At 41.9% G+C, this 72,089-nt stretch overlaps 2 non-coding genes and 1 pseudogene across 2 annotated transcripts; all 3 read left to right on the top strand.

Moving 5' to 3' along the window:
• The first annotated feature begins 759 nt into the window (after positions 1 to 759).
• On the top strand, positions 760 to 2,571 carry LOC149254525 (18S ribosomal RNA; annotated as a pseudogene).
• Positions 2,572 to 20,745: 18,174 nt separating this feature from the next.
• LOC149254524 (5.8S ribosomal RNA) lies at positions 20,746 to 20,899 on the top strand. The gene has a single exon (XR_016267566.1). It is a non-coding gene; the product is annotated as a 5.8S ribosomal RNA (ribosomal RNA).
• A 246-nt stretch (positions 20,900 to 21,145) lies between these two features.
• On the top strand, positions 21,146 to 24,540 carry LOC149254523 (25S ribosomal RNA). The gene has a single exon (XR_016267777.1). It is a non-coding gene; the product is annotated as a 25S ribosomal RNA (ribosomal RNA).
• The last annotated feature ends 47,549 nt before the right edge of the window (positions 24,541 to 72,089 follow it).

Raw genomic sequence — 72,089 nt, 5'->3', positions numbered from 1 at the left:
TTGGGGGAATTTCTAAGGGAGGTTGCAGGCTCGGTTTGTCTTGTATTATTTCCTTCCTTTGCCGTTGCGTCGAGGGTGCCGCAGGAAATCATCTAATCGAGGTACACTGTTGTTGCTATCCGAGTGGACTCCTAGGTGGCATTAGTACGGGTCGAGGAGGTTTTTATGGCCTCTCTAAGATAGGATTTGTGGTCAGTTATCCTCTTTCTATTTCTTTCCTTTTCCTTCGCATCGAGGCTGCTGCAAATGATCAGGATATCGAGGTCCATTGTTGTTGTTGTTCGGGTGGATTCCTAGGTGGCCTCGGTGTGGGGTGGGGAGGGTTGGGTCTCATTTATAATATAGAGGTTACTTGGTTGGTCATTCTCTATTCATTTCCTTTGCATTGAGGCTGCCACAGGCGATCAAGAGATCGAGGTCCACCATTGCTGCTGTCTGGGTGGAGTCCTAGGTGGCCTCGGTGCGGGGCATGGAGGCTTTTGGAGGCATTTCTAAGGGAGTGGGTGAGTGATTTCTTGTTTTATTATTGGTTGGGGTGTGGTTGCAAACTCTGAAGTGGCCTTGGTTCGTTGTGAATCAACAGGTCTACCCATTTTTTTCCATGTCCTTGGCATGTTGCACGTGCTTCCTTCTTGGGATGCAAGAGGTGCAAGGCATAAAAGTTTTACATGATATTTTGATATCTCTTTGACTTGATGGGTGTTCAGGTTGGATATTGGTAAGAAAGTGCCCAGAATGCCCTTTGCAGAGGGAGGTTTCTACCTGGTTGATCCTGCTAGAAGTAATATGCTTGTCTCAAAGATTAAGCCATGCATGTCTAAGTATGAACTAATTCAGACTGTGAAACTGTGGATGGCTCATTAAATTAGTTATAGTTTTTTTGATGGTACCATACTACTCAGATAACCATAGTAATTCTAGAGCTAATACATGCACCAAGTCCTAACTCTTTGGAAGGGATGCACTTTTTAGATAAAAGGTTGGCATGGGCTTGCCCGCTTCTCCGGTGAATCATGATAACTCAACGGATCGCATAGCCCTTGTGTTGGTGATGCTTCATTCAAATTTATGCCCTATCAACTTTTGATGGTAGGATAGATGTCTACCATGGTGGTGATGAGTGACAGAGAATTACGGTTCGATTCCAGATAGGGAGCCTGATAAACGGCTACCACATCCAAGGTAGGCAGCAGGCGCGAAAATTACCCAATCCTGACATGGGGAGGTAGTGACAATAAATAACAATATTGGGCTCATTGAGTCTAGTAATTGGAATGAGTACAATCTAAATCCCTTAACAAGGATCCATTGGAGGGAAAGTCTAGTGCTAGCATCTACGGTAATTCCAGCTCCAATAGCGTATATTTAATTTGTTGTAGTTAAAAGGATTGTAGTTGGATCTTGGGCCATAAAGGTTGGTCCGCCTACTCGGTGTGGACTTGCCCTTCCATCCCTTTTGTCAGTGGCATGCTCCTAGCCTTAATTGGCTGGGTCACGGCTCTGGTGCTGTTACTTTGAAAAAATTAGACTGATCAAAGCAAGCTTATGCACTAAATACATTAGCATGGAATAATGTGATAGGAGTCTGGTCCTATTGTGTTGGCCTTCGGGACTGGAGTAATGATTAATAGGGAGTATCGGGGGAATTTGTATTTCATTTCCAGAGGTGAAATTCTTGGATTTATGAAAGATGGACCACTGCAAAATCATTTTCCAAGGATGTTTTCATTAATCAAGAATGAAAGTTAGGGGCTCGAATAATTAGATATTGTCCTAGTCTCAACCATAAACAATGCTGACCAAGGATCGAAGGATTTTGCTCTAAGGACTCTGCCAACACCTTATGAGAAATCATAGTGTTTGGGCTCCGAGGGGGAGTATGGTCGCAAGGCTAAAACTTAAAGGAATTGACAGAAGGGCACCACCAAGAGTGGAACTTGTGGCTTAATTTGACTCAACACGGGGAAACTTACCAGGTCCAAACATAGTTAGGATTGATAGATTGAGAGCTCTTTCTTGATTCTATGGGTGGTGTTGCATTTTCATTCTTAGTTGGTGGAGCGATTTGTCTGGTTAATTCCAATAACAGGCGAGACCTCAGCCTGCTAACTAGCTACGTGGAGGTTCTCCTTCGTGGACAGCTTCTTAGAGGGACTATGGCCATTTAGGCCATGGAATTTTGAGGCAATAATAGGTCTGTGGTACCCTTAGATGTTCTGGGCCACACGCGCGTTACACTGGTGCAGTCAACGATTTTTTCTTCCTAGTTCGAGAGGATCAGGAAATCTTCTAAAATTGCATCATGATGGGGATAGACCATTGCAATTATTGGTCTTCAATTAGGAATTCCTAGTAAGCGCATGTCATCAACTCGTGTTGATTATGTCCCTGCCCTTTGTACACACCACACATCACTCCTACCGAGTGAATGATCCAATGAAGTGTTTGGATTGCATCGACAATGGTGATTCACCGCCATCGATGTCGTGAGAAGTTCATTGAACCTTATCATTTATAGGAAGGAGAATTCCTAACAAGGTTACCGTAGGTGAACCTACGGTAGGATCATTGATAGCAGGGGTTTTATTTTTTGGTTTAGGTTGGGTGGGTTTCGATTGCAATGTGGGCCTGTTTTGTGTATCTCTAGGGGAGCGGGTTTGGTGTTTAGCGTGAACATTGTTGGTTGCTTGTCTTGAGGTCATGCATTTTTTTTCGTGTGTGCTTGCAAGCCATGCTTGTGCTTGTCCGACCCATCCATTGTTTTTCTTTCCCCTAATGTGTTTCTGTAGGGGGTTCGTAAGCTTCTTTCTTGGAAGCCCTTCCGACGATCTGTTCCACGGGGCATGGTTGCTATAAGTGAAGTGCTTGGGAAATACGATGGATAAATTTATACTCATTCATAGCAGTGATGCTCGGTATTTTGTTCATTGGAAGGAATGGGCCAAGGGTGCAGGCCTCCATAGTTGGTTCTCTCGAAATGGCAGCGATGGTTTCTGTGCTGCTTGGGTGAGATTTTTTGTTGGTGGTTGGGTCAAGGGAGTCATTGCACGCATGCCTGGTAACTCAAACCTTCAGTGAGGGGAAATTTTAGGGGTAGGGTCAGTGTGGGATGGATGAAGAGTGGTTCAACCTATTGGATTGGCCACCCTAGTCCTCTCGACCATTCCTCGATATCCCCTCACGTAAGGGTTGGGTGTCCAGGTAATGAAAAGCCCCTCCCTCGATCTGAGCTCCATCAAGATTGCAATTTTCCCTCGTCCTCTCGTGAGCCACTTCCCTTCTTAGGAAATAATTAGTGGGCTGTGTCTTTGTTCCTCCCTTTGGATTGTGGGTTTTTTGTGGGACTTGGTCATTCTGGTTTCGTGGTGTGTGCTTTGCACACATCCCTCTCTTTAGTGGCATTGCACCATCGATGTATTTGTGGTCGTTGGCTTTCTCTAGAATTGAGTGTCAGCCTATGACAACTCCTCTTTGGAGTTTGATTCTTGACCCCCATTGACTTTCTCGCTAGAAATGTTGTTGGGTGTTTTGTACATGGAGGAGTGCAATAGTGGGGTGGGTTTGATATTAGTCTATTTTTCTTTTGAAGCCTTGTGCCAGGTTAGGGGGTTGTTTACCTCTTAGAGACATGCTCCAGACATTGGTCTCATTGTGACCCTCATATTTTCTAGTGGTCAAGTTTAGGTTGTGATTTATTTTCTTGGTTGTTTGATTGTTGTTTGTTATGTTGTAAGCTAGAAAGGGTGTTATGACGTAATGTATGTAGGAGGGTGTGAAGAGGTGGGATGCTTTTTGATTGGGTGCCTTGTTTTCTTTCTTTTTGGTTAGGAAACATCTCCTCGGCAAGCTGTTGAGCTTCTCTCTTTTCTTGGGATTTTTGTTTCTTTGGTGTTGTTTTCTTCCCTTCTTCCTTTTTCCCCTAGTGTCAGGTGGAAAGAGTCGATAGTGCGGACACAACCAACCTCCCTAGGAGCCTAAGACTCTCTAGTGACAAACAAGACAAACAAGAGCAATCCTTCTCTAAACATGCATTTACTATATAAGAAATCAAGTGTTTAGATCCTACCCGTAATCCAACGTTGTTGCAGTAGTCCAGCCTTGCTGATCCGGATGAGCTCCTCCTTCACTTCGAAACCTGCATTCACTAACAATCAAACGATTAAATAGCACTTGATAATCTCATAAAATAAAACATGTTTAACACATAGACCAAGGAGTACATGAAACAACTCATAAATAACAAGTTATTGAGAAGAATGGACTCATTTGCATTAATAGGAAACAAAAGGAACAATTACAACCTGAGCCTTGGTGTTGTGCAAGTCCCTCCCAGGGTCCATCAAGAGTTCTCCTTTACTTTGACAAAGCTCACCCACTTCCAAATAGAACAAGCAAAGATGGCAATCTCTCCTCACACGCTTCTAAATGGGAGTCCTAATTCCAGCAGCATCTACCCTTAGAAATGTTTAGCTTCCAACCTCCTCTCCCTCTGGTCCATGCCTGTATTTATAGTGCTCTAGAGGAAGTTATTCAGGTTCACCATCAATGGGATAATCCCCTCTTTGGATGGGATAGCTCCCTTATTTATGGGATAAGTTCCTCTTTAGTAGGGGTACATGAACCATCTGGAGGCGCTCAATACACGTCGAACAACCTTCTAGAATGCTCTAGAAATGACCACAAGTAACTTTTTAAAGATAAAACTTGCGCATTTTGACCTTTACAGGGGTACGCACCTGCCCCTTTACATACAGAGCGTACAAGTACGCAGCTTTTGTGAACATTAGGTGCGTATCCGCAGGTAAGGTTGAGAGAACCTGCGTACCCAGAGATAAACACATTTACAAAGACTTTCTCTCTTTCTTGAAGTTTGACATGGAGAGCAGAGGCATGAGACTTGCCCAGGAGGATAGCATGACTGTTGATAGAGCCATACTAACTGTAAATAGCCATGGTGACATTTTTTAGTGTAACAGATTGCCCCCTAAAGTGCGAAGCCTGTAGTAGATTAGGGTTTTGTATTATCTAGGAAGGGTGAAGCGCTTTATCATTTCAAGGATTATCTCGTGGAGAGCCTGGTCAGAACCTGCAATTTTCAACACAAAATACATGTATAAGATTATATCATCGCTGAGGTAGGCATTCCCATACTCAGATCAAAACTTTAACTAACAGACTAACTACTCTGATACAGGAATGATCTTGCAGTACATCATAATCATAGAGTTTTGTAGACACAGTATGGGCGTAGCCATCTGTTTATGATTAGTCTACTTAGATAATGAATACAAAACTCCTCGCAGCCTGGATGGTGGAAACTAGATCCAGGGTCTTCATTTCTATTTCCCGTATTGGTACGATTCTAGCCATGCGAATAAATGAGTTGATGTCAAACATGGTAGAAACCACTTGATTACCAGTCGATGATGTAAACTGTTAACAAGTGTGAGAGAGACCACCAGTAATGTCAATGGTTCTCAAAGTACCCAGTACAATCCATGAGATGTGAATGAATGAGTTGATGCCAAACATTTCACGGAATCCTTCGATCGAGAGTCAATGATGTAAACTGACGTCAAAGGCAAGAAACCTGCCATTGATGCATGCAGACTTCAAGGTACTGATGATTTCTAAGTCATCTCTCTAGATAATATGCTGATGTCGATAGAAAGCGACCCGTTGCAGGAAAGCCCACAACACGAAATCATTGATCAAGTTGAAGAAATGTTGCTGAAGGACTGACTCAGGGATGGTCAAATGGATGACAAGTATTTTGCAGATGAAAGTTTTGCTTGCAGACCTCTTGAACACATAACGACACGACAGATGGCTTTGGTAATGAATGACTCAAAGTTAATTCCTGGAACTCGGCTGAAGACTTTCAAAGTGGTTTGATCAACTGTGAGGTAAAGGATTTCCCAACCCAGGTGAATGAAAAGTGTCGTGTTCAAGAGTGGTAATAAGGTTTCTTCTGAGACAAAGGATAACAAATAGGCTCATTCTTCTCTCTTTTCCCCCACCATTTCTAGAAATTACCTCTTTATTTTTAACAAGCTTGAGGAGGATAACATATGCTTGATTATAAGCTCATCCTTTGGATGAGTCCAACCTAGTTTTGATTCGAACCCTAGGAAGGAGTGGTTCGTTCCTGTTTGTAATTGAACAGGTCCTTTACTGTGAAATTTTAACGAGCCCAGTATAGGAGAAACTCGGCGTTTTTCAATTTTAGAGAGTCTAAAAAACTTAAGAAGACTCCAGGTTGAACTTTTTCGTAAATTTGTGTCTCCCAAGCCCGAAAAAGTATAAAATAATACCTGGGAGAACCGCTTGATCTTGCGACCAAGGAGTACTTTCATGATTAGTGTCTCTGACCTGAAAAGTAAAAAGCGATCAAGGACACGTCGTTTTATTTCCGTATCAAGTTTGAAACGACAAAAACCCGGCAATCTTTTCCTGTTTTTACGGTCAGAAAAGAGCTATAAGGGGACCATCTTTTAATTTTGTTTTAACGAGTGTAAAAGAAACGCTCGGCGATCTTTTCATATTTTAGGAGTTAGAAAAGAGCTTAAAAGATGACTCTGACGTGAAAAATGATAATTTACCCTAAAGTCCCTTTGTCCTGCACAGAAACAACACATTACTCATACCTGTTTAAGATGGGCAAAAATTCATCGAAAATGTCCTTTCATGGTGAAAAATAAACAAATCTAGCATTTATTTATCCAAAAAACCTATAAAAAGACTTCTTACCATGTCATTTTTACCATTTTACTGTTGAGGTTGAGAAAAGGGCTTTTGACAAGAAACTTCCCGTGAAGATTGCGGAGAATCCGACCATCAGAATCGAACGCCGTTTCACCAGGTATTCTAAAACACCCCTCTCTTGTTTTCCATCCGTTTAGAATTCATTTTTAAGCTTTTATTTGATTTTTTGGGGGCATTGGGGTTTCAAAATGCGCCCTTCGGGGTACGCAGGTCATGCACTGCTGACCTGCGTACCCCGATATTTTCCCAATGGGAAAATTACGGGGTGTACGCACCCGACCTTAAGGGAACCTGCGTCTGGGCACTCTGTCCCTAAAGGCCGGGGTGCGTACCCCGCAAAACACAAATTGAAACCCTTGGCCCTCCAAAATAGACCAAAATTTTTAAATTTTATGGATTCTCACTGATGTTTTATGATGTGCAGGGAGCACACCATGCTTGATTGGCGTGAAAGAGAGCATGAGGATGTTGATTTGGCCGCGATAGGTCATCAACCTTCCATTGATGCATTAAAAGCATGCGGACTGTACAAATACTGGGCCATACCTGGCATGAGGGGCCAAGTGCCTTTTCTTGAGTGGCTGGTCGAAAGGTGGAACATTCAGGAGCAATGTTTCTACATCGGAGAGCACCAGCTCGAGATAGAGCCCTCCGAAATATATTTTCTCACTGGCTTGCCTAACAGGGGCGAGAAACTTTCTCTATTCGGGACTAGGCCGGGTGGCCAATCCCTTGCTAGTCTCCGACTAGAGTGGTGCAACAACCAAAACCATGAGAAGGGGATAGAAATCAAGTACATATCCCGACCTGAACTTATGGTGATAGCCTTTACTGTTACCAGACTTTGCGGCGCGACCTCTTTGCACCAAGCCACCGGGTCCCAAATGCGGATGGCTATAGACTGTTTCCATGGCACCATTTTCAACTGGTGTGATGCTGTGTTGGCTAATTTGAAGGGCCAACTAACCAGGGCAAAGAGAGGACAACTGAAGACCTTTGGATATGGGCCTATAGTTGTAAGCTTTGCCCTAGAGAGAGTTCCAATGCTGGTCCCCCAGCATCTTACAGTTCCAGTTGGGGCGCCTCGGGAGCCTAAGTTGACGAGATGGGTTGCGGTAATGGCCCGGCATCCTGATGAGGGCGCAGCAGTTGTTCGATTTCCTGATGGTTACTTTCACTGGCTAGAGAGCCAGGTCTTTGCTATTCAGGACTTTCCTTATGCCGGAATGGATTTTCGGAATGATCCGGACATGGTTCTTCCACAGGGAGAACAGTGGGAAGACAGAGGTATTTCATTTTCCACGAGTTTTCAAATTATGTATTTTTTTTGTTTTTATATATCGCCTCTAAACTGACAGCACAAATTTTCAAAATGCAGATGTAGGTCCGCGGCGTCCAGCCAACCTCTGGGCTTTTGAGAGGAGAGTACCAGCTGTATCAGCACCAGCCCCACAGGATGCGGCCGCAGATACCTTAGCCGAGCTGGAACAGGATCTAGAGCGTCTGACGGCGGATATACCAGAGACCACCATAGATGATATTCCTATTCGACTTCAGCGCTATGTGGTTGCAGTCCCAGGACCTTTTAGGAGGTTCTTGTGTAGGGTAGCGCGGGCAGTGGTCTCGTATAGAGAGCACCACCAGTGATTGACTAGTCACTTTTGTAAACACATATGACATTTTGGCTTTTTGTATTTATCATTTTTGCCGATCATAAGGTGTTTTTCAACCTATGATCGAAGACGATGTATATTTTTGACACACTCCTATCTATATATATATATCATTATTACCGGCTTATCTTGTTTAACATATGTGATGAAATGTTTTTAAATTTACTTGTATGATTATCGCAAATGTCTGTTCAACATTCGAGAAGCAATTGCATCTGCTAATGTATTTAAAGACCTTGGAATATGCTGATATTCAATGTAATCAAATTCACGTTCCAAGAGACGCACTCTCAAAAACAACCTTAATAACACAGGATTTCTAATGGCATATACTCTATTAAGCTGTAATATAATGAGTTCAGAATCTAACCTCACTATCAAACGTCGAATTCCAAATGAAATAGATTCAGACAATAATTCAACCACTGCACTGTATTCTGCAATGTTGTTCGTCGTTTTACCGAGGCTCACCCCATGCATAGAAACTAACTCGTCAGAGGGTGAATAGATAACCCAAGCTGCGGAAGAGATACTCCGTGTACTACGACAAGCACCATCAGCAAATCCAATGTACGTTTGGAGAGGCGTCGACATCTGCAATATCAAGAGCAAAACCAAGATAAGCCAGAATAACGACGAGAAACACACTTTCTAAGCTAAGCACACTATCTAAACTAACAAACATACTAGCTAGAAAGAAAACCTAACCTAACTAAAATTCTCCATACCCACCATTTAAGCATAATACCTCTTTAGATAAAGTCCATTTCTGGGTTTACCCAAAGAGTCCCCATCAAAATCTACCAGCTCATAGGCCCCTTTTGCTAGCTTTCGCTTTACAATGTAGGGTCCATGCCACATAGGAACGAATTTTCCAGCACCTAGCTTATCGTTAGCTTGATCATATAACAGCACTAGGTCTCCCTCTGAAAAACTCCGAGGGGTCACATTTCTATCATACTGAGATTTCATTCGCTTCGCGTGAGTCTCGATTGCCAATGCAGCGTCACGTCGAGTCTCATCTAATTTAGCTAAGTATAATAAATGTTTCTCCTCTTCAGAAGTGGCTGGAAGTAATTCGACAGCCATTTGAAGTGATGGGATCTCGCATTCAATGGGTAACACAACTTCCAAGCCATAAACTAGCTGGAAAGGAGTGAACCCTGTTGAAGTTTTCACTGAAGTTTGGTATGCCCATAGCGCGTGAACCCTGTTGAAGTTTTCACTGAAGTTCGGTATGCCCATAGCGCTGAAAATAACATGTTGTGCTAATTTGACCGATGAATACCAATGGTTCGTCGGATCATGATAACCAGAACTTTGTTGATAGACTCAACCAAACCGTTGGCTTGCGGATAATAAGGAGTAGAGCTATCGTGGCGCAAACCAAGCTGGCTTGTAAGCTCAGTCATCATGATGTTTCGAAAATGGCTCCCATGGTCAGTGATGATTGCTTGTGGGACACCAAACCTAGTTATAATGTGATTGAATACGAAAATTGCAGCTGTTTTGCCGCTTGCGTCGAATGTAGGCATCGCCTCGGCCCATTTAGTAAAATAATCAACCGTGAGGATGATATACGCATGCCCCCCGGCCGAGTGAGGGTTACAAGTAATAAAATCGATACCCCATTTGGCGAAAGGACCAACGGAAATTATAGGATGGAGAGGAGCTGGTGGTGCGCGCATATTGCGATCAAACACTTGACAGTTGTGGCATTTTCGGACCGCAATGATACAATCTTTAAACATGGACGGCCAGAAATAGCCAGCGCGTAACACCTTATGAGCTGTGGCATACCCAGACATATGACCGCCACATGCTCCAGAGTGACAATCATTCAAAACCCTCTCAGCTTCTTCGTGAGTTAAGCAACGTCGAAAAACTAAGTCTGCCCCCCGGCGATAAAGTGTATCTCCAATAATCTTGTATTGCTGGGATTGAAACCGAATTTTTCGACGTTCCGCCTTTGAAGCTTCAGGCCGAAAGGTTTGGGTTTGGAGATAGATGATTATATCCCCGTACCACGGATCTAAAGTACTGATAAGAAACAAAGATTCGTGCGCAATGGACTCCTCTGCTACAGTTTCTGTGTCAGCACGCGGGAAGTCACACATCAATTCCGCAAAAAATAAGGATTTCTTAGACTTGGACTTCTCAAACTCCAAGTCGAACTCTTGCAGGATAACAATCCATTTAGAGTACTTGCCCCCTAGCAGTTGTTTTGTCAAAATATAAATCATAGGGTTGCAATCCGAAATGACTGTAGTTTTACGGAGAAGAATGTAGTGACGAAAATGCTGGACAGCTTGAACAGCTGCCAGGGCCAATTTCTCCACATGCGAATATTTTAGCTCAGTGGGGTTTAATGTCCTACTAAGATAATATATCACATGTTCTGCTCCGAATTCATCTTCTTGAACTAACACCATTCCAATGGTGGAATGCGAAGCTGCGAGGTATAAGAAGTAGTCCTGGTTGTAGTTGGGAGGATGCAACAACGGTGCATGGGTCAACGCGTGCTTAAGTGCATCAAAAGATCGTTGGGAAATCTCGTCCCAAAGGAATTGAGCATTCTGTTTCAACAACCGTGTAAAACCTTTAGTGACTTCAGCGTAATTTGGAATGAATCGGCGTAAAAAGTTCGCTTTCCCTTGCAAACTTTGGAGTTGGCGCAAACTCGAAGGAGGCAGCAATTTGATGATAGCTTCGACCTTCGAGGGATCGACGCGAATGCCGGCTTTTGAAACAACAAATCCCAGCAATCGACCCATCTTTATACAGAACACACACTTGTGGGGATTCAACCGAATTCGATAATGCCGACACCTCATAAAGATTGCTCGTAAGTGGACAAGGTGATCAGCTCGATGTAAAGAATGAGCAGGCAAATCATCGAGGTACGGTTGCAAAATGTGCTTGATGTCATGAAATGTGTAAGACATCGCCCGTTGAAAAGTGGCCCCGGCATTCTTAAGCTCAAAAGGTAATTTGCAATAAGCAAATGTCCCCCATGGACAAATGAATGCCGTTTTTGGTTGGTCAGCAGGTAGAATATTGATTTGATTATAGCCCGAAAAACCATCCATAAAGAAAAACATTTCACTTCCGGCACAATCATCAATAATTTGATCGATATAAGGCGTAGGATAGTTGTCTTTTGGACAAGCTCGATTTATATCCCTATAGTCGATACAGATTCTTATTGTTCCTTGTTTCTTGTTGACTGGAACAATATTCGATACCCAATCCGTTAGCGGCATTGGATAAATGAAACCTGCTTTCAACAGCTTCTCGACTTCTGCTTTAATCGCAGCCGCTTTCCGAGGGTGAATCTGACGCAACCGTTGCCGGACGGGTTTAGCGTCCGGGTAGGTCTTTATTTCATGAACAACAATGGCAGGATCGATTCCCGGCATTTCCTCGTAAGACCAGGCAAACACATCGCGGAATTCTTGGAATAGGGCCTTGTAAGTTTGGATTTCATCTTCTGTACATGAGGCACCTATATGAATGTTTTCCTCAATTCCGGGCTTCACTGAAATATCAATGGGAATAGTGCGAGAAATATTCCCTAAATTTAGCTCTGAATCAGAATGTTTCGTGGGATTCTGAGCGTTTTTGACATATTCAGCGGTAAAGATAGATGAAAAATCATTTTCAAAAGCATCATCCTTAGGTAAAAATGAAGATCTGTGATGGAGATCTTCCCATGGTAGATCGTCTACACTTAGGATTTCGCGAAGTTGCTCGTCATATGACACGACTTCGGGAAATGCTATCCGTTCTAAGGTTGATGTGAAAAGTGATTCTTCACTGACCACATTCATTTGGTCGATTTGGGTTGAACGCGAGTCGGTAAAAGACATGACGGCGTCATAAGCAATTTCATATGGACTCAAAGGCATAGCATCACCGAATGAGTCTATCTCAGATTCAGATGGGACAATCCAAGGATCATCATAAATAATGTTGTCTGATGTAATCATATGAATTGATGCAAATGAAGGGTCTGCGTTGATTGGAGGGAAAGGAAAAGTTCCCAGTAAACCGAAATCTTTAACTAAACCTACGCCAACGTCCCTATAAGGGATTTTCGTCTTACCGACATGCTGTATACTCTCTGAAGAGGCTGGGTCGAATGAAAAGTATGTCAGCTGATCAATTGTCACGATCTTACCGTTATGTGGAAACTTTATTACTATGAAGACTTATGAAACGACTGCTGTCATAGCATATGACCAACTTCGACCCAAAAGAAGGTTGTAGTCTAGAGGGGCATCAACCACTTCCACATCCAGACTAACGGTTTTACCTTCTACCCCTATAGGCAATTCCTGTAGAATACCAAATGGACGGAACCCACGACCATCAAAGGCCTTAAGGATGGTCGGGGATTGGTTCAACGAAGGAGAACCAAGCGATCTCCAACATTGAATCGACATAATACACGTAGAAGCTCCCTCATCAATCACAGTCCGATGAGTAGGCCTGTTTTTTACTATCACTGGAATTTGGAAAGCCATTTGATGGGGTAGACGCGGTGTACTATTTTCTAGATCGAAGATTATCAGATTCGGGTCCTGAACATCAACAGCTCCGATAGCCGACAAAAGTAATTTTCGTTGTGCTGGGCATGATTGCAGCACTTCTAAAGCCGACATTATTGAGGGTGAAACAGCTAAGTCCTCAACAATGTTGTAATTTTGGGTTGCTCTTGCATGTGGATTGAAAGCAGACCTTCGAAGTACACCCTTGGCGGGCGGTTTGATTACTAAGTCCGGGTTAGGTTTTTCGATCTGTAGTGGATCGGAACCAGGAGCTGAGGTTGATGGATTAGAATGAGAAGATTCTGCTTCCTTACCATCAACAGGATTCTTACTACCATAATCTTGCGATCGAGTCGCAATCCTCACATGAGACATCATCAAAATGGGTTCTTCACTGGCAGTCGAGGAAGAACCTATCATCTTACTTTCCTGCTTTGGAAATGGATCTTTTAACACAGCAGGAGTGGGAGAACCTTTGACTATTTTCACAACCTCGGCCCGATGAGGGAAATCTCTTGTAAAATGATCCTCTTCACAAATAAGACAAGGATATCGAGGTTTGTGCTTTTCGTCATTGGTTTCCGACTTTTCCGTTTTCTCCTTCAGAGCCTTGTCTGCTTTAACCTTCTTCTTTCCTTTCTTCTTTCCACCGTTTTTTGATTTGGCTGTAGATGACTCTACAGTGTGAATATCGGCGGAAAGTTCAGGAGAAGACTCTCCTGTCGGGGAATCGGGCAAAGTGATTATAGGAGTAGTTGAAGCCTTGGAAGACTTCTTCTTACTCTTTGTATTCACGATACCAATCATACCATCAGCGGCATGAGATCCCGAAGGAGCAACAACAATTTGATTTGATTTTGGAAGATCTGGAATATTTTCGTGTAACGTACCCGACTGAGTATAAACTAAGTCAAGGTACTGTGCCTGAGCAATGACTTGCTCCTCAGTAACTACTCCGGCCTTAGCTACATCTTCAGTAATCTTCAGTGATAATGATTTAAAAAACCATTCAGCTAAGATTTGGTTCGGAATAAAAACTTTCACTAACCTTCTTCGACGTCTCCACTCATGAATGTGATCAGAAATATATGTGGAGGTTGATTGTTTTAGTGAAGTTAATAACTCCGTGCCGTTATCGTATCTGACCGACAACTGAAAGTGAGTTAAGAACGAGGTAGCTAACTGGCTGAAATTGTAAAAAGAGGCCCGTGGTAACTCAATGTACCACTTGGCCGCGAGACCAATGAGTGTACGCTGGAAAAGACGTAAGCGGATCGAATCATCCGAGATAGAATTTGAAGCACACCAGAGATGGTAAGTCATCACATGATTGGACGGATCCTCTCCAGACTTACCTTCGAACTTGGGTATATCACTGGGCAACTTATTTGGCATTGGCGGCCAGAACGGAAGATATTGAATTGGATCGTTCGTTAGGCGCGTCAAGTCTGGTAAATCCAAAGTTGCGATAAACCGTAATTGCCGGTTAGGATCTCTAAAACTCTGGGTCACAAGACCAGTCCCAGGAGGAGGATATCCAGGATAACTAGGAACAGGAGTCGCATTAGGGATATTATAGCCTCCTGGAAAACCAGGATTAACCGAACCGTACTGGGGTTGTTGAGGTTGTTGATAAGTGTACCCAGGATACGGTTGATACTGGTAAACCGGCTGCTGGACAGCTTGCCCATGTTGGTACTGTCCCTGGTACGGTTGATGAACAAATTGAGGCTGAGTAGTGACAACCGTACTTATACCAGGCTGACCTATAGGCATCTGGACCGTGGTTTGAATCGTAGATCCAGACAACGGTAAAGATGTCTGAGGAGTGGTTGCAGAGACAGTAGAAACCGGAGCTGTCGATACTCCAGAAGTAAGCGCGGCAGATGTAGCGGTAGTTGCAGGAGCCATTTGAGATGGAGTACTAGGTGCAATTGGCGGCTGAGTAACTACCGAAGTTACAGAAGTTTGAACATTTGACTGGACGGGTTGCGGTTGCTGGGGTGAACCAGAAACTACGGGTTGTCCAGCTTGAGGTACCAACTGTATACTTGGCTGCAACACCTGTTGACCCTGTGATGGATCCCACACTATCATTCCGGGGTATTGACCCGTAACAGGTTGAGGATACTGAGATCCATAACCGGATTGAGGATAGGATTGATAATTGAAAGGTACAGTTCCCATACCTTGAACATATGACTGACCTTGAGGTGGTTGATAACCTTGACTCGAGTATTGACCTTGAGGTTGATAACCTTGAGGTAAATACGGATACTGGGGTTGACCTTGACCTTGAGGTTGATACCCTTGAGGTTGATACCCTTGAGGTAAATATTGATACTGAGGTTGACCCTGGGGTACATATTGAGGCTGGGGTTGACCTTGAGGCATGTATTGCACCATAGGTACATACTGACCTTGAGGTTGCCCCCCAGACACGATTTGTGTACCTTGAGGTTGCCCCCCAGACACGATTTGTGTACCTTGAGGTTGCCCCCCAGGCGTTAACTGAGGCTGCCCCCCAGGCGGTAATTGGCCACCTTGAGGTTGGGAAACGGGAACTGAACCTGACATCATGTAAATGTCTCCTACACCCAATGGTATATTACCATTGTTTCCAGCTAATAACCCATGATCAATGGGTTGAGGAGATGCCCCCGCAAAGGTACCAGAAAGTGATTGATACCCGGTGGGAACAGAAGGACCGCCGTGTAAGAAAGATTCAGGAGTTTGAGTAAACACGGACGACTGACCAGACATATTTACAGGAGTATAAATACCTCCAGGTGGAAAGGGAGTACGAGGTGTAGAAAAACCTACCCCTGAGTTGTCTAAATAATTGGTTAACGAAAGGTACCAAGTCGTACTTCTAGGAGGACTGTAAAAGATAGATTCACGCTCCCTGAGCTCAATAGTAAGTTGATCTTCAAGGTTAGAGACGCCTATTTCTTCCTCTGGAGCAAGTTCTTCGATAGCAATCAGACCAGTAGGAAGATTTTCGGTGATAACTCGTTCTACTCTTGGTGAATCTAGAACACTAGAAGTTGGAGTAACAGGTTCAGATATTTCAGGTTCTTCGCCTGTATCACTAGTAGACGAAAAACTACCAGCAAGCTCAGAAACTGTAACAGCTTCGGGATTATAACCTGTCTCTAGACTTTGGTAATCTGGATGGACTACCAAGGAAGATTCTCCTTCTTCAGGTGAACCTACTCTACTGCCACTAGGAGGAGTTACAAGGACCTTCAAACCTTCTAGATTACTCGGGTCGTCTCGAGGAGGTTCACCCCGAAGTCTACGGGATCTCCTCAACAATTCGGCCACAGAAACAACTTCAGGAGACTGGCCCCGAAGTCTACGGGACTGTCTCGGTAATTCCGCCACAACTAAAAACTTTTAACTACTACACACGAAAACAAAGTAAAATCTCAAATCAAACCACCTAAAGTCTCTAAAGAACCAAACAAATTTGAAGCACACGCCTAAAGAATCTAGGGCGTCAAACCAAGCACAAACAGTAGCCTTCCAGACCGAAAACGCTAGTTGGAGATGAAACCCAACATCGCCGGATTCAGTACAGAAGTGGCGGGTGGAACAGTTACCCCGGCAACCTGCTTAATGAATAGACCGGCACAAGTTCCTCCACTTTAACCGTCTTGAGTGAAGTGAACCCCCCGGAAAATCCAAGTGAGTCTAGCCGACGTCTGCTCCAGGTACAGTGGGATCTTCCCTCCACCGTCACCTCGGTAGAATCCTAAAGATAATGGTCACTAAGGCTACCAACCGCAACAAATGCACCTGGGGGAACAGTCTACACTCCGACAGCACGCAAGGGCAGAGTATCAAGCTCAATCCCCTTGCCGGTTCCTTGACAATAATCCAAGGTTTAACGACAAGTGACCCCTGGCTCCTCGACAATGGTTAATCTGAGGTTTACCATTTGTAATACGTGCGTGTCTGGCGTCGTTCCCAACGAGGGAGGATTGATCCCTTCACTGGTTCGGACACGAGCTCGTGCTTCTCCTTTAAGAGGAGCTTTCCCAGAGTACAAATGAGACAATTGGATTTATTCTATCACAAGATAAGCTACTTGTTTGATTTTGTTGTCTTGGAGAGTTAATTACTCTCCTACTCCAAGACACTAGCCTGATCTAAATTGGTGTTTCAGAGCCCTAGTAAATAAAAATTACTACGTTGATTTTACTTTAAGCGTTAATTTTATGGTTTTTCTTAAAGACAAAAGGTATCGGAAATGAAACCAATGGTGTGTAGACTCGAATCAAACCACTACAAAGATGCACCTAAGATGATTTACGCTACTTTTCTCTTTCAATGAAACTCCTAACTAAGAGAGTTGGAAAATGCAAATTTTATAGAAAACAACTTTCTTAGTAAAGACAATCAAAGAAACAATTCTCTTTATCTTTTCAAGCATACAAACATGACCACTCCTTACGTGCACGAATAATTCTTTTTCTTTCAAAATCCCTCAAAGCTACTTGAAACAAAACTTTTCAAAGGAGATGTTTTTGTATTTTCTCTTATTTAATAAAGCATATAAATCTATTTTAACGAAAATCAATCTCAAAAGCTATAAAATCTATGAAAAATTGACTCACAAGCAAATCAAAAAGAAATTTACTCTAAGCAAACCTAACGAGGCAAAAGCCTACAAGGATGATTCTAGGTTGTTTTACTTGACCAAAATCAAGCCAAGGACCAGCTAATGCAGAATCAAAAGACTATTCAAAACAAAACTCAAATCTTTTTGTTCTTTTTGTAAAATGGAATTCAATACTCAATCAACAAGTACTTCGAAATTTGCCAAAGAGACAACTCAAAGGTAAGTTGCTCTCACAGGTAGACTTTATGACAGGTCCGACTTCTAAGAAGGCTGACAAAACCAGAGAGATCTAAGGCTTGACAACTTCTACCGCCAAAATCACTACAGGACCTACTCAAAAATCAAACCCTAGGGCTTAAACTTCTATGAAATCCACTAAAACACTCAATGCTATCGAAACAAGTTCAGGTGAAGATCTTTGATAAGAGGCTAATGGATCTGGGCAGTAAAAACTAAGAAAAAGCAAAATCTAAGAGGAAAAATGCAAAAAATGGAAATTTCTTAATTTTTAGCAGGGTACGCAGGCAACCTGTTAAGCCAGGTGCGGGCCCACTCTGTGCACACAGCAACAGTGCGTACAAGTACGCACTGTGCAATACTCAGAGGGTGCGTACTACTGAAAAAACCAAGAAAAACTAAATTCAATCTAACCCTAAGCTAACCCACCCAAATACAAAGTCACAGAGCCAAAAAACAGAAAATAAATGACTTTTCTCAGATCAAAGTTGCATACAAAGGAAAAGACTTTCACATCAATGGATTCCCCAGTGGAGTCTCCATTTTGTCAGGCGGAAAGATTCGATAGTGCGGACACAACCAACCTCCCTAGGAGCCTAAGACTCTCTAGTGACAAACAAGACAAACAAGAGCAATCCTTCTCTAAACATGCATTTACTATATAAGAAATCAAGTGTTTAGATCCTACCTGTAATCCAACGCTGTTGCAGTAGTCCAGCCTCGCTGATCCGGATGAGCTCCTCCTTCACTTCGAAACCTGCATTCACTAACAATCAAACGATTAAATAGCACTTGATAATCTCATAAAATAAAACATGTTTAACACATAGACCAAGGAGTACATGAAACAACTCATAAATAACAAGTTATTGAGAAGAATGGACTCATTTGCATTAATAGGAAACAAAAGGAACAATTACAACTTGAGCCTTGGTGTTGTGCAAGTCCCTCCCAGGGTCCATCAAGAGTTCTCCTTTACTTTGACAAAGCTCACCCACTTCCAAATAGAACAAGCAAAGATGGAAATCTCTCCTCACAAGCTTCTAAATGGGAGTCCTAATTCCAGCAGCATCTACCCTTAGAAATGTTTAGCTTCCAACCTCCTCTCCCTCTGGTCCATGCCTGTATTTATAGTGCTCTAGAGGAAGTTATTTAGGTCCACCATCAATGGGATAATCCCCTCTTTGGATGGGATAGCTCCCTTATTGATGGGATAAGTTCCTCTTTAGTAGGGGTACATGAACCATCTGGAGGCGCTCAATACACGTCGAACAACCTTCTAGAATGCTCTAGAAATGACCACAAGTAACTTTTTAAAGATAAAAATTGCGCATTTTGACCTTTACAGGGGTACGCACCTGCCCCTTTACATACAGAGCGTACAAGTACGCAGCTTTTGTGAACATTAGGTGCGTATCTGCAGGTAAGGTTGAGAGAACCTGCGTACCCAGAGATAAACACATTTACAAAGACTTTATCTCTTTATTGAAGTTTGACATGGAGAGCAGAGGCATGAGACTTGCCCAGGAGGATAGCATGACTGTTGATAAAGCCATACTAACTGTAAATAGCCATGGTGACATTTTTTAGTGTAACACCTAGCTTTACAGAGAAAAGGTTGGATTTTTGTGGATTGGTGTTAAGGAAGGACAAAAAGAAGTGCAAGTTCCTCGAGTGGCCACCCTAGTCCTTCTCAATCATCGTCCCCTGTAGTTCCCCCCTTTTACGAAGGCACGGGGTTTGGGAAGCTTGTTCTCTGTTTGAGCCTCCCCTTGTGTGTTGGTAGCCATGTTTGGTATCTCTTTCTTTCATGTTGTTTTCTTCCCTTCTTCCTTTTGGCCCTTAGCTTTACAAAGAAAAGGTGGGATTGTTGTGGATTAGTGTTTAGGAAGGAAGAAAAGCAGTGAGAGTTCCCGGGGTGGCCACCCTAGTCCTTCTATATCGTCTTTCCCTGTATTCTCCCCCTTTTGTGAAGGCACGGGGTTGGGGAAGTTTTTTCTCTATTTGAGCCTCCCCTTGTGAGGCGGTAGACACGTTTGATATCTCTCTTTCTTTCATGTTGTTTTCTTCCCTTCTTCCTTTTGGCCCCTAGCTTTACGAAGAAAGGGTGGGATTGTTGTGGATTGGTGTTCGAGAAGGACGAAACGCAATGTGAGCTCCCAGGGTGGCCACCCTAGTCCTTCTCAATCATCGTCCCTGCAATTCCCCCCTTTTTGCAAAGGCACAAGGTTGGCGAATCTTTTTCTCTATTTGAGCCTCCCCTTGTGGGTTGTTAGCCATGGTTGATATCCCTTTATTTGATGATGTTTTCTTCCCTTCTTCCTTTTGGCCCCTAGCTTTACAAAGAAAAGGTGGCATTGTTGTGGCCTGGTGTTTGGGAAGGACGAAATACAGTGCAAGCTCTCAGGGTGGCCACCCTAGTCCTTCTTGATCGTTGTCCCCTTCAATTCCCCCCTTTTTGGGAAGGCACGGGGCTTGGGAGGCTTGTGCTTTGTTTGATCCTCCCCTTGTGAGCTGGTAGCCACGTTTGATCTCTATTTCTTTCACCTTGTTTCCTTCCCTTCTTCCTTTTAGTCCCTAGCTTTACGGAGAAAAGGGGGAATTGTTGTGGACTGGAGTTCAAGAAGGATTAAAAGCAGTGCGAGCTCCTAGGGTGGCCACCCTAGTCCTTCTCGATTCTTGTTCCATGAATTTCCCCCCTTTTTGTGAGGGTGTAGGGCTCGGGAAGATTGTTCTCTATTTGATCCTCCTCCTATGAGGGGGTAGACACCTTTGTTTCTCTTTCTTTCATGTGTTTTTCTTCTTTTCCTCCTTTCGGTCCTTAGCCTTACATTTGTCATGCAGGGTGCCCCTATTCAGTGTTGTGGCAGATTTTTCAGTAATACATGGGAACGACTCTCGACAACAGATATCTCAGCTCTTGTTATGATGAAGAACATAGCGAAATGTGATACTTAGCGTGAATTGCAGAATCTCATGAATCATTGAGTTTTTGAACGCAATTTGCGCTTGAGGCCTCGGTCGAGGGCATGTCTGTTTAGGCTTTACATTCCATTCAAACGTGCTCCCTGCAATATATTAGGGAGAAGCAGAGCTGGTCATCCATGCCCAATGCAATGTGGTTGGCTGAAATACCTCAAGTGATGTTTCGTAGCGTGCGTCAGCAAGTGGTGATCTTGTCCCCTTGGATGGGCAGTCGGCATTAACTGATGCGAGCTTTTTTTGGCAGCACTCGAACTTGCTTTGCTCTCTCTTGCCCTCCCATTGGGTAGGGTGGATTTAGCTCCAACTTGTGACCTCAGCTCAGGCAAGAATAACCGCTGAGTTTAAGCATATAATTAAGTGGAGGAAAAGAAACTTACAAGGATTCCCCTAATAGCATCAAGCGAACTAGGAAGATATCAACATGAAAATCAGGCGGTAGCGTCGCCTGAATTATAGTCTGTAGAAATGTCTTTAGAAGTGGAACTGGGCCAAGTCCCTTGGAAGGGGGCGCTTGAGAGGGTGACAGCACCGTCAGGCTGGTACCCTTCCGCATCACGAGGTGTTGTCGGCGAGTCGGGTTGTTTGGGAATGCAAACCTAATTGGGTGGTAAATTTTGTCCGAGGCTAAATATGGGCGAGAGACTGATAGCGAACAAGTACCATGAGGGAAAGATGAAAAGGACTTTGAAAAGAGAGTTAAAAAGTGCTTGAACTTGCCCGGAGGGAATCAAATGGAGGCTGTCAATGCATCTCGGTCGGATGTAGAATAGCTCGGGTTGGTCCGCCGCTCGACTTGAGGTGCAAGCCAACACAGGCTGCTGCATCGTCACAAGCATGGGTGGATTACTGCCTGTCAGTTTTCCATTGCGGTGGTCAAGGAAAGAAGCATCCACCCTTGTGGCAGGCTGTGTGCACCTGCACACTCATGGTGTTAGTTGGCGGGCTTTCCACTTGACCTATCTTGAAACACAGACCAAGGAGTCTAACATGTGTGCAATTTGGTGGGTTTAAAACCTGCGTGGTGCAAGGTATCTGATGGGTGAGATCCCCTCTCTGGGGGTTGCATCATCGACCAACCTTGAGCTTATGCAAAGGGTTCAAGTGTGAGCACACCTATTGGGACCTGAAAGATGCTGAAATATGCCTGAGCAGGGTGAAGCCAGAGGAAACTCTGGTGGAGGCTTGTAGTAATTTTTATGTGCACATTGTTAATATGACTTGGGTATAGGGGTGAAAGACTAATCAAACCATCTAGTAGTTGGTTTCCTCTGAAGTTTCCCTCAAGATAGTTGGAGCTCACATGCAGTTTTTATCGGGTAAAGAAAATGATTAGAGGCATCGAGGGCATAACGCACTTGACCTATTCTCAAAATTTAAATAGGTAAGAGGGTGCGGCTGCTCCATTGAGCCATGTCATGGAAGCGATAGCTCCAAGTGGGCCATTTTTGGTAAGTAGAACTGGCGATGTGGGATGAACCAAAATTAGAGTTACGATGCTGAATTGCATGCTAACCTAGATCCCACAAAGGGTGTTGGTTGATTAAGACAGTAGGACGGTGGTCATGGAAGTCAAAATTTGCTAAGGAGTGTGTAACAACTCACCTGTTGAATCAAATAGCCCTAAAAATGGATGGCGTTGAAGCACGCAACCTATACTCGACTGTTGGAGCAATTTCTTAGCTCTGATGAGTAGGAGGACGTGGGGTTCATTGAGAAACATTAAGCATGAGCTTGGGTGGATCGGCCCTTGGTGCAAATCTTGGTGGTAGTAGCAAATATTAAAATGAGAACTTTGAAGACTAAAGTGGGGAAAGGTTCCATGTGAACAACACTTGGGCATGGATTAGTTGATCTTAAGAGATGGGGAAGCCTTGTATCAAGGGTGCACTCTACACGAGCATCGAAAGGGAATTAGGTTAATATTCCTAAACCAGGACATGGTGGTGGGTGGCAACATCAGGAAATCTGGAGATGTCATCAGGGGCCCCGGGAAGAGTTGTCTTTTCTTTTTAATAGCTTGCCCACCCTGGAATCGATTCACCTAGAGATAGGGTCCAGCAGCTAGAAGAGCACCGTACGTCTTGCGGTGTCTAGTACACCCTTGGTGGCCCTTGAAAATCTGGAGGACTAAGTACCATTCATGCCTGGTTGTACTCATAACTGCATTAGGTCTCCAAGGTGAATAGCCTCTGGTCAATAGAACAATGTAGGTAAGGGAAGTCGGCAAAACGGATTCATAACTTCGGGAAAATTATTGGCTCTGAGGGCTGGGTCTAGGGGTCTACACCCTCAACTCGTGGGTTGTTGGCAGTGTGCCCGAGCTGCTCTCACGGCAAGGGCAGGCAGTCACGTGCCGATTGGGCTATGGGTGTAAAATTCCCCCTGCTGGGGGATTTTCCCTAGGCAGCAAACAATCAACTCAGAACTGGTACGGACAAGGGGAATCTGACTATTTAATTAAAACAAAGCATTGTAATGGTCCCTGCGAATGATGTCGCAATGTGATTACTGCCCAATCCTCTGAATGTCAAAGTGAAGAAATTCAACCAAGTGTGGGTAAATGACGGGAGTAACTATGACTCTCTTAAGGTAGCCAAATGCCTCGTCATCTAATTAGTGACGTGCATGAATGGATTAACGAGACTGCCACTGCCCCTATCTACTATCTAGAAAAACCACAATCAAGGGAACGGGCTTGGCATAATCAGTAGAGAAATAAGACCCTGTTGAGCTTGACTCTAGTCTGACTTTGTGAAATACCTGAGAGGTATAGAATAAGTGGGATCCGTTTTCGATGCAAGTGAAATACCACTACTTTTAATGTTATTTTACTTATTCCATGGGGCAGATACGGGGCACTGCCCCTGTTTTTGGCCCTAAGGTATGTTTCGGCAGGTTGATCCGGGTGGAAGACATTGTCAGCTGGGGCGCCACATCTGTTAAAAGATAATGTAGGTGTCCTAATATGAGCTCAATGAGAATAGAAATCTCGTCTGGAACAAAAGGGTAAAAGCTCATTTCATTTTGATTTTCAGTACGAATACAAACTGTGAAAGTGTGGCCTATCGATCCTTTAGATTTTCAGAATTTGAAGTTAGAGGTGTCAGAAAATTTACCACAGGGATAACTGGCTTGTGGCAGCCAAGCGTTCATAGTGATGTTTCTTTTTGATCCTTTGATGTCGGCTCTTCCTATCATTATGAAGCAGAATTCACCAAGCGTTGGATTGTTCACCCACCAATAGGGAACATGAGTTGGGTTTAGACCATCATGAGACAAGTTAGTTTTACCCTACTGATGAACCGCACCACAATAGTAATTCAACTTAGTATGAGAGGAACCATTGATTCACACAATTGGTCATCGCGCTTTGTTGAAAATCCAGTGGCACGAAGCTACCATGTGTCGAATTATGACTGAATGCCTCTAAGTCAGAATCCACACTAGAAGTGGTGCATGTCACTCTTCGACTGTATCTCGACCCGCAATAGAGGTGTCGCTTTGTCACCCCTAGGGGCTCGTGTAATTTGCAAACTGTGACCGTGAAGCATCTCGATCAGGGCAGCTTTGAAGTTCTATTTCAAACGGTAGTTGAGAAGAATCCTTTATAGACAACTTAAATACGTGATGGGGTATTATAAGTGGAAAAGTGGCCTTGCTACCACAATCCACTCAGATTCAACCCTTGGTCACCTTGATTAAGAGATTTGCTCTTGTCACACATTATTCAAACAGATCTAAACAACTCTCCCGCTCTTGCATCTTTGCCTCTTCCTCCAAACGACAATTTTTTATTTCTTACCATCTCGAAAATGTTGTGCTTGGGGTGGGAAATTTGGGGTTTCCACGTCGCGACGGAAAAGGCATCAAAGCCCGGGAAAATTGGGGTTTCCATGTCATGCCCCAATGCCCAATATTTGGGGTTTCCACGTCCCGCCCTGGTGCCGAAGCTTGGGAAAATTTGGGATTCCATGTCGCGACCAGCGCCCAAAATGTGGGGTTTCCACGTCACAACGGAAAAGGCACCAAAGCTTAGGAAAATTGGGGTTTCCATGTCATGCCCCGGTGCCAAAAATTTGGGGTTTCCACGTCCCACCCCAACGCCGAAGCTTGGGAAAATTGGGGTTTCCATGTTGCACACCGGTGCTGAAAATTTGGGGTTTCCACGTCGCGACGGAAAAGGTGTTGAATCCCGGGAAAATTGGGGTTTCCTTATCGTGCCCCAGTGCCCAAAATTTGGGGTTTCCACGTCCCACCCTAGTGCCCAAAATTTGGGGTTTCCACGTCCCACCCTAGTGCCTGAAATTTTGGGTTTCCATGTCGCACCCCGATGCCAAAAATTTGGGGTTTCCACATCCCACCCCAGCGCCTAAAATTTGGGGTTTCCATGTCGCGCCCTGATGCCCAAAATTTGGAGTTTCCACGTCCCGCCCCGACGCCCAAACCTGGGGAAACTTGGGGTTTCCATGTCGCACCCCGACGCCCAAGCTTGTGAAACTTGGGGTTTCCATGTCCCACCCTTGATGTAACTGCAGGTTTCTTTATTTTACGACATGATGGAAACGCGAGGTTTTCAACAAAGCCCCAACACAGGTAACTTGGGGTTTCCATGACGATGGAAACCAGATCGCAAGTTTTAGAAACTCGCGGTTTCCATTTTGCAGCGCGACCAGAGTAACTGATAGAAACCACCCAAGTCTAGGAAACCTGGGGTTTCTATGTCTGGCCTTGGCATGGGGTGACGAAAAGCTATCAAAGTCTAGGGATCTTGGGGTGTCCATTTCACGGCACGATGGAAGCTACTACCCAAGTCAATGGACACATGGGATTTCCATTTCACATCACAATAAAAATTGTTACCCAAGTATGGGAAAGACGAGGTTCCCATGTCACGTCGTGGCTAAAACTGCCTCCCAAGTCTAGGGAACTTTGGGTTTCCATGTCATCACACAACAAGGAATGGCCGGCCAAGTCTGGGGAGCTTCGAGTTTCCATGTCATTGCGTGACAGGGAAAAACCACCTAAGTTTGGGGAGCTTCGAGTTTCCATTTCATTGCACAATAGGGAACGACCACCCAAGTCTACCAAACATGAGGCTTTCCATTTTGTGGCATGACAGAAACTACCCAATTATGGGAAACTCGAGTCTTCCATGTCTCGCCATGACAGAAACCGTGACCTCAGTGTGGGGAACTCTTTCCTTCATAATGTCAGGATCTTCCATATCTATGACAACTGCAATTCTCAAACTTGGCACAATGTATTCCATAAGAATAAATTCCTCTTATCTATATACCAATCTAAACGATGTATGCCCTATCAATTTCTTGCATGTTGTTATATATTCCCACAACACTATTGGAATTATCAAATCCTAGTCATCTCTGTTCACATTGTATACCTTGGTCAATGCATTCTATAAGATCTTATTGAAAGCTTCCACCATTCCATTTGCCTAAGGATGATAAGGATTTATATTTTTCTGATAAACTTGGAATTCCTCAGTTAGTTCTTGTTATAGACATTTTTGGGCACTGCAACCCCAATCAAACATGTCCATAAACCAAGGGCTCCTAAGTCCCTAAAAGGGTTGTTTCATACCCTAAAGGAACAAGGTCAGCTGATTATATCATCTCCCAGAAGTTCTCCATGAAAAACTACTCAGAACTGGTCAAAATTGGATCATCGCACTTGCTCCATGGCCAGGGTGCGATGCATCGCACCTTGTACACACGGGAAGTGTGATGCATTTCAAAAAGACCTTCTATGGGGTGTGATGGATGAGAGTAGACAAATGGCGGAAACAGTTTGCTAAATGGATGATCTTGGAATCTTCCAGAAACTTCTCCTGGGACACTTGCCTCTCAGAATCGCCCAAGGATGAGTAAGAGATCAATGAGATCTCCAAGTGGAATCAAGAACTATCAGAGAGAAGACACTAATCAAAAACCCAGAGCTGACTCACACCTCTACAAATATCTATATATAGATCTCTCATCCCAGAGATCCAGAGGTCGGAGGCTGGAATTTTTCATCTTGTAAGGAATTGTTGTTGGTTTCTTGAGGCAACATCATAGTGTTGGGTGATCTAAGCTTTTCATGAGGTGAAGAAGGGCTTACTTGCTGAGAGGATGATGTTGGGTCAGAACAATTGGTTGTAACTCTCTTGGCTCTTTCTTGATTATCAATAAAGCTATTCAATTTTTCCTCCATACTCTTGTGTAATTTATGTTTCATGAATTTTTATGGTCAATTTACATCTGATCCTAGATTGTTTATGATAATAGATCCATGTTCTTGTATAGTGTTATGCTGCTTGGATTCTACAGGTACTCTGTGAAGTTGGGTATATGAGAAAGCAAGTAGCAAAGGACTATCAGAAGAGAGAAGAATCGAGCTAGGAACCAAGCGCAAGATAGAGGTTGGTCTCCTTTATTCTTCTCTCATCTATCTTTCATAAAGGAAAACGGAAGTAGTTTTACTTTGTTTGTTTCTAAGGTAGCTACCAGCCTTAGTGGGATTAGAAATTCTGCATAGACACTTTTCCCTGTAACAAAATGGCGACTCCGCTGGGGAGCGACTAGGTTGTTTGTTTATCTACATTTGTTCACTTTATAAACTTACAGACGAAGCCTGAAGTTGAGCCAGGTAGCCTTCGAACTGCATTTGCTATGAAAATGAAAAGTAGATAAATGCCGCTTCAGTCAATCTCCGGGTTTTTTTTATAAATTAAACAACTGATTTACAAACTCTCTAATTTCCCTTGTGGTGGCTCTAGTAATCTCCTTAGATCTACCCCTGTGATTGATTTACTGATTACAACTTGCTCGGCCAAAATCCCTGAACTGAACTACAAACTGTGACCCGAAACCCAATCAAAGTCTCGTCTCTTGCCCAGCGCACTGTCTGTTCTGTGAATCTCAAATTCAGCGCACTTCCCAAGTGTAGTAGGTGTGCTGCATTTCAAATTCACTATGTTACGAGTGCGCTGATCAGACAAGGCCTTGTTCCTAAATTTTGGTTTCTGTATTCACTCTTTTCAGATCTATTCAGGAGTTTTGCGGCCTGTAGTCAATACACCTCTATTTGAAACCCCTTTCCTTGCTGTTATTCCGCCTCCATTGTGCAAAGAACTGTAAATGTTTTTATGTATTTGTTGAGTCATTTTCAGTTCTCCCTTACAAAGAAGTAACATAATTGTACTGTCGTTTCATGATTTGAAAGTGTCGCAAGTGTCGTTTTCAGTCATAGAAGAGAATCTAATTGTTCTTGACAGTCGATTACCCTGTTACTATTGTATTTGATCTGAATTAGGAGTTTTTCTAGTGTCGAAAGCAAGTTTTCATTTCCAAATCGTAAAGTGTTGTCATTGTCTTCATTTTGATTTTGAGAAGAAACTTGTTAGTAATTATCGCTTTGAAAATAATTCAGATTTGCGCGTTAGCTTTCTTTTATCATTCACATATTAAGAAGGCTGAAAACAAATACATGCATGTGCATTTGCATTTAGACTATTTGATTGGTTTGATTTAGGACGATGCATATAGTGTGTGCTCTTTGCTGAAAGAATGCCATCTCTCTTTCCTTAGTAGCTAGGATTTTCATTTGCAAAAAGAAGATTAAACGACTGTTTATCATCTTAGATTGCATTTTAAGAATTGTACATCTACATCACGTGGTGAACCTGAAAGGCAAATTTCTTAAGCAAGATCAACTATAAAATAAATTTAATGAATCTAACAAAGCTTTGGAACCTAACGCACAACATTTAGAAGTCTAGGCTAGAGATGTATTCCGACGTCATAAAGCCTGGTAACTGTTGTTTTCACTGTTGGTTGGGTGATTCCTCCACTTTGAGACGATAAGTGCCAGTACGGACTTGTGCTCCCACGTATCGTCGAGTATATTTTGGGAGACCACAATAGGCTTTATCCTTTATCCATAGGAAGCCGTGTCTGCCGCCCTATCGATCGCAATGCACTGAACACAGCATTCGGGAAGATTGACTGCCGTACCGTAAAAAGTATTCTGCAATTTTGCGATTGGTTTGGTAATCCCTCTATCTAGATTTCCATAGCAGTCCCTTTCGTTCCTTTTCAGACTCCTTAAAGGAAAAGGTCCATCTGAGCACTTTTCACTTCAGGCTCATTAAAAATCGAAGGCGACTAGAGTCATCTTTTGTTTTTTCTTGACTCTTAAAAATTGAAAAAACAAGTTGTGTCAAAGCGTCTAAAATTTATTTTAATCGGAATAACATCACTATTCCCTCGTTGGTCTTAGAAGTTAGTCTCCCTTCATCGCAAGTTCTTGTAGAATCGCTAGGAAATCTTTTGGATAGACTAGATATGTCTAAACAACCATCAACATCCAGGACTGTGTCATCTGACGTAGCAGCAGCAAAGCCTCCTGTTGCTACTCCAACGATGTTTGCCGGTATACCATCTGTCTTGGCAAGTTATCAACGACAAGTCGGAGTCCAATCAGGGACTGTTTCGACGACATGGTCAGTTCCTATTTCTTCATCCGGATTATCATCTGGTATTTCTTATGTTGAAACTCAACAAATTGATCCAATGTGTCTTCAAAAGCCAATCTACCCTTTAAGTACTAGATTGCCACCATATGGAGGGCAGTATGCTTTTTCATTGTTCCCTCCCGGAGAATAACCATATGAGAGTTTACAACAAAGTTTAGGTCAAACTGGAATTACATCCAGGGGTTGGGTACCAATACTGCCTCAACAACCAAGGGTTGTATATTCAATGCAACCAGTCCACCCTGTGCCGAATATTCCCACTATACCTGCTATGGTGACTGCGCCGCAAGTACAAGTGCTACCTGTTGTATGTCAACCCCAAGTTTCTCAGGTTGTAATACAACAGCCTCTTGTCTCAACGACTCAATCACAACCTCAAGTTAGTGCCTCCTTATCTGGAGCGACTCAGGCTCAAACAAGTACTATGACTCCTCATCTTGGTCAATCATCCAGTATGGGTCAACAGCAAATGGTCCAACAACCATGGCTGATTCAATCTCAACAACCACCATTCCAGCAATCATATCAAGGACCTGAGCAACAAGTCTTTGTAAGTAATGGGCAACCGCATTTCCAAAGCGATTATCAACAACCATATTATAATGGTTATGCCCATCAACCTTATCAAAGTTACCAGCATCAAATACATTATGCTGGTATGCAAAGACCCACTGCTCAGGTGATTCCATCTTATCCTGGGTATGCTTCGCCTAACCTGAATCAACAGTTGCCCTTTGTAGCGACTCTATAATTACCAGATCTAAACCGGCTCACGAATGATCCAATTACTTATGCCCCTTGGTGGCCAGCGATTCCGCATAAACTTCCATCAGATATTCCTAAATTTAATGGAAATACGGGTGAAGACCCGTTGAATCATGTGATGACCTTTCATCTGTGGTGTTCATCAAACACCCTAAACGATGATTCGATTAGGCTTCGCCTTTTCCAGAGGATGTTAACTGGTTCGGTAGCAAAATAGTATATCGAGTTACCCAGAGCTTCGTTTGACAACTTCAGAACCCTATCCACAACCTTTTTAACCCATTTCAGTTACCAATAAGGTACGAAACAGGAATAGAGCTTCTTACCAATTTCAAACAGACAACGACCACTCACATATCTGATCATATTCATGAGTGGCGACATCGTCACAGAATGGTAAAAACATATGTTCCTGATCAGCTGTTAGCTGAATGGTTTATTAAGTCATTATTACCTTCTATCACAGAAGATGTGGCAAAGGGAGGAGTCGTCACTGAAGAGCAATTTATTGCTCGTGCACAATATCTAGACTTGATCTATACTCAGTCTCTCACGCTCTACGATAAAATACCTGATGCTCCTAGACCGGAATTTTCCATTCCTCCCCCTCCTAAATCAAACAAAGACTCTCATGCCAGTGATGTCGTGATAGGTACGACAAGCATGAAATCGACAAAGGCTACATCTAAGAAAGCTCGTAATATTTCTGATCAAAATGCGAATGAAGAACTTCTCGCCTCGGAGGTAAATGCCATGTCGACTAACAAGGGCAAACAAATGAATCAACCAGGGGGCAAGAAGAAAAAGAAAGGAAGAAAAAAGAAGCAGGATGAGTCATCTCCTGAAAAACCTTCTACAAACCCTTCTGGGAAAAGGAAACCCCCTGCGGGGTGTCAGATATGCAATGAGGATCATCGGACGAGAGATTGTCCACATAAAGCTGAATTTAAGAAACTCTTTAAGAGTTAAAAAACCTTAGCAGTATTGACTGATCCGTTTCCAAACCCGGGAACCAAACTGGTTGCTAATCAAAATGCTTCCTGATCCCCAGTGCTTATGTTGTCTATCTCAAAGCAGCAAAATGATGCTTTGACAAGGAATAAAGATTGCGGGAATCCACAATTGTCGAATAACAAGGCTAATGAAAAACCTAGTAGTTCGATAACAACTTTGACCGAAGTTGTGCCACCCATCATTCTTGAACTAATGATAAAGCCGCCAAAGTGAGTAGTACACAAATCGACATTTAATCCTCGTGCCAAAGTAGCACAGAATTATAATATAGTAGAGGACCTGGCCCAATCGTCGTCCGCTATGTCGACACTTGAGGTATCGCAAAATTACCTCTCCCAAAAGAAGGATCTATTATCAGTAATAGGTGGGATTGACCCAACAGATTCCAATCTTGTATCCTTTAATCACAAAGGATATGACCCTCAGTTACCAGCTCAACTAGCTTTCCTTATTCAAGTGAAATCCCTCAACAAAATTGTTCATCAAACAATTATTGATGAGGGGGCATCTACATGTATTATGTCGATGAGTTGCTGGAAAAATTTAGGCTCACCACCCTTGTCGTGATCATAAACAATGTTAAAAACATTTTATGGACGATCATACACTCCATACGGGATTTTAAGTAACTTGAAAGTTGAACTAGGGGGAAAAACAATAGAAATTGATGTTGAAGTAATCAACAGAAACCTCGATTACAACATCCTACTGGGAAGGCCCTGGATATATGCCATGGCCGCAGTTGTGTCGACCTACTTCAGGAAGATTGCATTTCCCCTTAAAGGAGGAATTACAATCGTCGACCAACAAAAATTTCTCCCCAACAGTTCACAAGTTACGGAAAGCATTCCAATGATCCATGGAAGCAATCATTCACTTCAAAATATCGGAGTAGGTCTCCCAAAAGACCCTGCCTTAATGGGTACTTTTTCCTTACCGCCTCCGAGTAATCTGGCAGAAGTGGCCACAGTGGAAACCTGCAATATGAAATCTTCTATACCTAATGGATTCAGAAGATTCCTAAACATTTTGTTAGCATGGATCATCGCCATTTTAGAAATATTGTAGCAATCAATTTTCTTGGCCTAGGGGGCAAACCCAAATCAACGCTCATCGAGTGTTTGGATAAATAGGTCAAAGGAATATGGTACCTCTTCAGATCCTTGGTCGCATATACATTCTACAGACAAAGGAATCATTCAGTCAATGATGTTAGGAGAGGCACCATGGGAAGATTATCACCATCATTCCCATCTTCCAGATTACCATGAAGATTATTCCAGTGAACTTAATCATCCATCAGTTTTTTATTTTCTATCAAATACTGTAAATACGATGGATTATGAGGATAGTTCTTTTACTGTGTCAACCTCATTAAAAAATGAAACAACTCCCTTTCCAAATCGAGTCTTTCAAAGATCTCGGAGGTAAACCTTCATTCCAACCACCATGTTGAATGCAATGAAGCTTGGGGGGCATGCACCTCGATTTGCGTTATTATGCTAGGGGCAATTTACCCATTCCTTTACCGCAGGAAGGAAGTTCGTCAAAGTCGTACCCGGCCGTCTATTTGGTCCCACCTCCAAGCACCTCAATTTGCGTTATTATGCTAGGGGCAATTTACCCATTCCTTTACCGCAGGAAGGAAGTTCGTCAGAGTCATACCCGGTCGTCTATTCGGTCCCACCTCCAAGAAACCTAGTTGTTTCCTTCGACTGGAATCAGCTAGGCAGACCCCGTTTACCAGCTAGTGTACCATTCCGAATCATTGCTCAAGTATATAGAATGGTTATGGCCGGTACCATCATAGATGAAGGGGCTTCTGTGAGTATCCTTTCCTCGACTGCTTGGAAAGCGCTTGGTTCACCATCGCTTTTGCCTGAGATGAGAAATCTAATAGGCTTTGACAAAGGAACCCGTCAACCGTTAGGGATCCTTCCCAATGTGCCCATAACATTGAGAGGGAAAACCATTCAAATGAATGTAATGGTAGTCCAAGGACCCCTGGATTATAATCTACTCCTTGGACGAGACTATATTTATTGCATGGGAGTCATCGTCTCATCACTCTTTAGAGTAATGTGTTTTCTGCACGAAGGAAGAGTGGTCAAGCTCGTAGACTAGCTTTCATTCCCTGGTTCACGCATAGCAAATAGTCATATACCATCCCTGAATGGTATTTTCACGCAAGGAATGTATCATCAATCCCCAATCCATCCACCTGATGAGCGCGAGTGATTCGGGGGACATGACTGAAACCCAGGGGGCATGCACCCTGGTCTGCTTCGGCAGGAAAACTTCAGGTATAGGGTAGGTTTCCGCGAGAGATATATGACTAGTCTGACACTCCTGTCCGCAATTGGAAAAGGGGGTTTAGACTGGAATAATATTCCCTTGTCAAATCTATGTGGGTGGAGGCGTCTGCACCACTCACCTTTGTCTATTTCGGTAGGCATCGCTGAAGAAGTGTTTTGTTTGCGGTGCAGATAGCACAATCTTTGGTAACCTGAAAGAGGTAAACCTTTCCCGATGAAACAAATGTTTTGTCGGTAGGTTGAGAGGTGACCTTGAAACTCTATTTTATACCTGGGGGAATGCAAACCTTTTGGCATGCAAGCGAAGAGTGATCATTTATTTTTTAAATTTGTAGGTCCTCTAACCCTTTAAACTCATAGGATTGGTCATTTCCTAACTTGCATAAAGAAAGGATGTGGGGCAAAGATTTGAAAAAATGTCGTTTTTATATATGAGACATCCTTATTATACGACTGGATTAATCGAGCAATTTTAACGCGGACTTCATGCTCGTTAAAAAATAAACATAAGCAATGAGCAAATGTTTCCCCCATCGTTTAAGCTCATTAAAAAATGAACCAATTTCTGGTAAATAACTGTCGTGAATGTAGTACTTCAACCTTTAAAGCCTTGGTCATGTTCTCATCATCACCTCCACTCTGTATTGGCTGATCATTCACCTCCATTTGATTGTTTACCCTTTTTGAGGAACAGCTGCGAAGAGTGATCCTATCAGCCATCCTTGTAACACTGTCGTGATTGGGAAATTCCAAACCTTACCTGGAATCAGCTGCTACCTGAATTTATCACTCGTTCCTCAAAAAATGAGTCTCCTTTAAGCTCTTTTCAACTGACTCGTAAAATATGAAAATATTGCCGAGCCATTGGCCTCTCCAGCTCGTTAAAGGGACCGTAAGTGTTATCCGTCCTTTAGATTTTAATCTTTTTGGACCTGAGGGATTATTACACAAAAAGATCGAGCGCTTGTTTTGTTCGGCTCATTAAAAGTATCGAAAATTCATCCCTTCTGTATTGTTTTATAATTTTTTGGACTTAAGGGATTAGATGACGAAAAATGATTTTTGGAGTTTCCTTTACGTCCCTTTTCAGACTCTCTAAAACTGAAAAGGACCGAGTTATCTTTGTCGTTAAACTCGTTAAAACCTAATAGCGACAAACTTGTCCATAGCAGACAAGAACGAGTTTCACTATGGCTAGGCTCGTTAAAACATAGCGATGGGTTTTCCCGAAGGGCAAATTATAGAACAAGAATATGTTATCCTCCTCAAGCTTGACAAAAATAAAGAGGTACTGGTCAGCAATGACTGGGGAAAAATTGGGAAGAAAACTTGAAGAAACTTTGTTGGTAGCAAGTCGCTCTTGAACATGACACTTTCACTCCGCATCCAAGTCGAGTTGGGTTGTTTCATTCACCGGTCACATCACCATGGTCACATCACACCATCCACATTTGGGGTTAATGCTACCAATCCATCATGTCAGTGTCGCCAGTATGTTCAAGAGAAGTCACTCAGAGAATTCACCTGTGTCTCGCCCACTGCAATACATTTACGCTCCATTCTTTCATGACCACCACCCTGAACCTTATATCACCAAATCGTTTTCACCTCCATTAAAATCATTTGCTCCATTCCATGTCATTGATGTGGGATTCATTAAGGCCCTCCTATGATGGATCACTTCTTGTCGGCATCAGCTCATTATCCAAGAAGTCGATCTAGGAACACCCATTTCAGTACTTTGAAGCTTGCATGCCTCAATGGCAAGTTTCTCACTTCCGGCGATAGGTTTACACCAATGGCCTTCGACCGAAAGATTTTGCATGGTGTTCGACGCCAAGTCCCTTATTCACACCACGTGAATTGTACTGTAGTACCTTGAGGATCATTATCATTATCGGTGATTCCTCTCGCGCCTGTTAATAGCTTACATCATTGGCTGGTAATCAGTCGATGTCTTTCCATGTTCGACTCCAGAACATCTCTCACATGGATCGACTTGTACTTTGAGTGAAGATCGAACGAGATTGAAGACCCCGGATCTAGTTTCATCCATCTGGGCTGCGATATATATTCAGGAAAATAAAGACATAAAATGTACATCATTGCTGCACAGATAATCATCCAATCTAAGGGATGATGGCTCTACCAGAATCATCAATATACACTCAGAAGATTGTCTGTCCTATGTACATGAAAATGAATTTATAAAGCTGAGCATGGGAATGCCCACCTCAGCTAGATCATGAAAATATTATGAAGATAATGTATTGTATTGTATCTTATTATAGGTCGCCTTCCAGCTTGGAAAAACTTCGGATCCTCATGATAAATAATTTCACCTGACATCAAAAGATTAACGACCTCATGCTTTAGGGGGCAACTGTTATAGACATTTTTGGGCACTGCAACCCCAATCAAACATGTCCATAAACCAAGGGCTCCTAAGTCCCTAAAAGGGTTGTTTCATACCCTAAAGGAACAAGGTCAGCTGATTACATCATCTCCCAGAAGTTCTCCATGAAAAACTACTCAGAACTGGTCAAAATTGGATCATCTCACTTGCTCCATGGCCAGGGTGCGATGCATCGCACCTTGTACACACGGGAAGTGCGATGCATTTCAAAAATCCCTTCTATGGGGTGCGATGGACGAGAGTAGACAAATGGCGGAAGTAGTTTGCTAAGTGGATGATCTTGGAATCTTCTAGAAACTTCTCCTGGGACACTTGCCTCTCAGAATCGCCCAAGGATGAGTAAGAGATCAATGAGATCTCCAAGTGGAATCAAGAACTATCAGAGAGAAGACACTAATAAAAAACCCAGAGCTGACTCACACCTCTGCAAATGTCTATATATAGATCTCTCATCCCAGAGATCCAGAGGTCGGAGGCTGGAATTTTGCATCTTGTAAGGAATTGCTGTTGGTTTCTTGAGGCAACATCATAGTGTTGGGTGATCTAAGCTTTTCCTGAGGTGAAGAAGGGCTTACTTGCTGAGAGGATGATGTTGGGTCAGAAAAACTGGTTGTAACTCTCTTGGCTCTTTCTTGATTATCAATAAAGCTATTCAAGGTTTCCTCCATACTCTTGTGTAATTTATGTTTCATGCATTTGTATGGTCAATTTACATCTAATCCTAGATTGTTTATGATAATAGATCCATGTTCTTGTATAGTGTTATACTGTTTGGATTCTACAAGTACTCTGTGAAGCTGGGTATACGAGAAAGCAAGTAGCAAAGGACTATCAGAAGAGAGAAGAATCGAGCTAGGAACCAAGCACAAGACAAACATTGGTCTCCTTTATTCTTCTCTTATCTATCTTTCATAAAGGAAAACGAAAGTAGTTTTACTTTGTTTGTTTCTAAGGTAGCTGCCAGCCTTAGTGGGATTAGCAGTCTGCATAGACACTTTTCCCTGTAACAGTGCCTCAATAATATTGTTCAAGAAATGTGTGCCTTGGTCACTCAACCAGATCTTCAGACAACCGAACCTAGACTTCACAACATTTTTTGCATTGAAATCCTGCACTAGTTATGCCTTAGCCCACCTTGTCAAATAGTCAGTTGCAGTGATTAAATACCTCGCACCAGTATTCTTTCCTAGTGGACTAATAGGTCCAACAAAGTCAATCACCCATTTGTCAAAATCCTACAAAGTTACTTATGGCACTAGTGGCATTCTGTCTCTCCTATATGGCTTTCCTATTCTTTGACACACATCACATGCTTGACATAATTCTTTTGCATCCTTATGTACTATGGCCACCATAGCCCATCTCTCAATATTTTCTATGTAGTGTCTTTTCTTGCATAGTGTGCTCCTATAACTCCTCCATGAGCTTCTATCAGAATACTCTGTCATTCATGTTCAGGGATGTACCTACACAATACTTCATTCTGTCCCATTTTGTACAAGTGTCCAACAATCAATGAGAAATTAGCTGCTTGAATGACCAACTCCTTATTTTGCTTCATAGTGTACTCCACGGGTACCATTCCTATAGTCATAAACTGAATAATATCGGTGAAGTGATCATCTGTGATTCTAATTGCGAACAATTGTGCATCAGACAGGTTATCTTCGATATTTGTGGGTTCTTCTCCTGTCTCTATTATTGATAGATGATCGGGTCTAGCATTCAATTTACCTAGATTTACTATAACTTTAAAGTCATACTCCTAGAATAATAACAACCATCGACCATTTTTTCCTCCTAAAACAGGTTTATTCACCAAATATTTCATCACTGAGTGATCAGTGAACATTTTGAAATTTTTCCCCAACAAGTAGTGCTTGAACTTTTGTAATGCATACACCATAGTTAATCCCTCTCTTTCTATCGTGTTATAGTTCTTTCCACATTGGAAAATTTCCTACTTGCAAATGCTATGGGATGATCAATTTCCCCTGCTCCTAGCTGGGCTAGCACTACACCCAATGCTATGCAAGATGCATCAGAATGTACATGAAATTCCTTCTTCCAATCTAGGAAAACTAGAATATGCACAATTACCCTCTTTTCTTTCAGTGCATCCAAGCTCTTTTGACACTCTTCGCTCCATTAAAAAGTCACATCTTTCTTCAGCAATTTCTCCATTGGTGCAGTTATCTATGCATACACCTTTATAAACTTATTGTAGTATCCAGTGTGTCCCAATATCATGTGCAATTGTCTTAATATTTTTGGTGCTGGAAGGTTCACGATAACTGTGATCTTCGTGGGATCCACCATTAATCCTTGTTTAGATACTACATATCCCAACAATATACCAAATGGTGCAAAAAATATGCACTTCTTCAATTTTGATGAGATCTAGTGCTGGCTACACATATCTAACATCAAAATTAAGCTTTCCACATGCTTCTTTAAGAGACCAAAGACTGTCTAATTGTCGAAGTATACTTCCAGAAACGTATGTATATATTCCTTGAAGGACACAATTACAACTCTGGAAAATATAGCATGTGCATTCTTTAATCCAAATGGAATCACCATGTATTGATAAAAGCCCATTCTATCACAAAAGTCATTTTATGTCTATCCTCTGCTGCAATTATGATATGATGGTATCTCGAAAAGCCATATGTGGAAGAATAAGCCTCCTATCCTCCTACATTGTCCAATACTTCATCTGTAAATGGTGTAGGGAAATAGTCTTGTAGGCATGCATCATTCAATTTCCTTAATTCGACACAAATTATGATTTCCCCTTTTTGCCTTATTTTCTTGAACCACCATGGGACTTACCCATTCAGACTCTTCGACAGGTTCAATTATCCCAGCTATTAACATTTTGTCTAATTCTTCTTCCACATTCTCCTTGTATTTTGGATTCAATCTATAAGGTATCTACTTGATAGGCTTCACATATGACTTTAGAGGAATCCTCATGACTCCCAAATATCCTAATATGCCCTTCATATCTGAAAAATTAGTAGGGAACAACTCCTAATATTCCTACAAGAGATCTTTCATCTTGCTGACTGTGTCGTCATCCCAGTAATCTCTTATTGTTGCATACCTTGGTTCAACCTCTAACCCTATATGCACCTTCCTCATATTCAATGGATTCATTATATCAGGCATCTATATCTTAGGTCCATTTACTTCGCAATGAAATTATGACTCTTTAATGTTAATGTTGCAAGGATATTCATTATGTTACATTGTGTATCTGCGCAGCCCAGTCAAATTTCCAGATAGATGGAACTTCATTTTCAAAAATCTTCTTCTTAACTTTAGAGCTGCATCTATATGTGGACAATTATCTTCAAATATGAATGTCATTATGAATACATCAACCATATTTTTCTAGCTAGCAGTACCATGTTGAAGCTCGGTTCCTAGATACCAATTATGAGGAATCGTCTCCAAGGTATGGCTGAAGCCATGCACCCATTCTTCTCCAGGGAAATTCAGGATGCACTGGTTAGGGCCTTATGTTATTAAGGAGATTACCAATGGAGGAGTGGTACAATAGGTCAAATTAAATGGAGAACCCTTCCTAGGAAAGGTGAATGGCAGTCTCTTGAAGCCATACAATGGCGGTCCAGCGACATGACTAAATGAAAGTAACACAGTCTTAGCACTCTAGGTAGCTGAAAGGAGGTGCAAGACTATAAACTACACTTCCCTACAGAGGAATGCTACCATCATCATTGAGGCCGAGGGGACCAGCCAGAGTAAGAAGATCATATAGGTCATGGAGGAGGCATGCAGAATGGTCCCAGAGTTGGCCGTTCTGGAGGAAGAGTTAGTTGAGGTCCACATCCACAAATTGGACACAAGGGTGCACGACACTAGGATGGAGATACACAGGTTTAGTTGGATATGAACCTACAGAATACAAAGCTCCAGTTGAGGTACCAGCCTTCAACACCACCAAAGGTAAAGGAATAGCAGGCGACCACTGTCACAGAAGTAGTCACGATAGTGGAGAGTGAAGTAACAGATTGCACACTGTTGTTCGAACAATAATTTGAGGTCCTGACCAGCTTGCAGGAGGACCCAAACATCTAGAGGCTAGAGATGGAAGCACGAAACTCCAACAATGCTACGATGAAGTTAAGGGTAGAACACAAACTATCACGCTGACACAAAGGTTAGCCAAGCTACAGGAAGCCAAGAAGCTGAAGGAACAGGTGGATGCAGCGCTACACAAGGAAGCAGTGTTGAAGGTGCGACTGAAGCCTTAGCTAGAGGAAGCTTACGAAGTCATAAGAAACATTAAAGTCAATCTTGCAACTTTGCAAGCGACGCAACAACAAATTGAGGCTGACAGCGTAGGGGCAGTAACCGAGAAAACAATTGAAGATGTGAAGCAGGCAGCAGCTCAGTGCACGACCGAAGTTGCGGTCATCAAGGTTGAGCTGGATGGGCTTCATGCAAATATATTTGCACCTACTGAGTGACTCGAGGGTGAGTCAAGATGTTTATGTTGGGGGCCCGTTGGGAGCAGGATCCCCCAAGGGAAGTTTTGGGGCTAAAAGCCCATGTTTAAGTCAATTTTTGTAATATAATTATAAAGACTCCACATTTTGTGGTTGTGGAGCGCGAAGGTATTATGTGTCAAAAAGGGTAGTCTACCCTTAGTTTTGTAAAGTAAAGTCTACTGTAAGAGACCTACCCATGGTCTGCAGACCATGGGAGTGTATAAAAAGAGCTAAGCTCTAAGTAGTTTAGGAATGGAAAAATAGAATGGCAGATCATGTAATAGAGTGATAGCTCTGAAGGAGAATTCTAAGTCTTGGTTCGTAGTGTATGTTAGTGTCAGTCTTTCCAGCCTTTCTCCAGTGATCAAATATGCTCTTACAAAGTGGTCTCAGAGTGTCAAGGTCAAATTTTGTCATTTCAAAGAGTTTTCAAGCAAAATTTGGTCACTAGGCATTAGGTCTAGGGTTTGCTTTCACTCCTTCTAAAATTGTCCAAATGTCGATCTATTTCACTATTCAGCTGAGTCTATCATCATTCATAGTGTTGACATTATCATGTCAGTGTCTAATGAGTCATTTCACACCTTGTTCATGCATCAGTTGCGCCTAGGCAAGGTCATTTCCTCTCCTAGGGTTTTGAAGCCAATTTCTCTTGGACGGTCAAATAATTGGAAAAACTTGTATCCTGATGTTCATACACCTTCCCCTATCCTTAAAGTACCTTATCAACCACTTCCCATCCCTTAGATCCACCAAATTCCTCATTTTTGCACAAACCCTAGTTTCTAGCTACAACCTGGCAATTTTCTAGGTTTGGCCTATGTTTTGCCCTTTTGGACCCCTTCCCCTCACTCAATATCTGAGATTCCACTTTCCTCTGCTTCCTAACATCCCTCCCCACTCCCAAAAATTTCCTCAAGAATTTATAAGCCCCTTATCCCCTTCATTCTGCTTCATTTCGGCAAGATCCCTTGTTCCACACATCGGGACAAGTTTCACTCAAATGATTTTCAAAGCAATAAAAGATGAATTTTAGAAAACTGAGAGAGTTTTTTGTCCATAACATGCCAAAGAAGAAAAAACTCCTTCACTTTTTGCACAGGTGTCATGGTTTGAGAGAAATGTCAAGAATACCGTTGCCTCAGGAGAATCAAAGACACCTCTGAAGTGACCTTGGGAAAATCAAGTTTTCTCCTAGCTTGGTTGGCCAAATGATTTTCTTGATGGGTAAAACGCTAACTAGACACAAATAGCTTTCTAATGAGCTATCATGATCTCAATTTGGGGTTGAGAAAGGCATTCAAAAGTTGACTGCAACAGCACTCTTCCTTGAGGCAGCCTCATTTGGCACTTTTTGACCAGTCTTGGAAGATTTGACTTTTGATAGGTCAAATGAACTCCAAATTGAAAAATTCTAGTTGAGTTGGAAATTAAACTCAAATACCTTTCCAACGAGCTATCCTGCACCCGATTCTGACACCGAGAAGGCCTCCAAAAGCCTCCTGCAAAAGCGCGCGACCCGTTGAAGGCGCGCGACCCATCAGGACACCTTTGCCAGTGCAAAAATTACACGGGCGTGACCCGTCAGAGGCGCGCGACCCATTGGGGATTTCTCCACAAAAATTTTCCAGTAAGCTGCTAAATAACCCAGGATTGCTTCAAGGTTGCAGGTAGGCCTCTCCTCATGAAAATACATTGTTTACCAAAGTTCGTAAAGCATGTGAATGTTGTTTAAGCCAATCATTTTGAAATATGAGTCCAATGCATATTTGCTCAAGAAGGTCAAAGTGTTGGTTGAGCTAGAGTTTGACTTGTTGTTTTCAAGGTTATCCTTTTCACCCCCACTTTTTCCCTACATCCTATTTCCACCTCCCTCATCATTTTACTCATTCTCCCTACCAAAAAATACCAAAAGCACTAAACCCTACCTCTCATAAAGCCTTTGAAAATCATAAATATGTGATGGGGTATATATCATGATTCCTTCCCTTAACTCCCTTTCATATGTATTTTCCCTAAATCCCTTCAAAATTCCCCCTCCCTAACATCTCCCTTGTGTTTTTGTCCTCTTGAAACATCATCTCAAACAATCAAAACAACAGGGTATCTCATGGGAGGAGTTTATCTCTCGTGAGCTTTTCACAACACCACCACCGCCACATCCTGAGGTTATTCACGAGGAGGGAGGACCATCACAGCAGCATGATATCCCTGAGGCTAGACATGTCAGTTCTCCTCCATTGGTCACTTATCAGAGAGGCCACAGGGCCTTATTTGCAGCAGCTAGGCGTGTATTTTCTCCACACCAGGTGGAAGGGGTCTCGCCTTCTTCATCAGCACCACGAGTGTTATCTCCACACCAGGTGGAAGGGGCCTCGCTTTCTTCAGCAGCACAGGTATCAGAGAGGGGCAAGCATCCCAGGATTGATGAGGGACCATCAGGTGTTCCAAATATAGAGCTTATTGATCTTGATGTCAGTTCTCCTAGCCGAGAGTCAAAGGAGATCATTCAGCACCTTAGAGCTGAAAATGATGCCTTGCAGAGGAGATTAGAGGGGGAAAAATGGACCATCACATATCTCGAGCAGCGCAACAAACAGTTGGAGGATGAACAAGCTCTTGATGAGCTGTGGAGGATTCGTAGTGACCGCATTTTGAACCGGAGAAGACCCAGTGACCTATTGCCTGCTGAGAGAGAGTCCATGCTCATCTGGGTCAATGCACACTTGGAGAGGCTGTTGGCTAAGGCCAAACAAGATAAAAAGTTGTTGAGGAACATGAAAAACCATTATTGGGCGCGAATGCATGTGTGCAAGGCCAAAATGAAGGTGCTTCAAAGGCGGTTGACCGAGGCGCTAAAATGGAGAAAGAGGCCCAATCCCCTCCGTATCTTGGCTGAGGCTTCACTGAAGGATCAAGGCAATAAATAGCCCAACCACAGCACAAATCCCAAGAAATTTTGAGAATTTTGGGTGAATTTTGACTTTTTCAGGCAATTTGCAGGTTTTTCCCATTAACGGGTCTCACCCCCCGCGCGACCCTTCATCATGGCAACTCCATTTGGAAAAAACTCAGCATTTCCAGATTTTGCATGCAAAGTTACACATGCTCATGGATGGAATTGAGATTTGGTGAAGTTTTGGGCCTCCAGAAAGTCAAAAAACTAGCAAAAAATGACTTTCTGCCACTTTTTTGAGTTACAGAAAGCAGTCTTGGGAGATTTGATTTTTGATAGGGAAAATGAACTCCAAATTCAAAAATTCCAGTTGGGTTCGAAAGTAGACTCATATACCTTTCCAACAAGCCTACTCTTGCCCAATTTGGACACCTGCAAGTGCCCCAAAAGTGTCTCCAAAGGCGCGTGACCTGTCAGGCAGGGGCGCGCGACCCGTCAGGTAGATTTTTCCAAAATGCACTGTATAGCTCAGAAAAATGCAGTTTGACCCAGTTTGACTTTTTGGGGTGAATTATTGATCCAGGTGGATATTGGTGGCCACCTGCCAAGTCCACCTGGACCCCTACCATTGTCTTTCTCAGCATTTTCAGTTTCCTTAATTGTAGCACAACTTACTATTTTTAGCAGTTTTTCGGGTCCTGAACTTCCAGAGCCGTTTTGAGGCCCTAAACGACGTTTTTTGGGAAATCTACGGCCAGCGATTTTTTTGATAAAAATCGTCTTTTCCATCGTAGTCCTCGGAGAGATCTTTCCAACGGGCTATCATGTACGTCAAACGGAGATAGTATGACCAATTCGCGACCCCGGGAAGTTGATGTACCAACTTACCCAAAAACGGGGCCCACAATTTGGCGTTTCATCTTCTAGGGTTAGGTTTTGGAATGTGAAGGGTTTTCTATTGTTTCTCAACAATAAATAGGCCTCCGAGCCTCATTGTAAGACAGTTCAGAGGCATGTAGCCATCACATCTCTTCTCAGAGATAAGCTACCATCGCCCTAGCTAGTTTATTTCCATTTCTGTTGTAAGCATATTTGAGTATTTTCCATTAATGAAATGAAGTATTATTTCCACTGCATCTTTGTGTATATGGTTATCTCTGTAATTTGTTGCGTTCCTGTTTAAATCCGGATCAGTGGTATCAGAGCGGTCTGCTTTTTCTCTGTTTTTCTTTGCATGTCCCCAACAAGGTCGGGATATAAGGAGTTAGGGCTTGAACTGGTTGAACCTTTGCAAGACCAGCGTCGCAAATCCCGGCGGCCTCCCATGGCAGACGAGAAGAAAGACGAGGGGGCAGGAGATCCCATCAAAATCTTGCTCGAAGAAGCCCTCGAGCGACAACGGATGCGATGATGGACAGTTTTTCCCAGATCCTTCAGCGGCTACCGAGAAGCAACGCATCGGCTTCCAGCAGCTACTCTGGAAACACCACACCCTTTAAGGTACAATTTAATTTTGAAATCCCCATATTCGAAGGTCAGATAGACGCAGATGCCGTAGATAAATGGTTAAATCTGCTAGAGGGTTATTTTTCTGTTCATGAATTTTCGAGTCGGGAAAAGATTGTTTTTGCTCTCCTCAAAGCAGCCCCCCACGTCAAGGACTGGTGGGAAACCTACTGCGAGCAGAAGGATGAAAGTACTGGCTCACTATTTTCAGCCGCACCCACCTGGGATTCGTTCCGGGATGCTATCAAGGAGCAGTACTACCCTGTCGGGAGCTATGAGGATGAATACATAAAGTGGACCACGCTGCGGCAGGGAAGGGACCAAGACGTGCCGGAGTTCACCAATCTTTTCCATACCCTTCGCACAAAGTTGGGTATCAAGGATTCGGAGCAACATTTGATACTCAAATACCGTGGCTGCCTGCACAAGTACATCCAGGAAGAAATACAATTCCTAAACATCCCCTCGCTCGGCGCAGCATACCGGTATGCCGTCAAGGTCGAGCAGAAGTTTAAACAAAAGAAGCGAGACTTTGGATCTGCGAATCCAAAGCAGGGGAAAGGTGCCCCTAAACCACATAACAAAGGACAAATCCAAGGCGGGACAGCCCAAGACAACCAGCCGAAGCTGCAAGCAAAGAACAGCGCCGCGAAGCCGAGAAAGGACACTGGAAAATGGTGCGAGTTCCATAAGAGCTCCACTCACAACACAAGTGAGTGTCAGGCCAAGCAGTCACTGGTGGCTGAGCTAAAGGTTTCAGAATCAGATGCATGTTCCGACACGGAGTCAGAACCCGATAAGGGGTATGAAAAAGGGAAGCAGATCATTGATGCGGACCCCAGCGCCACTGTTGCTACCGCAAAGATCCAGAAAAATGAACCCGAAGATCCAGAGGAGGAGGAGCGTCTCTTCCACTCCCAGATGTGGGTAAAGGGCTCCCCGATACAGTTCATTGTTGATAGCGGGAGTCAAAAGAACCTCATTTCGGCAGAGGTCGTGAAGCGGTTGGGCTTACCGACCACATCACATCCACAACCATACACCATTGGGTGGCTTCACCAAGGACGAGATCTTCGCGTGAGCCAGTAGTGTCGCCTTCCATACAACATCAAGCCCTTCACGGATGAGGTATTGTGTGACATTGCTCCCCTTGAAGTTTGTGATGTATTACTAGGACAACCATACTTGTGGAAGCGACATGCTGTGTATGAATCGAGGCCCCGTGCAGTTATTATTACATTGGGAAATAAGTTGTTCAGGATACCAGAGGTAGCACCACCTGCCGCCCTCTCTTTGATTACTGCAAAACAATGCAGTAAGATCATTTCCAAAACCAGGAAATTTGTTTTCCTGATGATACGCCCTCAAGGAAAGAAGAAGACAGTGGCCGCGGCCTCCAAACGGGGCCCCTCTGCACGACAACTACAGATGGACAAGATTGTGGAGGAGTACGAGGACATCTTCACCTCCCCGGCAGGGGTTCCTCTGCACTGTCAAGTCAAGCACTCCATCGATCTGACCCCAGGTGCACCGCTACCCAATGGACCAATTTATCGGCACTCCGTTCTGGAGAACGATGAAATCAAGAGGCAGATTCAGGAGCTCCTGCAGAAAGGTCACATCCGTCCGAGTTCATCGCCCTGTGGGAGCCCGATCGTGTTGGTACAGAAGAAGGATGGGACGTGGAGACTCTGTATTGACTATCGGGCGCTGAACAAGATCACTGTCCGTAATAGGTACCCGATCCCACGGATTGATGACCTCCTAGACCAACTAAAGGGGGCGAAATATTTCAGCAAGATCGATCTGAAGTCAGGATATCACCAGGTACCAATCGAACCCTCAGATGTGTGGAAGATTGCCTTCAAATCCAAGGAGGGCCTCTTCGAATGGTTGGTCATGCCTTTCGGATTGACGAATGCTCCTGCAACCTTTATGAGGCTAATGGATGACATCTTGCGGCCATTCACCAACTCCTTTGTAGTAGTATACTTGGATGACATTCTGATCTTCAGCCAGAGTTGGGAAGAGCACCTCCACCACATCCGACAGGTTCTCCAAACACTGCGGCAACACAAGCTATGTGCCAATTTGGAGAAATGCACTTTTGGCATGACCGAGGTTCAGTATCTGGGATACATCATTGATGAACAGGGGGTGCATGTCGATCCAGCCAAGGTCCAAGTCATTCGGGATTGGCCCTCTCCAACCACTCTAACAGAGCTACGCAGCTTTCTAGGTCTTGCCAACTTCTACCGCATGTTTGTGTTGGGGTTTTCTCATATTTCTTGGCCCTTGAGTCAAGTCACCAAGGGCGGGGCGAAAGCAAAATTCTTTTGGTCTGAATCTCAACAGAAGGCATTCAGGGAGTTGAAGGATCGCCTCTGCACGGCACCAGTGCTCGCGTTACCAGATTTACAACAACCATTTGAGGTCGAGACAGATGCCTCTGACTATGCTATTGGGGCAGTCCTTACTCAACATGGACATCCAGTGGCATATCACAGTGAAACACTTTCAGACACAGTCCGGAAGTACCCCACTTATGATAAAGAGATGTATTCCATTGTACAGGCCTGCCGACAATGGAAGCATTACATTTTGGGGAAGGAAACGGTCATCCACACAGACCACCGACCTCTGCAGTTCATACAGACCCAAGGGAAATTGCAAAATGATCGCCATCAGAAGTGGTCTACATACCTGCAACAGTTTCACTTGAATATCAAGTACAAAAAGGGCAGCACCAATAATGTTGCAGATTGCCTCAGTCGACCACCGATCATGGCGCTAACCACCGTGCTCAACTCCTGCGGGCACGAGACTTCTGATTGGCCACTTCTCTACAAAAGCGACCCAGAATTCGGCCACACATACCAGACACTCTTGGAGGGTCGGCAGGTTGCAGATTTTCACCTCCAGGATGCCCTATTATGCCACCTCGGTCACCTTTGTGTTCCTTCAAGCGAGCGTGCCAAGATGATTTGGGAAGCACACTACAGTCGGGCTGCTGGGCATTTCGGGGTCGAGAAAACAGTGGCAGTACTGCAAAATTATTTCTATTGGTCGAATCTTCGACAGGATGTTGGGAAGTACATCCGATCATGTACTGCCTGTGCCATTGCCAAACCGACCATTAAGAAGCAAGGCCTCTACACCCCGTTGCCTACCCCTAGTCGACCTTGGGAATCCATCTCCATGGATTACATGTCAGGCCTTCCTTCCACTAAGCATGGAAATGACTGTGTTTTTGTGGTCGTCGACAGGTTCTCAAAGATGGCCATTATGATGGCCTGCAAGAAGAATATCACAGCAGAAGCCACTGCTAAACTCTTCTTTGAACGAGTGTGGGTGCACTTTGGGATCCCACAGTCTATCATCTCAGATCGGGACAGTCGGTTTCTCAGCACATTTTGGTCCAGTCTCTGGTCAATGATGGACACCAAACTCACGAAGTCCACAGCCTTCCATCCTCAAACTGATGGCCAGACAGAGGTTGTCAATAGGATGATTGTGCACATTCTGCGCATGTATAACTCAAAGCATCCACGCACATGGGATGAGAGCCTCCCCTATGTTCAGCATAGCTACAACCGAGCTCTTCACAGCTCCACTGGCCATAGCCCTTTTCAGGTGGGTTTGGGATTCCAGCCACTATGCCCCATTGATGTGGCCATGCCACTTGCAGCTACTCACATGAATTCAGCTCATGTCCAGTCCGAAACAGATAAGGCCACCAGCTTCATTGAGCGCATCCAACATATTCGCCAGCAGGTCCATGAAATTCTTGAGAAATCAAATGCCAAGTACAAGCAACGACATGATCAACATCGGGTGCCACACAAGTTTCAGGTGGGCGACAAAGTCTGGTTGCATTTGCAAAAGGAACGCCTTACTGGAGCCTATCGGAAATTGAGACCACTCTGATATGGTCCTTACACCATTACTAAGGCTATGGGAGACAATGCATTTGAGCTCAGCATTCCCCCATTCCTTGGCCTGCACCCAGTGTTCAATGTGGACCGCCTTCGGCCATACTTTCCACCATTGCTAGACACATCCGACATTGCAGAACAGCTCAAACCCACAGAATTAAATCTAGATTGCATGGAACAAGCTGCAACTGATCGGATCATGGACACACAGATCAAGAACACTCGCCAACAGAATATCCAACTGTATCGAGTTGTCAAAGCAGGCCAACTCCTTCAGCAGGGCAAGTGGCTCACCAGGGAACAAGTTCAGCAGAAGTTTCCTCATCTCATGGAGGATCTCAATGCAATGGGGACCATTGCTTCCTAAGGGGGGAGGAATGATCCAGGTGGATATTGGTGGCCACCTGCCAAGTCCACCTGGACCCCTACCATTGTCTTTCTCAGCATTTTTAGTTTCCTTAATTGTAGCACAACTTACTATTTTTAGCAGTTTTTCGGGTCCTGAACTTCCGGAGCCGTTTTGAGGCCCTAAACGACGTTTTTTGGGAAATCTACCGCCAGCGATTTTTTTGATAAAAATCGTCTTTTCCGTCGTATTCCTCGGAGAGATCTTTCCAACGGGCTATCATGCACGTCAAACGGAGATAGTATGACCAATTCGCGACCCCGGGAAGTTGATGTACCAACTTACCCAAAAACGGGGCCCACAATTTGGCGTTTCATCTTCTAGGGTTAGGTTTTGGAATGTGAAGGGTTTTCTATTGTTTCTCAACAATAAATAGGCCTCCGAGCCTCATTGTAAGACAGTTCAGAGGCATGTAGCCATCACATCTCTTCTCAGAGATAAGCTACCATCGCCCTAGCTAGTTTATTTCCATTTCTGTTGTAAGCATATTTGAGTATTTTCCATTAATGAAATGAAGTATTATTTCCACTGCATCTTTGTGTATATGGTTATCTCTGTAATTTGTTGCGTTCCTGTTTAAATCCGGATCAATTATGATTCTATTTGATGTAATTATTGTACTTTTAAGACACTTTTACTCTTATTTAACACTTCTAGAAGATTCATTCATGAAAAGGGTAAATATTAAATGAATGAATTGGTTTCCTAGCTTATAGAGGCAAGTTGTTTTGACTGCCTAGTTTGTAGTGCTTAGTTTAGAAGTGGTTGAAACAGCTCCTAGGATAGTGAGCTTGACCCATGGAGGCAGGGAAAGAGGTTAGATGATCTATATTATGTACTTTCTTGCTCATTTTCATGGTTGGACTCTTGAGGGAGAAGCTATCATTGTATTATTTCACTGTATCTCTGCAATTTTTGGCTAAGGAAGACCAGGGTTTTGCAGTCCTCTTTGGGATTCTTGTGGATTCATGTGTTGATGGCGTGTTTCTAAATGTACTTGTAAGTGTGTTATGTGAATCACTTCCTTTCTTTTACTTCTGCACATTAAACAAATGAAGTGTTAAAGTAAGAATTCATGCTTGCCATGCTCTGCTTTTAAATTTGTTTAATTTCAATGTTTTCTACTGTCTAAGGGGAATTCAAAGTTATTGTTTGCTCTCCTTGGCTCCTCACCTGTCATTCCTTATCATCCACCTCAATCAAAGGCATCAATACTGTCTCCTACCTTGCCCCAAAGAATCCCCTGCAGAAACTGTGTCCAATCCCTGCACCCAAAATTGCCCTCTCCTCAATTTGCCACCAAAAACCCTAAATCAACCTTTTTGATCAGTTTACTAGCCTAAAATCAGTGTTACCCTATTGGTCATCTCATCCATTGAAGATTTTACCGAGATAGACCGGAGAGAGCCTTCTCCTGCCCGTAGGGCTAGCTACGAGGCTAAATGGTTTGATGTTGCCTTGAGGTTTACTTTTCTCAGCCTGAGGTGAAATTTCAAGCGCTAACATATTGGCAACCATACTGGGGAGAACAAACTGATCATTTTCTCATTGACGTGTTATTTCATAAGTCTTAGACGGAGCCTGAAGATACACCAGGTAGCCTTCGAAAACACTCTTGTTTTACATCAGCGTTAGTAGATAAACGCTGCTTCAGTCAATCTCCGTGAGCTTGTGAATACAACACTTCATTTGCATTTTACCCTAGTACATGTATCAAGTTCAGATTTGATTGTTGATAGTGGACAACGATCAGATACTGACAAGGCTGAAATCGTTCACTGGCGACTCCTTCACTGAAAACTCCAAAGATCAATGCTTTATGGTGACTTCACTGCAGAGAGATCAGTAGCTTTGATATTTTCAAGATGGATCGGATTGCAAGAAGATACGCTCCCCTGAGCCGAGATCACATCCCTGGTTTTCCAAATAAAATTCCAATGGTAGATTGGTCAAGGAATCTGCCTATATTTAATGATGATGGTAAGAAGGATGCTGCTTTACATCTGGTTAGATTTCATATGCATATTCGCAAGTTGAAGGTGGATTTTCCTAAAGATTGCTTGATGAAGATATTCTTGGCCACTCTGGAAGGTGCAGCTCAATCCTGGTATGAAAGTTTGCCGCCTGCTTGTATTTACTGTTTAAAGGATTTTCATACTATGTTCATTGAAAGATATCAAGCATCTTATCCTTCATTAAATTTAGTTCATGACTGTTGCAAACATGCTTCAACTTTTATTGAAAGCCTTGAGAAATATTATGAAGATGATAATTTTATGGATATTGAGATCATGGAGGCCCTGTACGAAAATCCATTTCAGCAGCATAAAGAAAACTTAGAGAATTCCCATCTAGATGATCAGGACATTTTGCAGCAGAATCAAGATCAGCAGGCTGAAGATGGTCATATAGTGGAAGATGATGAAAGAGAAGAGCTTGTTTCAGATCTGCCCACAGAAGAAGACCAGATTGCAGAATGTGATATTGTTAGGACAACTACTTCAGAACTACATTCAGATTGTGATGACCAAGAATACCTTGTGCTGAATCCTGAAAAGGAGAATTTTGTTGTTGAGATCATAGACATCGGTGTGGATTCAAATGTTCTCAGTCGTGCTGCCAGTTTGTCATTAGAACCGAGTCTTCATGAGGAGGTCATTCAGTCAGCTCATGAACAGCAAGGTGAGATCTTTGCTCAAGCAAGTGAAAATTCTTTGAGTGAATTTGTGGCAGACGATGTAAATGATAATATTGTGCTTGATTATATTGAAAAGGAACTTGATAATTTGGTTGTGATATCATATTAAAATGACCTACCATATTGTCAGACTACGGAAGATCATAGCATACAGGATTACCTTTCAGATTCTTCATATGTCTCATGTTTTGAAATGTTTCAAGAGGAGATCTGCTCATCTACTTGTTCAAATTTTTTTGAGGACCAGGAACATACTCTTTCTGAAGCACATGATGAAGGCAGATCAAAATTTGAAGCAAAGGACACCTTGATCTTTCAGCAGGAGGTGGTAGTGACAAATCTTCATGCTTTTTACGATCCTCTAGCAAGTTTGTTGCAGCCAGTAGTGAAAGTGATTATTGTTGTGTTCAGTGATGAAGGAGATCATGGTCAGCTATGTTTTTGGATGCCCAGTAATAGGTTTGTACTGTTGACCAGAAGATCTAATCAGGAGAATCAATCAAAAATGCATCTGCTTGATTGGTTGCATTGGCATTTTGATATAGTTTGATGTATATTGTCTTGTAAGAAACACAGGTGGTTGTCATCATGATTTCAAATCTTGATGAACTGCTGCCCTTCAATAAGCTTTGTAATTTATTGTTTACGTTAAGTCAATCATGAGTCATTTATGAGTCAGTTTTCAGTCATGTTGGTTTCATAATTGTGTCGGCTTGAGTCAGGTTTCAGTCAATAAATGAGTCAAAGTCTTGTGTTGTTTGCCAAAATAATGACTCCATCGCCCAATGGTTGAAAGCACTGGTCTGCTCTCCCAGTGGTCTGAGGTTCTTGGCACCTCCAAGGAGCTACCATCCCCATTGGAGCCAATGTTAGTGTCAGTCTTTCCAGCCTTTCTCCAGTGATCAAATATGCTCTTACAAAGTGGTCTCAGAGTGTCAAGGTCAAATTTTGTCATTTCAAAGAGTTTTCAAGCAAAATTTGGTCAATAGGCATTAGGTCTAGGGTTTGCTTTCACTCCTTCTAAAATTGTCCAAATGTCGGTCTATGTCACTATTCAGCTGCGTCTATCATCATTCATAGGGTTGACATTATCATGTCAGTGTCTAATGAGTCATTTCACACCTTGTTCATGCATCAGTTGCGCCTAGGCAAGGTCATTTCCCTCTCCTAGGGTTTTGAAGCCAATTTCTCTTGGACGGTCAAATAATTGGAAAAACTTGTATCCTGATGTTCATACACCTTCCCCTATCCTTAAAGTACCTTATCAAACACTTCCCATCCCTTAGATACGCCAAATTCCTCATTTTTGCACAAACCCTAGTTTCTAGCTACAACCTGGTAATTTTCTAGGTTTGGCCTGTGTTTTTCCCTTTTGGACCCCTTCCCCTCGCTCAATCTCTGATATTCCACTTTCCCCTGCTTCCTAACATCCCTCCACACTCCCAAATATTTCCTCAAGAATTTAGAAGCCCCTTATCCCCTTCATTCCGCTTCATTTCGGCAAAATCCCTTGTTCCACACATCGGGACAAGTTTCACTCAAATGATGTTTCAGAGCAATAAAAGATGAATTTTGGAAAAATGAAAGATTTTTTTGTCCATAACATGCCAAAGAATAAAAACCTCTTTCACTTTTTGCATAGGTGTCATGGTTTGAGAGAAATGTCAAGAATACCGTTGCCTCAGGAGAATCAAAGACACCTCTGAAGTGACCTTGGGAAAATCAAGTTTTCTCCTAGCTTGGTTGGCCAAATGATTTGTTTGATGGGTAAAATGATAACTAGACACAAAGATATTTCCAATGAGCTATCATGAGCTCAATTTGGGGTTAATAAAGGCATTCAAAAGTTGACTGCAACATCACTCTTCCTTGAGGCAGCCTCATTTGGCACTTTTTGACCAGTCTTGGGAGATTTGATTTTTGACAGGTCAAATGAACTCCAAATTTAAAACTTCTAGTTGATGGAAAGTAGACTCAAAGACCTTTCCAACGAGCTATCCTGCACCTGATTCTAACACCGGGAAGGCCTCCAAAGGCCTCCTGCAAAAGCGCGCGACCCGTTGAAGGCGCGTGACCCATAAGGACACCTTTGCCAGTGCAAAAATTACACGGGCGCGACCCGTCAGAGGCGCGCGACCCATTGGAGATTTCTCCACAGAAATTTTCTAGTAAGCTGCTAAATAACCCAGGATTGCTTCAAGGTTGCAGGTAGGCCTCTCCTCATGAAAATACATTGTTTACCAAAGTTCGAAAAGCATGTGAACGTTGTTTAAGCCAATCATTTTGAAATATGAGTCCAATGCATATTTTCTCAAGAAGGTCAAAGTGTTGGTTGAGCTAGGGTTTGTCTTGTTGTTTTCAAGGTTATCCTTTTCACCCCCACTTTTTCCCTACATCCTATTTCCACCTCCCTCATCATTTTACTCATTCTCCCTACCAAAAAATACCAAAAGCACTAAACCCTACCTCTCATAAAGCCTTTGCAAATCATAAATATGTGATGGGGTATATATCATGATTCCTTCCCTTAACTCCCTTTCATATGTATTTTCCCTAAATCGCTTCAAAAGTCCCCCTCCCTAACATCTCCCTTGTGTTTTTGTCCTCTTGAAACATCATCTCAAACAGTCAAAACAATAGGGTATCTCATGGGAGGAGTTTATCTCTCGTGAGCTTTTCACAGCACCACCACCGCCACATCCTGAGGTTATTCACGAGGAGGGAGGACCATCACAGCAACATGATATCCCTGAGGCTAGACATGTCAGTTCTCCTCCATTGGTCACTTATCAGAGAGGCCAGAGGGCCCTATTTGCAGCAGCTAGGCGAGTATTTTCTCCACACCAGGTGGAAGGGGTCTCACCTTCTTCATCAGCACCACGAGTGTTATCTCCACACTAGGTGGAAGGGGCCTCGCTTTCTTCAGCAGCACAGGTATCAGAGAGGGGCAAGCAGCCCAGGATTGATGAGGGACCATCAGGTGTTCCAGATATAGAGCTTATTGATCTTGATGTCAGTTCTCCTAGCCGAGAGTCAAAGGAGATCATTCAGCACCTTAGAGCTGAAAATGATGCCTTACAGAGGAGATTAGAGGGGGCACAATGGACCATCACATATCTCGAGCAGCGCAACAAACAGTTGGAGGATGAACAAGCTCTTGATGAGCTGTGGAGGATTCGTAGTGACCACATTTTGAACCGGAGAAGACCCGGTGACCTATTGCCTACTGAGAGAGAGTCCATGCTCATTCGGGTCAATGCACACTTGGAGAGGCTATTGGCTAAGGCCAAACAAGATAAAAAGTTGCTGAGGAACATGAAAAACCATTATTGGGCGCGAATGCATGTGTGCAAGGCCAAAATGAAGGTGCTTCAAAGGCGGTTGACCGAGGCGCTAAAACGGAGAAAGAGGCCCAATCCCCTCCATATCTTGCCTGAGGCTTCACTCAAGGATCAAGGCACTAAATAGCCTGGCCATAGCACAAATCCCAAGAAATTTTGAGAATTTTGGGTGAATTTTGACTTTTTCAGGCAATTTGCAGGTTTTTCCCATTAACGGGTCTCACCCCCCGCGCGACCCTTCATCATGGCAACTCCATTTGGCAAAAACTCAGCATTTCTAGATTTTTCATGCAAAGTTACACATGCTCATGGATGGACTTGAGATTTGGTGAAGTTTTGGGCCTCCAGAAAGTAAAAAAACTAGCAAAAAATGACTTTCTGCCACTTTTTTGAGTTACAGAAAGCAGTCTTGGGAGATTTGATTTTTGACAGGGCAAATGAACTCCCAATTCAAAAATTCCAGTTGGGTTGGAAAGTAGACTCACAGTCCTTTCCAAAAAGCCTACTCTTGCCCAATTTGGACACCTGAAACTGCCCCAAAAGTGGCTCCAAAGGCGTGCGACCCGTCAGGCACATTTTTCCAAAATGCACTGTACAGCTCAGAAAAATGCAGTTTGACCCAGTTTGACATTTTGGGGTGAATTATGATTCTCTTTGATGTAATTATTGTACTTTTAAGACACTTTTACTCTTATGTAACACTTATAGAAGATTCATTCATGAAAAGGGTAAATATTAAATGAATGAATTGGTTTCCTAGCTTATAGAGGCAAGTTGTTTTGACTGCCTAGTTTGTAGTGCTTAGTTTAGAAGTGGTTGAAACAGCTCCTAGGATAGTGAGCTCGACCCATGGAGGCAGGGAAAGAGGTTAGATGATCTATATTATGTACTTTCTTTCTCATTTTCATGGTTGGACTCTTGAGGGAGAAGCTATCATTGTATTATTTCATTGTATCTCTGCAATTTTTGGCTAAGGAAGACCAGGGTTTTGCAGTCCTCTTTGGGATTCTTTTGGATTCATGTGTTGATGGTGTGTTTCTAAATGTACTTGTAAGTGTGTTATGTGAATCATTTCCTTTCTTTTACTTCTGCACATTAAACAAATGAATTGTTAAAGTAAGAATTCATGCTTGCCATGCTCTGCTTTTAAGTTTGTTTAATTTCAATGTTTTCTACTGTCTAAGGGGAATTCAAAGTTATTGCTTTCTCTCCTTGGATCCTCACCTATCATTCCTTATCATCCACCTCAATCAAAGGCATCAATACTGTCTCCTACCTTGCCCCAAAGAATCCCCTGCAGAAACTGTGTCCAATCCCCGCACCCAAAATTGCCCTCTGCTCAATTTGCCACCAAAAACCCTAAAAACCCTAAATCAACCTTTTTGATCAGTTTACTAGCCTAAAATCAGTGTTACCCTATTGGTCATCTCATCCATTGAAGATTTTACCGAGATAGACCGGAGAGAGCCTTCTCCTGCCCCGTAGGGCTAGCTACGAGGCTAAATGGTTTGATGTTGCCTTGAGGTTTACCTTTCTCAGCCTGAGGTGAAATTTCAAGCGCTAACAGTGTATATAGAGGATCTATAGCTGAGTGAATAGATACCTAGGGTAGAAGTCCATAGCTGAGTGCATGAACCCCTGCAGTTGTGTGCGTAGGGTGGACAAAGTCTATATAAACACTTGGGAGATATTAATAAAAGGAGTTATTCTACAATTTTTGTGTCTTTGTCCTATTGATGGGTTTTGATATATTGTGTATGAATTTCCTTTATTATGCTTATATGATGCGCGAATGAATACAATTACATTGAATAATTTAACGCAATTATGAATATTTGATTACGCGGTGAATTATTTGACAAAATAAGAAAATCACTTAGGGTAATTGAGGAATCTGCACGGCACACTGCCATAGTAGCACGGAAATACCTAAGCCATAGGTTAATGTTGCGTGAAGGTCAATGGTATACTTTCACGAAGATATTGAAGGCCAGAATAGAGGGTTTGTATTACAATCCCTAGAGTGCAAGCACCTGTGCAAAGGTAAGGATAGAAGAAATCAAATGACATCACAAGCCTCTCAGGGTGAGGAAACTTGGTTCCAGCATCCCCCCATATTGCTTCGGGTGAGACTTCAGTCAGTTCTCTGTGGGCTAATGCTGAAAGGGCCAGTAGTGTAGGGATTTGTTTTTCTAATTAACGCTAAAGCTGGGTCAGGCCCCCTCAAGCCAACAGGCCCGAAACTATAGGATTGAAGCTCGCACGGATATAGGGTTTGTGTTTCTCAATCGTACATATGTAACTAAGTGTTTTTTTACCCTAGAAGGATGCACATATTGGTTAAGATTCTGTCTACAAATCCTCAGATGCTAAAACAATAGCCTGAAGGGAGCGTCTAGGGTTTCTAAAGTAGATCAAGCAGTATGGTCCCCAGACGCACACACAAAGTGGTCAAGGGTGCATCTTGGAAGCCTTAGACACTTGCCCAGTAGCTTGAAGGCTTGGTTTGGGGGATTGAGGCTGATTTGAGTGTATTTTTCCCCAAGCGCATGCATATAATTCACGAGGGATCGTCTAGGACTTCCATAGTCGCTCACACAACTCCTCCATGCGACCGAGACTAAAAGATGAAATTTTAATATTTTGAAGACTTTATTCAGTGATGATAGTGTTCAAAAATTCACTACAGACTGTGATATTACATTGCAGTCTTTAGAATCATGCTTTTGAATACAATAATGTTTAGGTTCATTTCATGGTTGTTTTAGTTGTTGTGAAGATATGGATCATTGTACTCTCTTTTGATGAGTCATTTGATGACAATCTATAAGAAGAACAACTTTCAAGGGTTTTCCCCATAGTGGGTTTTCCCTGGTCGCTGACCAATCCCAGTGTCTCTATGTGTGCATGCTTTTTGTGTATTGTTCCTTTATTAACCACTGCATTGATGTTGATGATATTGTTCTTTCTACATTAATGCATATTTTGATGAATAATGATGTAAATTTGAATAATGTCAAGATGTTAAGGTGTAAACTTAATGTGTTAATGAAGAAATGCAATTATCAAAGCAAAGAAAAATATATCCCTAAGAAAATTTAACATTATGGGCCTTAATGGACCATACCTATGTCTGATGGTTGAGTAAATTGATCTTATTTGGGGTTGCAAATGCAGATCCGTTCTATATCTAGAAAGCAATATTAGAGTTGAGTTTATAAGAATATTAACATAACAGTAAAATGGGAAACCATGTTGGAGTACACTCTCAAGCATTGTGGTTGACAGAATGGTCAACATCATTCCTTGTGAAGTGTTAGGAATAGAATTTAGAAATATTGAGTTTGATTGAAATGGGGGGAATGTAGAGTGTGCTTGGGTGTGATACCATGTGTGCTTGTGAAGCAAGGCACGTGCAATATTATGTAGAGTTAAGTGGAGATCTCTATGAGTGCAAGTGTGTTTCTATGAAAGGCCAAGATTTCCCGAGGATAAAAAATGGATGAGAGTTGTTGAGTGTTGATTGTATGAGGGCCAAGTCAAAAAAATAGAGAGTTGTTGCAGCGTGGACAAAATGTGGAGAAGGATAAGTGTATGCTACTAAGAATTTTAGAGCGTCGATAATTGGTGATGAGCATAACATAAAATAAGGCAAAGTTAGTGTCAGTTCAAGGGTCAAGGATTGAAGAACATAGAGAAGAAATCAGGCCATGTTGGTGCCTTTACAGAGAATAGAGATTCACTTATTGAGTGTGGGTTGTGTTAGTGCTTGAAATTTCTCCTCAGGCTGAGAAAGGTAAACCTCAAGGCTACATCAAACCATTTAGCCTCGTAGCTAGCCCTACGAGGCAGGAGAAGGCTCTCTCCGGTCAAACTCGGTGGATTTTTCAATAGGATGAGCTGACCAATTGGAAACACTGATATTAGGCTAGTAAACTGATAAGGAGGGTTGATTTAAAGTTTTTGGGGTTTTTGGTGGCAATTGGAGGGAGTGCAATTCAGGGTGCGGGGATTGAGCTCAGGTTTTGCAGGTGGGTCTTTGGGGCAAGGTAGGAGTTTGTGCTGATGCCTTTAGCTGAGATGGATGATCAAGGAAGAAAAAAGAGAAGCTAAAGAGGGCAAACAATGACTTTTAATCCTCTCTAGACAGTGGAAAACATAAACATTAAACAAATTTGAAAGTTGAGCATGGCAAGCATGAATTCAAACTTTATCACTTCATTTGTTTAATAAGCTGCAGTAAAGAAAGAGATGGAACACATAAACACACTTACAATTACAATAAGAGAACACACCATCAACACAAAAGTCCACAAGAATCCTAATGATGTCTGCAAAAACCCTGGTCTTCCTTTTCCTCAAATTACAGAGATACAAGTAAAATATACAATAGGAGCTTCTCCCTCAAGAGTCCAACCATGAAAATGAGTAAGAGAAGGCATAATATAGATGATCTAACTCCTTTCCCCACCTCTAGGGGTCGTGCTCAGCTTCCTAAGAGCTGTTTCAACTAATTCTAAACTGAGCACTAGATAATAGGCAGTCAAAACAACTTGCCTCTAAAACTTAGGAAACCTATCCATGCATTAAATATTTACCATTTACATCAAAGAATCTTCTAGAAGTGATGAAGGAGAGTAAAAGTATCTAAGTGCCATGAAAATTACACAAAAATCCATCATTTACATGCCTCAAAAGTCAACTAAGATGAAAACAGTGTTTTGCTGGCCGAACTGGTCAAAACAGGCAAATTTCCCTGACAGGTCGCGCACATCACTCTGAGAGGTCGCGCACATTCACAGCTCTGTTTGAGGGCCTTCCCGGTGTCCAAATCAGGTGCAAGATAGCTTGTTGGAAATTTTTTCGAGTCTACTTTCCAACCCCACTGGAATTTTTGAATTTGGAGTTGATTGGACCCCTCAAAAGTCATTTCTCCCATGACAGCTTTCTGCAACTCAAAATAGGGGTAGAAAGTCAAAATTTGCATGTATTTTGAATTTTTGGAAGCCCAAATCTCCATAAAATCTGAAACCCATCCATAGGCAAGTGTATTTTTGCATGAAAATTCCAAAAATGTAAAGTTTTCCCCGTTCTGAGTTGCCCCCATGTAGGGTCGCGCGCGGGGTGAGACCCGTCAAATGGCCAAAACCTGTAAAATTCCCAAAAATGCCAAAAATGCTTCAAAACTCTCAAAAGTTCTTGGGTTTGCTGCTAGGAGGATGCTAATGAGTATCATGATGAGTGAGAGAGGCCTCAACCAAGATACGGAGCGGGTTGGTATTCTTCTTCCTCTTGCGGGCCTCGGACAACCTCCTCTGGAATATCTTCATCTTTGCTTTGCAAACATGCATCCTCGCCCAGTAATGATTCTTCATGTTCCGTAGTAGTCCCTTGTCCTGGTTGGCCTTCTCCAACAGCCTCTCCAAGTGTGCATTCACACGGATAAGCATGGATTTCCCTCTCCTTGGGCAGCAAGTCACCGGGCCTCCTACGGTTGATGACTCGGTCACTTCGAATCCTCCACAGCTCATCCAACTCTTTCTCATCCTCAAGTTGCTTGTTGTGCTGCTCAAGATAGTTTATTGTCCATTGGGCCATGTCGAGCTTCTGCTGTAACAAGCGGTTTTCCGCCTCTCTCTGTCGGATGATCTCATGCAAATCTGAAGTGGGGGAGCGAGCATCAAGATCAATGATGTCAACCTGTGTGTCACCGGCTCTCTCCTCCTCTGTCATGGGCTGTTTGCCCTCCCGTACTGCTGATGGAGAACGCGAGGCCCCTTCCACCTGGTGTGAAGATAACACTCGCTGACCTGTAGATGATGATGGCGAGACCCCTTCCACCTGCTGTGGAGATAGTACTCGCCGAGCTGCTGCAAACAAGGCCCTCGGGCCTTTCTGATAAGTGAGCTGAGGTGAGGAAGCAACATGTCTCGGAACAGTGATCTCAAGCTGGTGTGACGGACCTCCCTCCTCATAAATGGCCTCTGGCTCTGGCTCTGGCTGTGGTGGCACTGTAAAGAACTCATGAGAAATGAAGTCTGCCCATGGAATGCCCTGCTGACTCAACTGATGGGAAACAATGAGCTGGATGATACCATGATGGCACAAACTCCTATACTGCTGAGCTGGGGACCGCCTCTGAAACACAGACACCATCCTCTGAATGTCCTGGAAGAAGAAAACCGGGATGTTCATCATCCTCACTCGGGTAAAGTGCATCAACAGGCGAATGTGATAAGAGAAGACCTGTGAAAATCTCCCCTCACATGTGAAGTAATGCATGATAAGCCGCATGATCGGAGCATACTCCCCCCAGAGGAATCTGAAAGGAAAGACCCCTGACAAGTGGCTCATGAATGCTGGCCTGACACATGGCTCAAAATAAACATAATCCAGCATTTTGCGCTTGGGCCACACCTCACCCACATTTGGTATCCTAGTAGCCTCTGAAATCACCTCTGGAGATAGCACAAAATTCACCCCTGCAAGAGTGACCTGCCCATCCTGAAGGTGCAAAACAAATAAGCGGGCCAACTCCCTGTGGTGCTGAATCTGGGCAAGCCTCTCACAGAACTGAAAACATGACATATAACGGAAACAATTCACTGCCATAGGACAGGCCTGCAACTCTGCCAAAGAGGTGGGCTCCTCTCTTTTATGATGACCACCTTTGCCACCCCTACGAGACCTCCGCTGTACCTCAACCTCTGTGGAAGAAGACCGGTCATCACTGTCACACGGAATCAGTCAAGGGTGCGGACACAACTGACCTTCCTAGAAGTCTAAGACATTCTAATGACAAACAAAACAAACTGGAGCTATCCTTCTCTAAACATACATTATGATATGAGAAATCAAGTGTTTCGTTCTTACCTTTGTCCAAACATTGTTGTAGAAGTCCAAGCTTTGTTGATCTGGATGAGCTCCTCCTTTTCTCCAAAACCTGCAATCATCAACAGGAAAACAATTAAATAGCACCTGATTATAACATAAAACAAAGCATATTCAACACATAGACCAAGGAGTACATGAAATAACCCATTAACAACAAGTTATTGAGAAGAATGGACCAATTTGCATTAAAGGTAATCAAAAGGAACCATTACAACTTGAGCCTTGGTGTTGTACAAGCTCCTTCCAGGGTCCACAAGAGTCTTCCTCTACTTTGACAAAGCTCACCCACTTCCAAATAGAGCAAGTAAAGATGACAATCTCTCCTCACAAGCTTCTAAATGGGAGTCCTAATTCCTGCAGCATTTACCCTTAGAAATCTATAGCTTTCAACCTTTCTCCTTCTGGCCCAATGCCTTTATTTATAGTGCTCAAGAGGAAGTTAATCAGGTCCACCATCAATGGGATAGTCCCCTCTTTGGATGGGATCACTCCCTTATTGATGGGATAAGTTCCTCTTTGGTAGGAGTGCATGAACCATCTGGAGGCGCTCAATACACATCAAACAACCTTCTAGAATGCTCTAGAAATGACCACAAGTAAGTTTTTGAAGATAAAACTTGCACATTTTAACCTTTTCAGAGGGACGCACCTGCCCCTTTAGATACAGAGTGTCCTTGGACGCAGACCTTATGAACAATAGGTGCGTACCCGCAGGCAAGGTTTGAGAGAACCTGCGTACCCAGAGACAAACATATTTATAAAGACTTTCTCTCTTTCTTGGAGTTTGACATGAATAGCAGAGGCATAAGACTTGCTTAAGAGGGTAGTATGACTGTTGATAGAGCCATACCAACTGTAAATAGCCATGGTGACATTTTTTAGTGTAACAATCACCTTGCTCATAGGTTTCAATGGTTGACATGGTGCTTTTGAGCAAAGTGGAGAAAATAGATAAAGTAGACTGCTGCCCTTGCCTGCAAAAATGCTGAGTTGTATGCTGTTTTCAAGGGGAACAAAATCATGAAGGAAACGTTAGGGGAGGGGATTTTTCATAAGGAAAGGGAAACATATAAAAATAAGGAATTTCTAAGGGACAATTCACAAACTGTCAAACATACAATCTCATCTTAATCACCGGGAAATCATTTGCAAAGAAATGTTTTTATTAGGGAAACATAGATGATAATAACCAAGGGAAAGGATATACATGCTCAACAGGGGGTAAGGGACAGCATGTATAACAGGGGTATGGGGCAGCATAGATCACTAGCATCAACAACTTGCTCTTTGATTTTGTCCTTTGACTGTACATTATAAGGAATACTCTGTTTTTCAAGGGATTCATGTACATTTGATGCTAAGGGAAACAAGGGATTCTTTTACATTTGTCATAGGGGAAGGAGGGCTTTATTTACATTTTTGTCAAAAGGGGAAAAGGGATTTCATTGACAACTTCAAAAGGGAAAAGAGTTGTATTGAAACAAGGATATTAGGGGATAGAAGGGAAAAGGGAAAACAGGGTTTAGTTTTGGGAGACACAGCAACATTATTTTTGTAATGAATACTCAAAGCAATATGTCTTTTTGATAAATATACACAGCAATATGTTCTCTGTTTTGTAATGACTATGCACAACCATATTGCCTTTCTCTTAGTTTTGTCATTTTGCCATCATATTGCCTTTTTCTTTTTGCACATCATTTTGTTTTTCTTGCATAGAAATTTGTTCTTTTGCTGTGTGTGTTTTTATATCACAATGGAGGGTATTAGGGTTTTGGGAATATGTTTAGGGAGGGATAGGGTTTGACATTTGGAGATGGGAAAATGTTAATTTCTTTGCAAATGACATATGATAGAGATGTATAATGACAATTGTGAAATCAATGGGAAAAAATGGAGGGAATATAAATGGGAATAAAAACCTTGAAAAAAACACCAACCCTAGCACTATGCCTACATGAACAAGCAATAACTAAAATCCATTTCTCTTTACATTCTTGGTAGCAAAAATATATATAAGCACAAGCCCAGCATCCTTGATTCAAGCATCCAACACGTTAAAAGACCCTACCTCGATTGATTTGGCAAGCACGAGGGCGATTGAGCAAAGTTTGAAGCGGTTTTGTGAGTGACAGGTTGACGGGTCGCACACAGGCTTTGACAGGTCGTGCACGGGCTTTGACAGGTCGCGCACAGGCTGACAGGTCACGCCCGTTATGTTTTTGCACTGCGGAGAGGCGCCTGACAGGTCGCGCACCGCCCAACAGGTCGCGCACAGTCCCTGACAGGTCGCGCACCTGAAAAACGACCAATTTCTCTGCACTTCGCCTTCGTTCGCCTCTTCACCCTATCTCTTTGCCTTGCAAGCTCTTAGATGCACAATGAGGGTGTTTTAGAGGGAATTTGACTCTTTATAGGCCCAATTTGAAAAAAATTACTTACCAAACCCACTTTCTAATGTTTTGTTTTGGAATTCACTTTTAACACTGATTTGAGTTTTCTTTGTCCTGAATTTGGCTCTTTGAGTGCTTTAACTCGTTCTTTTTGCAGGTAGACCATCTGATGGACTCTGGCGAGAATACCAGGGCTATTGCCAACATTTTGAAGAATTTTTGAAATTTCCTTATTTTTTGCAAAATTGACATGACCTTGGCTTTAAAAACAGGGTTTTTTTAAATCCAAGGTATAAATGAGCTGTACCTGATGAAAATATCAATGAAACATATTTACATACCTCCTTCTGGCTTGCTGGGGACTCATGGAGTTTTGACTCATGACATTGCAAAGACTTTTGACCGAAACCCTAGACCTAAGACTTTGGACTTCAAGACAAAGCAAAACAAATGTGACACAAGCTCATTAACTGATATGACCTGATCCAGCAAAGCCAAGAAGGGAACAAGGACCAGCTCCTCCATCAGTTTTATGGCATGCCTAACGGAATGCAAAACTGACATTGATGAGACACCTACTTATGCATATGCAAAGAGTTTTTTGATCACTGATGGAGGGCATCATGACCGACACTAACAGGTTGGAGCCTACAAAACAGGGAGTTGGAGCTTCCATCTAGTGGATTTTTGCGTAGAGTTTGGAGGTCATTTCCTTCTGCAAGTGGGTGTTTGCATAAATCCATGAAGCTAAAAGTTGGTGCTTGCAACAAATCCAAAAAGCTAGTGCTTTAGTTGGTGCTTCAGGTAAGTTGATTAGTTGTCTACAAAAGAAGGGAGTTGGTGCTTCTTGCTAGTGGGTGATAGAAAACAATCTGAGGGAGTTGGTGCTTCTTGTGAGAGGTGGATCACAAACAAATTTATGTAATAGAGTAGGATATCATATTTACATAATAAAACAAATATTGGTTGTTTTTCCCTTTTGGATTTCCATATTAAATCCTTTGTGTTCTATGTGCTTGTTGCTCATGCTTTTGGTTTGTATGTATATGCGGGATGATTCAATTTTTTGCACGTGATATGATGTTGATTGCACACACAATGATTTCCAAGTTTGGATTTGAAAGTAATAATTGGCATTAAAAGTTAAAATTAGCCTTAATATGGATTCACCCCCCTCTCAGTATTAACATTGTTTCCAGCACTCCCATGGTTATAGATTGGAAACTCAAAAAGGATGATGAGTCTCCATAAGTAAACCAAACTATGTATAGGTTAATGATCAACAACCTGCTTTATTAACAACGTTAAGATTAGACACCATGTAAGCATTAGGACTAGTGGACATGTTTCAATCATGTGCAAAGGAGTCTCATGTGACCATTGTAAAAAGAACATTAAGATATTTTCAGGGAACTCTGGATTATGGCTTATGGTATCCAAGGGGAATAGACCTTACTCTAAAGGCTTATATGGATTCATTTTGGGCTAGAATTGTTGATGGAAAAAAGAGCACTAGTGGAGGAGAATTATTTCTAAGTGAGTGCATGGTTTATTGGCTCAACAAAAACAATGGTTTATTAATTTATACCCTTCTTGCAACTCCACTTTAGACAATCTTGCAAGATATTCTACTAGAATAAATTCAATTTTGATTAGTCTCATTCCTGAACCTAAAAGGGTTTATCGAAGGAGATTGAACAAGATTTGTTCTTGTAGACTCCTTGCAAATCTTGGATATGAATCAAACCCTAATATCCACTTACTTTTTGAAACAAATAATTATCAATTAGAAATGGGTAATTTTTATGCTCCAATTGATTTCTCTAACATTAATGGATATCCACAAGCTATTCCTGATAGATCCCTTGAGACATTTCCTATTTTTAAGGGGAATGATGCAATAAGTGCAGAGACGCACACTAGGAAATTCAACTTTTGTATGAGCAAGTGGTGTAACAATAATAACTGCTATCACCAAAAAATGATCACCTAGCCATTTCTAACTAGGTGGATCAAAATACACCATGTAGATTTAATTTTACCATAGTAAAACCAATTTCACTGTGGAAAATAATTTAGTAAACCAATTTTATTAAATTATTTTCTGTTTTAAATAATCAACCCATGAGAATAATTAGATAGATAATTATTTATTTAATTTTCTCCAAGAATAATTATTAAATCATTATTTAAATAATTATTCCTTGTCACATTTGACTTAAATCCCTTTTGAATATTTAAATAAATCACTATTTATTTAATTTTTATTATTTATGTCATTAAAATAATTATTAAATCACTATTTAATAATTATTTTGATTTCACACCATTCTTAATTCTCACGAAATAATTAATAAATCATTTTATTTGTTAATTATTTCTAAATAAAGATATCTAACCATTTTAAATATCTTTTCCCTCTCCAATAAATATAATAAACTATCCTAAGTGGTTAGATCTCAATTTGGTTAATATTATTTTATTATTCTCCATTTTTTAGATTAACTCTATACTTTGTTATAAATAGGAGGGTTTTTCATTCATTCTTCACCATGATTGTAATCATCTTCAACATTATCGTCCTTTTCCTTTGAGCTCTCATTTTGAGTTCTCGACATTTTGTCTAGGTTTTTCACATGGTGAGAGAGAGAATCACTTTCTGAAGCATCAAGGACATCAAAGGACCCATCCCATGGAGGGGGACTTACAGACCCATTTGTAGATCTCCTTCACTAGGTGTTGTTAATGAAATATTTATTGATTCAAAAGTCTTTCCAATTGGGTTATTACATTGGATATTTTATATTGTTAGTTTCTGTTCTGGATCACATCTACTTTTACTGCAAGTTTTCTATTTTTGTTGCATATCTAAATCGACAACAATCATCAACTTGTTTTTAGGGTCACTTGTCACCTAGTGACTTAAGTGAATTTTTTTGGTACACCTTCTAGGAAATTTCACACTAACAACAACTATGAAGATGTGAAGATGAAACATTTTGTCTTATCCTTGGAAGAAGGTGCCTTGGATTGGTTCATTGAACAAAGTGAAAAACAAATTCTAGACTCTCAAACAAATTATAAATGCATTCTATGATAGGTGGGGGGATAAAATAGAGGATCAACACTTATTGGTCGCTCGACATGGAATTAAGAAAAATGAAAATGAAACCATGGAAGAGTTTAATAAAAGTTTCAATTATCTAATCAAGAGTCTTCATTACAATATTAAGCCTCCAGATGCATCCATTATCATATACTATATTGATGCATTTAGTGGTGATATGAGTTATAAACTGAGAGATAAGGATCCAACCACTTTAAATATTGCACAAAATATGGCTATAAAAATTAATTAGAACCAACAAACCTCGAGCAAATCAAATCTCCCTAGTTTCTCAAGAGGGACTTCTTCAAAGTCTTGTGAGCATAAGAACAAAGTATAAATTAAGGATGTGGTTAATAACTTGATAAAGGAATTGGCCCAATTGATTGAAACTAGGGAAATCAACCATGCAAATCAGATGAATGTTATGCAAAATCTGTTGATTTCCATGGAGAGGCCATAGGAAAACAAATTCCATCCTAAACCTAATGATAAATGGGAGAATAAGGGTCATTCTAAAGATCAAAGGTCACCTAATCCTTTGGAATCCAGAAATTTGGTTGATCACCAAACCCTTCCTTATTGTGGACCTTGCAATGATTTCCATGAGGAGGCCAATTGTTGTATTTTTTTTGAAATGTTTAAGGAGATATGGAAAGTACAAGTGAAAAAATAAACATGGTGGGAAAAAGGCATAGTCTATCCATGGAGAATTGGATAGAGAATGTTAAAATACATCAAAATGTGAATAACGTCATTTCTTATGATAATGCCACCTGAATATGGTGAAAATCGTATAGCTGAACAATTCCATGAGATGTCTAGGCATAAGCAGGTGACTTATAAAATAAAGAATAATAAAAATCAAAGTAAAATACAACAAAGTATGCCTAAAGTTTTCTCTCCCCTACCTATGATTTGCACATTGATTTGGTTGGTTAGATAAAAAATGCTCAGATTTTAGTTCCAGTAATGGAACTCCTTAAAATATCATCCTAAAAAAACAAATTTTTTGAAGACCATAGATATCTCTCAAGGGAAGGGAAGTGAAAAGAGTACAAAAGATAAAACTGAAGATGCTCTTGTCATATTACCAAATATGGATAGGGGAATGGGAAATGAACAACATCAACCTTTCTTCATCACTTTATTGTTAAATAGTTATCTTCTTCATAATTGCATGTTAGACTCAAATGCTTCATAAAATGTAATGACTAAGTTCATGGAGGAATTAAACCTAAGAATATCAAGACCCTACCACAATATTTGTGCCATGGTATCTAGAAATATTGAAGTATATGGTTTGATTGAGGATCTTCAATATCATCTGGAAGAATACCCAAATATCTCAACTACTATGGATATTGTGGTTATAGATGTACTTGATGCATGGGGGATTCTTCTATCTAGGAAATGGGTTGTAGACTTGGATGGTAACAACCAAATGGAATTATCATATGCTACCATACCAACCTTTGATAACAAATTTGTGAGGCTTGATTTGGAAGAAGATATCATGTCGAGAAGCCCAAGGAGCCAAACAATGAAATATTTTATGAATATGATGAATTATGGAGTTATGTGCTATTATCAAACTATTTATCACCTATAGAAGATAAGTCTAAGGAAGAAAAGGTTGCTAAAATCTAGTCTATGAACTTTGAAGGAGCTCACTCAAAATTTGGAAAGGTTTATTCAATTCTCCTTCAAGGCATAATTTTCGCTTTGCTTATAGGCTGAAATTTGATGGAACAAACAATGTAGCAGAGTATGGAGCACTTTTGTTGGGTTTGGAGATAGATAAGGATGTGGAAATCAAGTAATTAAATATCAAAGGGGATTCCAATATGTTCATTCTCCAAGTTAAAAATCAATTTGTGTGCAAATGTGAGAGGTTGAGAAGGTATAAGAATGAAATCTGGGATACAATGGAATATTTTGATGCTTTGAATTTAACAACCATCCCTAGGGAGGAAAATGATAAGAAAAATGAGTTGGATATAACAACATTAACACTTCATCTCACAGAGGAACTAACAAAAAATAAAATAAAAGTGGAATTCATTTTTATATTTTCAATACCTAACAACATATATCATTGGCACGTCAGAGATGAAAAGTAGATATTGAGATTCATAAATAATATGCATTCATTTTCTAACTTTCAAGTTGGATATAAGGAAGAAGGGTGTGACCATCTAGAATGTGATTAGGCTAGGATAAACTCCATTCCTAATGGACTCATAGCTCTATAACATATCTTTGATAGGAATGACAACTAGAAAGAGAAAATTGAAAATAAGATTAAACTTGGTGACCATATGGAAGTAAACATTGGGATAGATCAGAATCCAAAGATGGTTAAAATTGGGAAAGGTATATTAGAGAAGGAAAGTAATGATTTGATAAATATGATGAAAGAATATCAGGATGTGTTGGCCTTTACATATGATGAATTAAAGGCTTATAGGGAATATGTAATCCAACACATCATCCCCCTAAAATATGAAAATTCCAAACTTTTCAGGCATAAGCTTAGGAAAATAAATCACAAGTTTACCCCTATGGTAAAAAAGGAGCTTCATAAGTTTCTAATTGCAGGGATTATTGCTCATAATAGGCATTCCTCTTGGTGTTCTAACTTAATGGTCATTTGAAAAAAAGAATGGATCCATAATATTTTGTGTTGACTTCAGAAATCTGAATATGGCTCGTAAAAAGGATAATTACCTTTTCCTAACATGGAAACCTTGCCACAAAGGGTTAAGGTCAAGGACGATGTCGATTTTAGATGGATTGTCTAGGTATAATCAAGTTATGGTAAAAGAGGAAGATCGACAAAAGACCACTTTCATGAAACCATGGGGCACATTTGAATAGTTAAGGATGCCTTTTGGGTTATCTAATGTTGGTGCTAATTTTCACAGGGCCATGGACTATGCATTTAAGGGGTTAACTAGAAAAATTATTGAAATTTAACAAGATGACTTAATAATATTTTCAAAATAATGATAAAAAACATAAGTCATTTAAAATAGATCTTCAAAAGGTGTCGAGAGTTTGGCATCTCATTGAACCCAGTTAAATTAGTATTTGGATTAAATGAAGGGAAGTTGTTGGGTCACGTCCTCTCAAAGGATGGGGTAAGGATTGACCTAGAAAGGGTTGAAACTATATAAAAATTCCCTTTTCCCCATAACAAGAAATCTCTTCAATCCTTTTTGGGAAAGATAAATTTTATTAGGAGGGTCATACCTAACTTTGTAGAGGTAGTGAAGCCCATCCTTAAACTCTTGGAAAAAGATGCAAAGTTTGAATGGAGCGATAAATGTGGGAAAGCCTTTAAGGACATAAATAATTCAATCACAAGGGCTCTTGTATTAGTCAGCCCTAATTATTTTAAGGATTTTCTCATTTTCTCCTTTTCATATGAAGATACCAATGTGATGTTCCTGCTTTAGAAGAATGATGAAAAGAAGGAACAATGTATCGCATTCATGAGAAAGAATTTACATAGTTTGGAATTGAAGTATCACATCATGGAAAATCAAGCGTATGCCTTGGTAAAGTATCTTAATAATTTTATAGTCTATGAGGGATGTTATAAAATAATAGCCCATGTCCCTCATTCAATGGTGAAGGATATTTTGACTCAAGATGATTTCTTAGGGGTCAGAGCTAGGTGGATTACAAAAAATTAGAAATATCATTTAGAAATAAAACCCACCATGTTGGTCAAAGGTCGGGATCTAGTTCATATCCTAGCAAAATGGAATGAGAAAGCATTGGACATGGTCTACCAGAAGATTTCACTAGAGTTAGTATTGTTGTAAAAAATTCAGAGGTTATAATAATTGGATTGGTATAGAGATATCATTTTATACTTGCAAAACCTTACTTGCCCAAGCCACTTAGTGAATCATAAAACAAGGGAACTAAGTTTGAAGGCATCCAAACATTGGATAATTCAGGCTAGATTGGGATGGAGGAATCTAGAAGGCTTAATACTCAGATGTGTTGATGAGGTAGAACCCAAAAGACTTATGACTAAATTTCATGCAACATTTTGTAGTGGGATTTATGTAGCAAGAAAAACAACCCATAGAATCCTTAGAGATAGTTATTATTGGTCGACTATTTTCTCAAATGTGCATAGATTTTTCAAAGGAAAATAGCCATATCAATTGTTCACTGTGAAATAAAAAATAGTTTATTTTCCTCTACAACCAGTGGTAATCAAAGCACCTTTTAAGCATCGAAGTTTGGACTTCATAGGGAATTTTAAGGAAAAACCAAGAAATAGGTACACTTGGATATTGACTACCACAGACTATTGCACAAAGTGGTTGAATCCATTCCAACAAAGTATGAAACTAAAAAGATTGTGATGAATTCCTTGGAAGATAATATCATAACGAGATTTGGTGTGCTTACAAAAATCACAACCGATAATTCCAAACCATTCAGTTCGACATAATTCTCTACCTTTTTTTTTAAATATGGAATTATAC

The sequence above is a fragment of the Pinus tabuliformis genome, chromosome 7, assembly GCF_031772625.1.
Source record: "Pinus tabuliformis cultivar Carrire ecotype Pingquan chromosome 7, CPIR1, whole genome shotgun sequence".
NCBI lineage: Eukaryota > Viridiplantae > Streptophyta > Pinopsida > Pinales > Pinaceae > Pinus > Pinus tabuliformis.
The sequence above is the reverse complement of the archived record's forward strand: the minus strand, read 5'-3'. Positions and strand labels throughout refer to the sequence as shown.